The sequence below is a fragment of the Papaver somniferum genome, chromosome 4 (assembly GCF_003573695.1).
Source record: "Papaver somniferum cultivar HN1 chromosome 4, ASM357369v1, whole genome shotgun sequence".
Lineage (NCBI taxonomy): Eukaryota > Viridiplantae > Streptophyta > Magnoliopsida > Ranunculales > Papaveraceae > Papaver > Papaver somniferum.
In genome coordinates, this window is record NC_039361.1 from 140,958,775 (window position 1) to 141,030,863 (window position 72,089).

At 36.1% G+C, this 72,089-nt stretch overlaps 2 protein-coding genes and 1 pseudogene across 2 annotated transcripts; 1 reads left to right on the top strand and 2 right to left on the bottom strand.

The window, feature by feature from the left end:
- Positions 1-17,930: 17,930 nt before the first annotated feature.
- LOC113271388 (pentatricopeptide repeat-containing protein At3g62890-like) lies at positions 17,931-20,336 on the top strand. Its single transcript, XM_026521240.1, has one exon. The coding sequence runs from the start codon at positions 17,935-17,937 to the stop codon at positions 20,176-20,178; it is 2,244 nt and encodes a 747-aa protein (XP_026377025.1). The 5' UTR covers positions 17,931-17,934; the 3' UTR covers positions 20,179-20,336.
- Positions 20,337-20,375: 39 nt separating this feature from the next.
- Positions 20,376-22,136, bottom strand: LOC113273216 (annotated as a pseudogene).
- Positions 22,137-51,693: 29,557 nt separating this feature from the next.
- LOC113271389 (4-sulfomuconolactone hydrolase-like) lies at positions 51,694-54,467 on the bottom strand. Its single transcript, XM_026521241.1, has 10 exons — positions 54,190-54,467; positions 54,037-54,108; positions 53,595-53,674; positions 53,388-53,487; positions 53,246-53,299; positions 52,991-53,068; positions 52,621-52,718; positions 52,443-52,500; positions 52,122-52,243; positions 51,694-52,012 (listed from the first exon to the last, which is right to left on the bottom strand). Exons 1-10 carry the CDS (start codon positions 54,385-54,387, stop codon positions 51,856-51,858), a joined length of 1,017 nt encoding a protein of 338 aa, XP_026377026.1. The 5' UTR covers positions 54,388-54,467; the 3' UTR covers positions 51,694-51,855.
- Positions 54,468-72,089: the final 17,622 nt, after the last annotated feature.

Here is a 72,089-nt window from a genome sequence, read left to right on the forward strand (position 1 = left end):
TTGTGATTGTATCACAGACGTAAGTACAATGTAGGTAATACGAGAACAATATGGAATGGGTCAAATTGACTCAATGATTTGCACAAGTTCTTTTAATGGATTGCACGTACAGTATTAAAAAATATGAGATGCCCTTGATTAACATAGTCAGGCACATATCCACCAAAGAACCATTCACAATGGCCTTTTGTTTTTTGAATACGTGTCGAAGGAAAGTTACATTTGGGGGATATAAGAATGTAAGTTAATCTTGTAGGAGGATACGCTTCCAAAGGTGATAGTAACCGACCAAGGAAAATCATTGATGTAGGCTATTAGTAAGGTCTTTCTGGACACCTAAAATTTTCTTTCTATATTTAATATATAGAACAATGTTAAGAAAAACTACCAACCTGAAAATTTAACCGGTTAAGTTGAAAGACCTAGAGAAGAATCTAAACTACCATAGGAATAACAAGAAAAGAAAAGGGAGGAATTCAAGAAAGAATATGAAGAGAATAAAATGTTTCTCACGCGAATGGGATACTTTGACATGGTCAATAACCAAAGACTGTACAAAGAAAATATTGATATGCTTATTGCGCATCGGGGCTGTAGCGTCCCCTAAGCTAGAAGTTGATTAATCCAAGAGATTAACTAGAGAATGAGGCACTAACGATCTAAAACATCTATTTAAAACACTAAGAAAGAAGTTCTAAACAAAGATTAACCCGAATCGAAGCCCTCTCTGAAAGAAATACAAAAACTCCTCTCAAGTGACACGTATTTAATAATGAGTTGGTTTACAAATAGAATATAAACAAAACAAACAAACATACCGGAAGCTAACTAACTAACAAAACCAACTCCTCGAAGCTTTTATCGCCACGTACGCATCTTGATCTAAATTATTACTTTAATCATTAAATATTTACTAATGAGATTTTAATTATGTAAAGTTCATTACAATACTATTTGATAAGTGTTAATATTACTTTTGTTATGATTATTAGTGATCCTATTGTCATTTATTATTATTAACACTAGTGGTTGAACTATTATCTTAATTACTTTTACAATTTAACTTTATTTCTACTTTAATAGGTTAATGGTTCTAATTACGAGAAAATGTATTCAATTAGTTTTCTAAGCAAAGTTTGGGATCTAACAATTCACTAATAGAAGCAAGTCTTCCTAACATGAATGGTAACCCATGCTTGTAGTTGGCCTGTCCAGGTTAGCAAGACCGGACGATGGTTTCCTATAACCAAAGATAGCACAAACACACCAGAATTTCAAACCTCACTATTCTCCAGTGCTAGATTATCTATGTGTTAAATGATTAAGACTAACTAATCCTTATTTCTCTATTGAAATTTCTAAACTATCATGTAACTGGTTTCAACCTACAATTTTTACTTTAAAATTTATATAATAATATACATACACAACACAATAAACAAACAAACCAGCATGTTATACAAAACAATCAAACAATACAATTTATTTTTTAGTTATTGATTGTTTTTAGTGATTTAGGATTTATCTCACAAACCAACCCAGTTCTAAACTAGTCTCATTTACTAACTCGCACTGACTATTCCTATTGTTCCCATGTAAGATCTAATAGTGAGCTCTGATACCAACGTTGTAGCGCCCCCTAAGCTAGCAGGTGACTAATCCAAAGGATTAACTATGAAAAGAGGGATCTAACATCTAATTAAACATTAGGAAAGAAGTTCTAAACAAAGATTAACCCGAATCTAAACCCTCTCTGAAATAAATACAAGAACTCCTCTCAAGTGTTACATATTTAATAGTGAGTTCATTTGCAAACAAAATATAAACACAAAATAAACATAGCGGAAGCTAACCAACTAACGAAACCAACTCCTCGAAGCTTTCATCTCCACGAGCACAACTTGATCTGTTTCTGATACTGAAAGTGGGAATTGAGTGAGCACATCATCCCGAAGGGTGCCCAGTAGAAATAACAACTATCTTTCGAGTATTCACTAGAATGATTTAAAGATAATGCAGGTTTTTGCTAAAAACGATAAAACGCGGAAAAACAGATAAAACATATTAAAATATTAAGTTGTACTGAAATATAAAGTTCTACCAACCAATAAACCGGCGCACATTCACAACATAAATAATAGTTGAGCGACGTCTTCCTTCTGAGTAGCAAGGCTGTTGCGGATTCTTCAATGATCATTAAAGCCCCCCCTGAGGTTTTCGGCCTCAAAGTCTTAAACGATATGTACCTTACCAGTACCTCATTCTACGCACACTTTATATATCAAGTCATTCTCTCTAAACACCAAAACATAATATAATAGCTTTTGAAAGTAATTTAAAAGAACAGTAAACATCCATGTACGAGACATGCGTTGCCCGTACATAAATAGGGAAAATAATATTCAGTGACACGAGTACACACCTATTAGTTTATTAACCTTGCGTTTTTAAGGGCCACTCAAAAGGATTTAGGGGCCAAAAATAAAACAAAAAAGGTCACCCAAAGGGAAAATGTAGCCAGCCCTTATCTCGCATAATTCGTAATGGCAAAATTACCCTTATATATTCGGAGGATATGATAACATTTTTATCCTCCGATTTCAATCAGAAGACAAAAATTTACCCAGACTTCCGATTGTAGTCGGTGCAGTATTAGAATGATTTCTGTTTCATTTTTTCCATTTATTTTTCATTTTTGAGTTGTTAGAGTTATAGAGAAGAAGGTGAAGGAAAAAAGGGAAAACCCATTTTATCACTACAAAAATGGATGGATATGAAGAAGAAGGTGAGAATCATGGCGAAGACGATTTGGGGTGTATGTTGAATGATCCAAACTTTTGTGGAGAGGAAAACCTAGACGACCCTTTCATGGAAGAAAATTGAGAATCGCCTGATATTGAAGCTAACGATGCATGTAAAACACAGGTATTGTGTTAAGAAACTCAAATACTCGATTTGCATGCGTTTGTGTGCTTTTGTAAACAAGAAAAACAGATTATTGCATGCATTGAATGCCATGAACTACCCAGATTCGGTAGATAATTTCTCGAATAAACTTACGAATATAACACACTGAGTACCAAATATGTATATTCGGTAGTTCCAAGATAGTAGTTTACTCCCGAATATGAGAAAAAACCCCAAACTGGTTTTCCAAAAAAATCTACATTCGGTAGTTATGTAGAGTTATTTACCTCTGAATGGCCCCAAAAACGAATTCCTCAAAAAATTTCAAAACTCAGTATTCTTATCCTTTACAATCATTAATAGTTTAACATTATTTGACTGCCGAATATAACAGTGGCCTCAAAATAAAATTTCCGAAAACTTGAAAATCGGATGTTTATCGATTAAAGTTATCTCCCGGTTATTTATATTCGGCTGTTTTACTATATATTTTAGATTCCGATTATATCATTTTTTGCACTCAGTAAACTGTGTACATTCATTTGCATAAATCGGGTGTTTTGGGTAACCGATAGGATTCCGAATATAGTATATTCGGCAGTTTGACTTATTTAATAACCTCCGATTATTGTATAATAATTTGTTGCTTTCATATGCATGCCGTTGAAGAGTTTGTTGATGATTTCTATTTGAGGCCCGACACTTCCCTATACTATGCAAACGATTTGGTATACTCATTACTACTTTTCTTTTTTTTTCAAAATTTATACGTTAAATGGTTATGCTTATTAGATTTGTTTTGTTTTATGCACGTTTAGACATTTGGAAGTAAGAAGGAGGCAAAGGAATGGCTTATGAACAAGGCAAAAGAAAACATGTGCGTGGTAGTTCAAAATAATCATGTTAGTGACACTCGATTTGAAATGATTTGTGAGCGAGGTGGGACGCGAAAGAGTCACGAGGGAAAGAATAGTAAGTACGTACGGAAGACGAATAGGAAATACCGAAGCAATACCAAGAAGATAGGATGCCCATTTAAGATTGTCTTCTATAAGCCCGATGGTATTAAAGGTAAAGAGTATAAAATGTATAAAGTTGATAACGGTTGTCACAACCATGATGATCCGTTGGATTTAATTGGACATGTAATGGTTGCCAAGTTAAAACCACATCAAATGCAGAAGGTGAGGTCTATGCGGATCCAAAAAGCGAGTGCGATCTTAAGTAAAATAAAGGCGGACGACCCCGAAAACTTGTCTTCTTTGTCTACAATTAAGTCGGCCCTAGCTACGATCAAAAGGACTGAATGGGATGGTAGAACGGTCATGCAACAATCAGAGTGGTTAGCGGAGTTACACGTCTACACCTTGAGAAGGGAAGAAAAGGATGGTATAGTGGTTCGTATTTTCTTGGCACATCCCGAAATGATCCAATTGGTTCAATTCTTTCATCAAATTTTGTTGATAGATGCTACTTATAAGACAAACAAGTATAACATGCCGTTGTTGAACATTTCTTGCCATACTTCGGACAAAAAAACGTTTACGATTGCATGGGGTTTAATGGATCATGAGAACAATGTGAGTTTCATTTGGATGTTGGAGACGTTGAGGTCCATTTATAACGGTGATAATTTTCCAAGGGTTATTGTAACAGATAACGATCAAGCCTTAATGCATGCAATAGCGGTAGTGTTTCCGGAAGCCCAAAACTTGCAATGTACGTGGCACATTCAATGCAATCTTAAAACCAATTTCCATCATCATTTCCAAGCTAAAAGACCAAGGAAGGGTACCAAGAGGTCAAAGGAAGAGGATGAGCGCATTAGTAAATTAACCGTGGAAGAACGTAAGGAAGAGGATAGGTTATTTGAAGAAAAGTGGAAGGAGGATGGAATTATTTGGAAAATTTTCATGAAAGCATGGGACAAAATCGTTTGGTCGATGACCGAGGAAATTTACGAATGTAACTTGAAGAAATTTGAGGATGAATACGGCACGGACTACCCAAAACCGGTTGAGTATTGTAAAAAACAATGGTTAACGATTAAGGAGAGGTTTGTGTTTGCATGGACATATGAATATCGTAAATTCAAGAACGAGGCGACAAGCATTGCGGAGGGGTCTCATGGTCGACTAAAGAAAATACTAATTGGTAGTCAAAATGGAGTTGTGTCGATCCAAGAAGCAATCCATAAATTCACCAATCGTGATCTCGTAAAGATTAGGAAATGTATACAATTTAGTGTACACCAATTCCCGATGGAACATATTAAGGAAAATTGCTTCTAAGGGGAGTTGTTCATAAAGTTTCAAGATGGGAAATAAATCGCATGATGAAACAATTGAAGTTATATAAAACTTATGATGACGAGAATACAGTTTGTGTTTGCAAGGATATGATAGGTATTGGACTCCCGTGTCGTCATAAGTTGGGTAGGTATGTTGAAGTGATTGACATCAATGATATTCATCCATTTTGGAAGAAATTAAATTTCACTCCGAACACCCCGGTAGTTGATGGTCCGTCTTTCTTTGAGTCGGAATTGTGTGCACGAATAGCCGAGCGTTACGCTACATCAAACGGCACCAAAAAGCAAATATTGATGCATAATTTGAAGATGAGTCGGAACCTAAGAAAAGAGGTCGTCCAAGAAATTATCAAAGTGTACCAACCACCCGACAAGTAAGGCCAAAGATCTTTACAGAGCCTTCTCAAGTAAGTCAACCCAATGTTGTCGAAGAAGTTGTTGAGCAAATGAACGCCTCGCAACAAACCCAACCAATGGAAATTCTTACTATAAAAGAGGACAAAGGGTACTCTTCGTTGCCCTAGAGATCTTAATGGAAGACCAAATCGATCCACATATACAATATACAAAGAGTATTTGGAACAACTTCCTCCACTTATCATTCCATTTGTTTTGTCGACTGACGAGGTTGATGGGGATGGAAATTGTGGGTTTCACGTTGCTACGGAACAAATGGGTTACATTAGAGAGGCGGATATAGAAGATGTCACCCAATGCCAATATTTAAGAAATAAGATGGCGGTACAACTAGTGAAGGACAAGGGTTTTTATATGGAGATGATGAGGAGAGGAGATAGATACGACAAAGAACAAGAGTTCAAAGACTTAGTTGCGCGTGTGAAGTGCCGAAAGGGATTGAAGACAATCGGATCCAAGTATTGGATGACAATGCCTAAATTTGGATATCTCCTAGCGGACGTTTTGAATTGCGTGGTACTTTTCTTTGTTCCTCCTATGTATGGACTTAGCATGACGTTTGCACCCACAAGAACGGCTTGCGACGAGTCGGTTAAAGATAGAAGAATCGTAATGGCATTTGTGAATGAAATGCATTTTATCGGTTTAAGAGTAAAGAAAGATTGTCCGTTACCTCCGTTGAGTAAGTGGCACGATTACTTCCCGATGAACCATTGCAAGGATTGGGTGAAACAATATGAGTCCAACATAGTTGATTGGGATCGTGTTATGGAAAAAAACTTTCCCGCTGAGTTACTCGAATTGATCCCCTCGGATGATGACGATGTTTGATCGTTTTTTTTCGAACATGTAATTTGTACAAGTTTTTTGGAATTTTTTTTGTGAAGGTATATGATTTAATCGGTCGCAATATTATAATCGGTTGGTAATGATACACGTTTTGATTCCGAATGTAGGAATCGGGCTCTTTGATACACGTTTTGATTCCGAATATTATAATCGGTCGGTAATGATACACGTTTTGATTCTGAATATTATAATCGGTAGAACTCTTAAATATCTATCTACCGATTTGGTGGGTATTTCGAGGCACGACTATAATTTTTTTTGAAACTATGTAATCGGAACAACAATGTTATAACACTTCAATCTGATTAATCATATTCGGGAATTCCATATTTTATGAAACCGCCGATTAATATTAAAAATTTGAATTTACAGCACTCAAACATCACATGTTATTCTTTTTTCCCAGTCCGAGATGCAACAATCAACGCGGCTTCGAAATGTAGAAACGACTCTCCTCTCCACTTGGAATAAGCATCTTGTGCCGCAAACCTGTCGTCTCTGTGCCTAGCAAGAATACGGTTGTACTCGGTGCACAATTTTATAACATGGTGCACCCTTGAAGAAACATGGGATGGTTCATAATTGTGGCGTGACTTCTTGTACTTACCAACAAAAGGACCCAATGAAACGTTAATCCAAAATATACGATCGTCCTGCTGTTCTTTGGGTAGATCTTTCACAATGTAATAATTTTTTATCCATTCGGTCTCTTCCTCAACTTGTTTTAATCTTTCTCTATGGTGGAATTGTTCTTCACCTCGCTTCTTAGCCTTGATTTCCTCTTCCTCCTCCTTCGTTGCCACTAACGATGGTTTAATTTTTTTGGGTTGTTTGTTCCTTTTTTGTATTTTTTCTTCCATTGCTGCAATTGATGTAGTTGTTCGCTTGCATCTTCGAAGTATGTTATCGATTGATGATGGACTTGCCATTGAAAAGGTTTTTCATTCTGATTTTTTACTCAATAATAACTGAGAGGGGTTACTCTCCTTATATAGATTAGAGTCCCAACGGCTCTAATTTTTGAAAATATGGCCGTTGAGGTTTCTGAAAATATGGCCGTTGAGATTTCGTATCAATGATGCCCCACAATCGGTTGCTAACGATACACGTATTCCCTCCGAACAAGACATTCGGTAGCGAACTTAAATTTTTATCTACCGATTAGGTTGGTATTTCTAAAAACGACTATATTATTCGGAGGATAATTTTTTTGTAAAGTCCCGAATATACGATGGCCCAAAAATCAGAATTTGGGAAAAACTGATACTTTTCAAATTTTGAACTTGAAATAATCGGCAGTTAACTTAGTTACCCAAACTTCCGAATATGGGGTTGTCTAACCTTCTATATTGGCCTTTGGAACCACCTAGAGCCATGGCATGGTTTGTTTTGAACTTGTAATATTCGGAGGATAATGTTTTTTTGTAAAGTCCCGAATGTACGATGGCCCAAAAATTAGAATTTGGGAAAAACTGATACTTTTCAAATTTTGAACTTGAAATAATCGGAAGTTAACTTAGTTACCCAAACTTCCGAATATGGGTTGCCTAACCTTCTATATTGGCCCTTGGAACCACCTAGAGCCATGGCATGGTTTGTTTTGAACTTGTAATATTCAGAGGATAATGTTTTTTTGTAAAGTCCCGAATGTACGATGGCCCAAAAATCAGAATTTGGGAAAAACTGATACTTTTCAAATTTTGAACTTGAAATAATCGGAAGTTAACTTAGTTACCCAAACTTCCGAATATGGGTTGTCTAACCTTCTATATTGGCCCTTGGAACCACCTAGAGCCATGGCATGGTTTGTTTTGAACTTGTAATATTCGGAGGATAATGTTTTTTTGTGAAGTTCCGAATGTACGATGGCCCAAAAATCAGAATTTGGGAAAAACTGATACTTTTCAAATTTCAAAGAAAGGAAGACAAAGTATGGAAATATAACCCGAATGTACACATTCGGACGTAAGAAGACACATACTGTTCCCGAATATAAAACAATTGAAAGCTAACTAAACATATTTACAACCGAATATGCATCAATTGGAGTTCAGAAGCTCTAAATTTTTCATCCTACACAATCGGAAGACAAAGTACACAACTATAACCCGAATGAACAAATTCGGAAGTAAGAAGACACATATTTTTCCCGAATGAAAAACAATCGGAATATAACTAAACATGTTTACAACCGAATATTCATCAACTAGAGTTCAGAAACTCTAAAATTTTATCCTACACAATCGGAGGTATAAAACATTATATTGTCTTCCGAATAAATACTGGCCCCAAAATGGGATTTTTCCTATATCAGAAATTTTGAGATTTTTTCAATATATATATATATATATATTCTGTAGTGAGTGTACTTCCGAATACTGTGTGTCTACTTAAATATATTCGGGAGCCAAAAAATTCATTAAACTACCGATTATTACCAGTTTGTATCCAGGAAGATATGACCAACAATATTCGGCCGATAACCGTCAAATATTTCTCCCGAATACTGTCGATGTTCTTGAGAAATGAAGAACACGACTACATTCGGAAGTAAATAAGCATGAATATCGCCCGAATCTGGATAAATAACCGAAAACCCTTGAATTTTTTTTTCTCGATTCGTCGAATTAAAGCGAAATAAACCCCAAAAATGATAGATTCTTACCTAATTGGGGCCATTTGAAGTTGACGAAGTGTTTGACTATCGGAATCGCCACCACCGACTACATTGACGGGTACTTCTTCTTCGCGTTCTTCGCGTTCTTCTTCATTTGCAGCAAGAATTCTTTATTTCTTGCTAAAATCCCAATCTTTGGATCGATACCCTGAGCAACGTTTTTGGTTATAGGTCTGTAAGTTTCATTTCCCTTATCCGTTGTTTTATAAACGAATCGACGATCTTTTGATTTTACGATTCGCGGCGATGTTTCGGTTGAACACAAGAACGAGGGAAAGTTTTTTTTTCTTCCACAATCGGAAGATAATATGAAACTGGAAGAAGAAGAGTTGAAATGAGTAGAATTTTTTTTGATTTGGTTTTTATACAGTTTTACCAGAAGGGAATTTATGTAACTTCAATATCATATAGGGTACCCCTTAACTAGAGTCTTTGGCTGGGTATAAATTGATGGCCCCTAAATCCTTTCGGGTGGCCCCTAAAAACGCGAGGTTTATTAATGGCATCAATTTTTACTCCTTTAGCCCATAAATATAGATATAACTTTTTGGCACACACATCTCACACCAATCAAAAGGAAACCTTCTCCCTTTCATGCTAACAATAAGTAAAGATTGTAACCACTTTCCAGTCAATGGAAATAATCACTTTTAGACAATAAATAAGTACTCCTAAAACACAGATATTAGTTGTTTCTAAAGATCCAAGCCCATTCCAAAATGTAAAATAAAACTAGTTGGTATTACACACAAATAATACATGAATACACATATCATATAGTAGCAAAGATATGCATGCATTTCATAAAATATAGATTTGTAAAACAATAATGAATACAAAAGAGTTCGTCATCGATTCCCACCTATTTTGATGACAAGCCTCGCCTACCTCGACATGTTCAATCCATTGAATCATCATTTGAGTCGATCCTTGTTAATAACGACTAACTGTTAATCGCATAATCACTCTAAAGAATCAGCAAAAAAGCTCACACAAGGCTCATAACATAAACTCATACAAGTGAACTATCTAATGGTTCTGAATCTATTTATGGTTTTACATATTATTATTCTATACCTTTAGTTCCTTCTAAAAAGTTGTAGATACTCAATAGACATATCTAATGGACTATAGAACCAATCTAATTGGATTAGTAAACTTTTAGATAAACTAAAGGTATATAAGATAAGATTTGTAGACTTGAATCTAATCAGGTTTTCATCTAACAGTGAATATTGAATGTTTTGTTACCAAGGTAGCATTTGTTAGAGCACTGCTCGGTCGAACTCGCATGCGTTGCTATCTGAAGCATGTTTGTCAATGTTAGTTATCAAAACTATAAGTCTTGATTTCTAGTCTATTATAGCCAAGTCTCGTACTAGGATAATAAGTGTAGTTGAGCTCAAGGACTTCATGGCGATTCATCATACAAGTGGAAGAACTACTCAAGGAACCGGTGGAACTTCTCGACAAAAAGGTATGTGAAGACTTGAACTTATCTGTCACTCAAAAGTCTATCTATTCTATCTCCTACTTCTTGAGACAAAAGTCGTACGCTACATATATAGAATTATATTATACACATTTGGTATTTCGAGCCGAGTATACCTCACCTATCGATATCTCGAAATATGTGTTGGTAAGCGTTTCACTTTGACCATGTTTTTCTTTACCTAGTGACGCAAGTCATGATATGTTTCAGTCATCTTGAAAATTGCTTTGAAGAGAAATAGTGTAACAACTATATAACGTTACCTAAAAATGTTTCAATGATTGGAATGAGAGTTAGATTACATAACCAATGATGGACATAAGTATGTTGACGAAACACATATGTGCATAAGTCCTATACTGGAAGAATGGCTAGTATCCAAGTCCGCGAACTCAGTCCGCGAACTTCCGAAGTTCTCAAACCCGGGAATTTCTGCTGAGTTAACAAACTGCTTGCGTGAGCCAAGTCCGCGAACCCAGTCCGCAAACTGGCGAAGTTCTCAAACCCGAGAATTTCTGCTGGAGTTTGTAAACTCTTTCCAGTACCTTAAGTCCGCGAACCTAGTCTGCGAACTTGAGAAAGGTTATATATCTGAAGATTTATGAACTTAAACTTATAAAGACTAAGGAATGATTTTGAAAACCGTGGCTATAAATTTCATGAACCGATTCATGTGAATCAAATCATCTTTGCTTAAATAATGTCTTTTGTAGTACATGCAATTTCCTTGCAATTGAAAAACTCTCTAACTAGTTCATATGAGTCATTTGAACTAGTTATGGTGAAGAAGAAAATGGTTGGTATGAAATGCTCAAATGGCTAACCGCTTGGTTGATTATTGTTGAACCAACAATGCACACGTTTGGGTACGGTTAACAAACCTAGAAGAGTGCACTTCAATTGTGTATAACTAGCTAAGATTTCGATCTAACGGTTGAGATATATTAGCTTGAATCTAAATCAGGTTTTCATCTAACGGTGGATAGTGTTTGCTTTGTGAGCAAGGCGAAACCCTGATTTGAAAGACTATATAAAGGAGACATCTAGCCTTGTGCATAACTAATCCCTACACCTTACGTGTGATATTAGTTTGCATGCTAGAGTCGGTTTTCCTTTAACCTTTGGTTTTCTTCTCCTAAAACCAGGTTAACGACTTAAAGACTTCATTGGGATTGTGAAGCCAGACCGATACTAATTTTATCGTAGTTGTGTGATATGATCTTGCATCTTCTATCGTACGAGTACAATCAGATTGATTGGCTTAAGATTAACCTCTCCGATATGCAAGGTATAAAAAGTGATCACAAACATCTTCGTCTCATTGTTTGTGATTCCGCAACATCTTGTTTCGCTACCATACGATTAAGATTTTTGTGAGGTGATTGATTAATCTAGGCTATTCTTCGGGAATATAAGACCGGATTATCAATTGGTTTCTGTTCACCTTGATTTTCTATCAAAAGACGAAACAAAAACTTTAGGGTTTTTCTGTGGGAGACAGATTGATCCTTTGATAGACTTGTCTGTGTGAGACAGATTTGTTTATTGTCAAAGCCTGCGATTTTGGATCGTAACAACTCTTAGTTGTGGGTGAGATCAACTAAGGGAATCAAGTGCGTAGTATCCTAATGGGGTCAGAGGCGTAGGGGTGCAACTATACCTTGGATCAGTGGGAGACTGATTGGGGTTCAACTACAGTCCAGTCCGAAGTTAGCTTGGAGTAGGCTAGTGTCTGTAGCGGCTTAATACAGTGTATATTCAATCTGGACTATGTCCCGGGGTTTTTATGCATTTGTGGTTTCCTCGTTAGCAAAACTTCTGGTGTCTGTGTTATTTCTTTTCTGCATTATATTTGTTATATAATTGAAATAATACAGGTTGTGCGTTATATCATCAGTTAGAGTAATCCAACCTTTGGTTGTTGATTGTCATTGATTGATCCTTGGATATTGGTCTTTGTTACCATCCAAGTTAGTCCTTGTGTTTTATTAAAGACTCGCTGATTTATATTATCTTGAGTAAATCAAAACAAGAGAGTGATATTAACTCCTTGAGATACTTTTACCTAGATTGAGTCTGACTGTCTAGTTGATTCTCTAGTAAGTGTTTCGAAGTTAGTACATACAGATTGCTAAACGAAATATTGGGTGTGGTTGTTAGACCCCCGCTTTTTCAGCATTGATTGCAAACCCTGATTTGAAGACTATATAAAGGAGAACTCTAGCAACTGGGAAACCTAATCCCCACACCTCCTGTGTGTTAGTAGTTGCATAACTAGAGTCGATTCTCCGTTAACCTTAGGTTTCTATCGAGACACTGTAGGTTAACGACTTAAAAGACTTCATTGGGATTGTGAAGCCAGACCCAACTATTTTCTTTGTAGTTGCGTGTTCTGATATTGCCCGATTCTATCGTATTGAGTAAAATTGAAATAATTGACTCGAGATTAATTTCTCCGATAGGCAAGATAAAAGTAATCACAAACATCTTCATCTCATCGTTTGTGATTCCACAATATCTTGTTCGCTAGTCGATTAAGATTATTATGAGGTGATTGATAATACTAGGCTGTTCTTCGGGAATATAAGTCCAGTTTATCAATTGGTTCCTGTTCACCTTGATTTATCAAAAGACGGAACAAAAACTATTGGGTATTTCTGTGGGAAACAGATTTATTCAATCTATATACTTTTCTGTGTGAGACAGATTTGTTTATCAAGTCTTCGACTTTGGGTCGTAGCAACTCTTGGTTGTGGGTAAGATCAACTAAGGGAATCAAGTGCGTAGTGTCCTGTTGGGATCAGAGACGTAAGGAACGCAAATGTACCTTGAATCAGTGTGAGATTGATCAGGGTTCAACTACAGTCCAGTTCGAAGTTAATTGGTAGTAGGATAGAGTCTGTAGCGGCTTAATATAGCGTGGTGTTCAATCTGGACTAGGTCCCGGGGTTTTTCTGCATTTGCGGTTTCCCCGTTAAAATTCTGGTGTATGTGTTATTTCTTTTCCGTATTATATTTTTTTATATAATTGAAATATCACAGGTTGTGCGTTAATATCAATCAATTAGAATATCCAACCTTTGGTTGTTGATTTGCATTGATTGACACTTGAACATTGGTCTTTGGTACCATTCAAGTAAGTCCTCTTATATTCAATCGGGCTTGCAGATTTCTATTTGCTAATTGCGGATTGAATTAAGAGTTAGAGATATTAAACTCTTTGATATACTTTATTCTAGATTGAGTCTGACTGTCTAGTTGATTCTCTAGAAAGTGTATTGAAGTAAGTCCTCTCAGATTTCCAAACGAATTGTTGGGTGTGGTTGTTAGACCACCGCATTTTCACAATCAAATCAATAATCAAAAACTAAAATACAATGAAAATTCTAGTTTCCCACAAATGGTACTATCTAGTTTGATTCCATAGAAGTCTTTAAACTAGCGGACGTAAGAGACTTCGCCTAATTAGGTTACTCTCCACTCTAATATAATATTCAAAGTAATACCATTAGTCGGTTACAACAGTGACTACAAAATAAAGTGCCTGCCTCAGGATGAGTTTGTAAGAAGAACAAACTTCACTATTTTTTAGACCAAGGTAGTTTGGACACTAAGGAATTTTCATAACCAAAAATATCTAAAGATTTGCAATATATTCCCATTTTTGGTTTTGTCTAATTTCAACCAATATCCAACTGTAATATCGAAGTCCCTCTTGGATGACAACTCAATATTAGCTGGCATACAAATATACTTTACTAATATATCTATGTTGTACTTGCTGGAAAAATAAATATATACATGCGAAAATCTTAATAAAAAAATTCTCAAACATTCCGGTTTGGGATCTCACATTGAGCATCAAGGAATATCTTTGAACAATAAAATATAAGATTTGTAGACATGTTCAAATTGCTCACAATGTCAACATCTTGAACTTTCCTATTTTGCAAACCCAACTTCCATAATCACACAAACCCTAAAGTATACGTGATATCTGACATCGATTTTGCCATAAGGATCGGTCATACTATAGGTCCCCAATAGGTAGGGATCGGTTATGCGTGTTACGTGTTTTTTTTTTTTTTTTACAACTAGATTTAGGAATAAATCCATTTTCCATAAAGAAGAAATACATTGGGATCGGTCCAACTGGAGATCCCCAATAGGGATAGGTGACCACTAATCCAACTGATTTCTTTCAACTACGAAACAAGTTTCGTAAGTCTACTTCCTTACTCATATAATCATAAATAGTTTTCTAAGCATGAATGTAATGACCCGTCCCTCCACCTTATCCCCACTTAGCCACTGCGGTTATCCGGCAGTGTGAGATTTTATACGATCATCGTTGCATCAATCCAGCAACAACTTCCCGGGAGGTCACCCATCTCTGGGTTACTCCCGCCCGAGCACGCTTAGCTGCAGAGTTTTCTGCCAACTCTGGAGCCAGTTGTGATGAAAAGGCCTCGGTGTTAGGAAATGACAAACTATTACTTATATTCCATTCGACCAGCCGCTGCCAAATATCGGGGTATTACAATACCACCACCTTAAATTGGAGCCCTCCTCGACTCCAGAATATATTTTCAAGCCCAGATCTCCGACGATCCCTGCCCTTCATGAGAGAAGCACATGGAACAACCCCGTACAACGTACTTTCCCATCCTCGGCAGGTGACCCGTCGTCGGTTCTGATACCATTTGTAATGACACGTCCCTCCATCGATATTGTTCCTACTTAGACACTGCGGTTATCTGGCGGTGGGGTTTTTCTAAAGGAATCGTTGTGTCAATCCAGCAGCAACTTCCTGGGAGGTCACCCATCTCTGGATTATTCCCGCCCGAATATGCTTAACTGCAGAGTTTTCTGCTAACTCTGGAGCCAATTGGGCTGAAAAGATCTCAGTGTTAGGAAAGGACAAACCATTACTGATATTTCATTCGGCCAACCACTGCCAAATATCGGTATTACAATGAAATCAATCCTAAGCTCATTAAAGAATCTAGTAACAAGTTATAAAGATGGTGTCTATATTGCAATTACGAAGTTCAAAAGATACGCGTTATACTTCGTAATTTGACATACATAAGTTGTAAAAGAACTTGTATATTCTTGCTTGACACTTTGATCATAATAAGACGATCAAGTCTCTAATACTAGAGTTTCATGTATATAACTTCAACTTGAGAGTAATGTAGAAAGAAATAGAAACAAGTCAAATCTTGTATTACTAACCTCGAGAAAAGAATGGTGTTTTCATTGTTGTCGATACGTCTTCACATTTTTCCAGGTCTTCAGAGTAATAATTGTATGTCTCAACATTTCTAGACTTCCTAGTCTAACCTAACAAAGTTGACTCTAGTAATCTAATCTAACGACTTTGAGTTTGAAATAAAATATGACAACCAACGTTGACATATCAACACTTGGAGGGTTCAACCGAGCAATGCTTTAACAGAGTGAAACACACAAATGATTCATGGACATTCTAAACAAGAAAAACATGATTTATATCATAGGCCTTCCCTAGAGTTCAGTTAGGTTACATATCAAATTACCTAGCGAGATTACAAGAAAGAACTAAAATGATGATTTAACGAAAGTCAAATAATAAAAATATCTATAAGGTGGTCAATACCAGCATGATCTTACAGAATCGATAAAATTGTTGACCCTGTTATGTCTTGAGCATATTCCCCTAATCCTACATTAATCATTAGTATGCTTGCACATTACAAGATTTAAAAAGACCCACCCTGATTCCCCTTTTATCTAAAAGGCATATAAATTATGAATGTTAATAAAGTGTAAGATTAAAAATAAAGTGTAAGAGAGTATAACTATTACGTTGCCTCTATGTTGTCAACTAATAAGATGCGATTGAGAAAATGCAAAAACCAATAAGAACTCGTTCGAAGTTCTAAGACTCCAGCCTATGATTAACTTTGACAGGACTATCAAATCATCTAGCGAGGTGGAAGTAAAGAACTAACCGGATAATTTCAGTGCATGCCACATAAAAACATATCAAGTAAATAACGAGTACTAGCAAGATCCTAGGCAATAAGAAACATGGGGATTGTTGATCCTATTATATGCTTAAAATGTATGCTTCTGACAAACAACATTCTACATTTCCACATCATAAGATTACACAAGTTCAACATACTGATATACCCTAGTCTAAAATAAAATAATAACACTCGACTAAGGAACGATTAACTCACATGCTAAAGATTAGACATGTGCGAAAAAACTGCATAAGGAATCCCCAAACTCGATAACACTCCCCTTATAATCCCATAAGGAAAATACATATGCATGCTCGTAGCTTGTTCTGCCTTATTCTCTGTTGTACTCTAGAAGGTATTTGAGATGAAGAATCTGTAACAATTATACCAGTGTACCTGACTGTAGGCAAACATTACATACAACTAGTATGCCCAGACATACAACTCTCTATCATGGGAAAACCAAAAATTATGATTATCTTCTCCTGCAAAACATATCAAACAAAATATGAAACTAATAAAGGATAACGAAACTATTATTAATTGAAGCTTGATAGGCATAAATTAGCTAATCAGTAGCGTAAACATAAACCTATAGAACATGTAATGGTGTAAAGATACATTCTTAAGACTATAATAAGATAAGTGGCGTAACATAAATACAATCACAAACCTAAAGGGATAGAGCTAAGAAAACGAAAGAGAATACCCAAACTATCATGTACCTTGAATTGAGTTCTGGTCATCGAAATCCTGAAATACAACAGACAATTTTTGGCAAAAGCACATGATTCGTAAAATAAGAATACGTCCCATCCCCTCTTTCGTAGTTTAAAATCAATACATTTCTAGGGTTTTAGAAACAAAACTATGAATTCAATAATCGAATCAATTCATTTTATTCTCAGAAACGAAAACAAACGAAATGGAAAAAAGAAAAGAGTAGGAAACGTTTTCGATGGAAGATTTTCAACTTCTTTTGCATCTGAAAATGGAGAGATAAAAAGAGAAAAGATCATTTTCAAAAGAAGAAAATTTGAAATTAAAACACACGTATGAAAAAAAATATAAAAATCTAAAACTGGAAAAAGATGATCGCCGTGTCATCGATAGGATTGATTGGCGGTAGGCTAAACAAAATCATTAATTAAATTTTTTCTGTCAATAAATAAGGACCAAAATAAATTTCCACTAGGGACCACCTAAAATATTCGTTTCTCGAGATCTTTCCCAGGAGTTTAAACTAACTGCCCAATCGCCGCACATCATGAATGCGACCGACAGCCAGCAGGTTAATTCTTGGTTCTATCTCTCCTGGCAGAGCAGCTCCGTTGACCACTTGCCGTTTCAGTCAGGGCCTTTCAAAGCTCATCAATTTCTCATCGACGTAAGTAACACTAGCGTAGCCCACTCCTCTAATCCGACAAAAGAGAGGCTGTTTCCCCTGATGGCTTGCTTATCTCCTCCATCTACTTTCCCTCTCCAAGCTCATAATCTGGACTCAAAACCAACTGAAGAATGGTTACTATCTTCGCTCAAATCTCCAAAAACTCCAATGCAACTCAAAACATTTCATGCCCATATCATCAAAACTAATCTCACGCAAAATGATCTAATTTTTGGACAACTTTTTTTATGTTGTTCTATTTCCAATGCAATGAACTATGCCACTGATATCTTCTCAAATATTCGTAAACCAAAACTCTTCTTCTACAATGCCATGATTAAAGGCTACTCACAAAATGGGCACCATTATAAAGCCTTACAAATGTACTCCCTCATGCGCTCTCGTTCCGTTTCTTGCGATTCTTTTACATTTCCAGTTGTTTTAAGATCAGTTTCAAGTCTTAATGAAATTCAGACTGGGAAAGAGTTGCATGGGGTTGTTATGAAAATGGGTTTGTATTCAAAACTGATACTTCAAACTGCACTTATTGATATGTATTGTTCTTGCGGCTCAGCGGATTCTGCACGTTTCATATTTGATAGAATTCTTGAAAGAGATGTTATTTGCTGGAATACAATGATAGCTGGATATGTTAAATGTGGGGAGTTTAATAAAGCACGAGAGCTCTTCGATCGGAGTCCTTCGAGGAATGTATCGTCTTGGAATACTTTGGTCGATATGTATTGCAAAACAGGGGATATTGAGATTGCAAGGCAGTTTTTCGATGAGATGCCTGAAAAAGATATCATAACTTGGAATGCTATGCTCTCAGGGTATGCTAAGATTGGAGAATGTGAGTCTGCGAGGAAATTGTTTGATCAAATGGTTAAGAGAAATGTTGTTTCTTGGAATGTTTTGATTACTTGTCATGTTCATAATCGACGGTTCTTGGAAGCACTGGATTTGTTTAGAATGATGCAAGTTTCAGATGTTAAGCCGAACGAAGTCACGGTTGTATCCGTGATTCCAGCTTGTGCTCATCTAGGGGCACTTGAGCTAGGGAAGTGGATTCATGGTTATATTAACAGAAATCATATTAAGATGGATGTCTATGTTAACACTTCATTGATAGATATGTATGGTAAATGTGGAAATGTCGAAGAAGCTATAGGAGTTTTTGATAATGCAAAGGTGAAGGATACGTTTTTGTTTAACACGATGATTGAAGTCCTGGCAATGCACGGGAGAGCAGAAGTGGCATTCAGGATCTTCATGTGTATGAGAAGAGAAGGCCTAAAACCGAATGAGGTCACTTTTATTGGTCTCTTGAAAGCTTGTAGTCATGTTGGCATGGTAGATACTGGACTAAAATACTTTGAGATGATGAGAGAGGAGTTTGGTCTAACACCAAAGGTAGAGCATTTTGGGTGCATGGTTGATCTTCTAGGGCGTGCGGGGCATTTGCAGGAGGCCCATGAGCTAATAACGAAGATGCCGATGGAGCCTCATCCAGTGGTATGGGGATCATTACTTGGTGCATGTAAGATTCATGGAAATGTCGAGTTAGCAGAGGAAGTAGCACTTCGTCTTGTAGAATTGGAGCCTCAAAGTTGCGGGAATTATGTACTGTTATCAAATATATACTCCAAGGCCGGTAGGTTTAATGAGGCTGTAGAGTTAAGAAAGATGATGAAAGAAAAGGGTGTGAAAAAGCAACCTGGGTGCAGTTCGATCGAGGTAAATCATGTTGTGAGTGAATTCTTTGCAGGAGATCGAGCTCATCCCAAATGCAAAGAGATTTATGAACAACTGGATAAAATGGTTAAGAGATTGAAAGCCGAAGGATATGAACCTTGCATCTCATCTGCATTGCATGACGTGGATATGAATGAAAAAGAGCAGACACTAGTACACCACAGTGAAAAGTTGGCTGTTGCTTTTGGACTTATAAGTACCGATAATAGAACTCCGATACGGATTGTTAAGAATTTGCGTGTTTGTGACGATTGCCATATTTTTATGAAGATGGTCTCTAAGTATTATGATAGGCAGATGGTTATCAGGGACTGCAGCCGTTTTCACCATTTCAGTAATGGGTCTTGTTCATGTTCTGATTACTGGTAACTGGTATTATATCGTGCTCAACTTCAAACTATCCAGAATGACCATTTGTATATTTATTCTAATGTAATAGTATCTGAACAACGGGTAGCCGGTAGCATATTACAAAATGCGGACCCCGGTTTTTCTATGCGAATTTACCCAGTGTGTTAGGTGATTTATTGTTGGACTTGGAATGATTTTTCATCAGTAATCTTTGCAGGAGGCAGGAGAGATCTCCCTCCTTAAAATGTGAAACCTGTTGCAGTCCCTGAGAATATCTCTGTCATACAATCCCCGCATGCTCTAATATTCTTTGCCACCCTTATTGGGGAATGGAGTCTTAGACTCTTTGGAGTTGTACTGACTTATCACTATGATGACATAAAGCTTGCCTCTTCTCTTCCTCCATGGCATCGAACAAAACCTGACTAGTTTTATGGAACATATCCAAACTCCTTCAGCTTTTCCGCAACATCGTCTAACATTGAATAAATCTCCTCCGATCGCGGGTGCCTGCCATCTCCAACTACAAACTCATGAATCACATTGTTTACCTCAATCCAACTACATCCCGGAGTCTTCAAAATCCCTCTATCTTTCATGAACCTCCTCATCTTGATAACTTCTTCCCATTGACCCTTGGAAGCATAAAGATTTGACATTATAACATAATTCCCATCATTGAACGGTTCCAATTCAATAAGTCGCTCCATGGCTATCTCTGCTAACTCAACATCACCATGAGCACTACAAGCATTAAGTAATGTCCCCCACAAGACACCATTCCGTTTAATTGGCATGTTTTTCATTATCTCATAAGCTTCTTCCAAATAACCCGCCCTTCCTAGAAGATCTACCAAGCATCCGTAATGCTTGATATGAGGTTCAATCTCGAAATCCCTTGTCATTGAATTGAAATGCTCTTGACCCTTCTCTACCATTCCTGAATGTGTACAAGCTGATAATACTCCAATAAATGTTATATGATCTGGTTTTTTTCCGGTCCTGAGCATTTTCTTAAACCTCTCAAGTGCTGATTCTCCATATCCATGCATTGCTAGTCCACCGATAATCGAATTCCAAGTAGAAACGCTCCTCTCTGTTAGCTTATCGAAAACTTGGGAAGCTTTATCGACATACCCACATTTCATATACATGTCTATAAGTGCAGTAGCCAAGGTTGGATTAAGAAAAACACCATTCTTATGGATATACCCATGAACCCATTTCCCCATTTCAAAAGCTCCTAAATGAGCACAAGCAGATAAAACATTAACCAAAGTGAACTCATTTATCTCAACACCTTCAATTTGCATTCGATGAAACAAAGCAAGTCCTTCACTATACTTCTTCTGTTTCACATAACCCATGATCATCGCAGTCCACGAAACGACATTTCTTTGGCACATTCTATCAAATAGTTTTCTTGCATAATCAAGATCACCGTAATTAGAATAGAAACCAATCAAAGAAGTTTGAAAATATATATCATCGGTTTTCAAACTTGGGTTCTTGATAACAAGTGAATGAATCACTTTCCCTTGATTAAGACAAGTACAAGCTTTAATAAGAAATGGGTAGGTGAAATTATCAGGTTTAAGTTCATGACATTGCATCTGAATATACATTTGTAAGCTTTCATTACAAGTACCATTTAAGGTATAACCTCTAACCATGGTGTTGAACAAAAATGTAGTTTTTTCGCAAATTCCATCGAATACTCGATTAGCGTATTCGGTGTGGTTTGAATTTACTAATGCTTCAACAAGTTTAGAGAGTAAAAGTTTGGTTTGATGAGATGGATAGTTTTTGATGATTTGAGTGTGGATTTGTTTGTATTGCTTTACAGTAGTACATTCTTTTAGTAATTTTAGATGTTGAATTTTGGATTGATTAGTAGGGATTTCAGATGATTTGATGGATACTGGGATTTGGGTTTTCAAATTTAAAACTACGTTGGGATTCGTGTAAGAAATCATGATAAGGTAACAAAAAGATTGGAATGAAGTTCAGTTGGGCCTTAAATAATCTTGTGTCTTGGCCACACAGCCTCAGTAAAGCGTCATTGTTCAACACGCAGGCAAGTTCTGGCTTGTTTTGTTCGAATTCATTTACAGTGACGAGACTCTCCAGAGGACTCCTTGATATCCTCTGCAATCTTTCTACAACATGAGAAAACTATTACTCTCCCGTTTCTAAAAAATATGCCCGTTTATGAGTTTACTAAGAGCAGTTACTATGGACTCAACAAATCAAAGATTTGTTCATTTTGATCCCATTATGGACTCAACAAACATGAAAAATGAATGGGCAAACCAGCAAATTTATTGGTTTGTTGTGAGATGGAAGAACATGCACGCGCTTGATGGAACGTTGGGCGGTTGAGACACACTCGCTGGCGTGGGTCTCAAACTCGCCCATTATTCCATCACACGCCAGCGTCTCTGTTGAAATCTCTATGTTTTCCCAAAACCGCCAACGTACTTCATCCGATGGTTGTTACTCCTTTTTGTTTCCCTATAAATTCTCCAAACTTAAAACTCACACCTTCTTCATCTTTACCTCAAAATTTCACTATTTCATACCATCTCAATACTCATTTTTCTTTTATTTCAAACAAAACTATTCATATCAACTCAATCTACCAGAAAAAATCTCATCTCTATAAATTTCGTTCCTAAAAAATATGGCATCCTCGTTGCACCGATCACAACAACGATCAAAACAACAAACACAACAACAAAAACAACAACAAACACAACAAGATACACCACAATCACAACCAAGAAACACAAGAATTCATGGTATCAAGTATACGATGGATGAAGACGAGTTAATTTGTAGAAATTATGTATTATATACATTAGATGAAATCAATGGTATTTATCAAGAAAAAAAATTTATGAAAAGATTTTACAAAAAATTTGTGAAGAAACCGGTAACATCAATAGACGTGATACCGAAGGGTTGTCTCATCGTTTTCACACAATTTCAGCATCTGTTAGTGAATATGTAGCTTTGATCATACAAATTTGGCGCAACAAAAAAAGTGATGAAGGCGAACTGGAAGTGCAACGAAGATGTCGGGAAGAGTGGCAAAGATCCCACAAAACGAGCTTCCAACATGAAACTTATTTCACCATTTTGAGGGTGCTTAACAAGTTTAATCCATACTTACGGGAAGGTAATCAAGTGCTTGCAAAATCACCACATGGTCCAATCTCGCAGTATTTTCATAATAGTGGGCCTGCTTTCTCACCTGAAGGAACTGGATCTCCATATACCGGGTCTCCAAGTAGTCAGGAACAAAACAACTCTATTCTAAACGTTAACACCAATGTCAAGAAAAGAAGAGGAGGAGGTCAGAAAGCTGCAAAAGCAGCGAAAGACGCAACCTAACGAGCATTAGAAGGAGGTTCAAACGAGTTCAACTATGCTAAGCACAAGGCATTCGAGTTGAAGGTAGAAGCAGATAGAGTCAGGGACCGTGGAATTGCTATATAGTAACAACAAAAAAGTCGTCTTTCGTGAGAACAATACTACAGGGATTGTAAGCTAAACAAGCTACTCTCCTTGAATACTTGGTAGGTTGGGAAACCTACAATAAAATACTGCAAGTGCACAGTGTTTAAATAGCAGAACAATGGCAAGTACAGGTCGTTCCCACGAGGAGTGTAACATACTACTACTAATTAATATCGAAACTAACTAATCAACAAGATGATGTTTGAACGATTTTCAGAAATTTTGAACAAAATGAAATAATAATAATTCTAACAGTAAACAAAATGAGAGCGGGTTATTAGGATTTTCGGTTTCCACCAATTAATTATGCAAATTCTACTAGTCATTAAAAATATATTCCATGCATTTTCAAATATTGTTTCTCCGCTGTAATTTTCTTCGCTTCATGGGTAGTGATTCTAAAGCATTACCTATCAATCCTAAAGCATATCACGTCAAAGAACTTAACCAAAGCACGCCATATCAATTGAAAAGCATAAATAATCAAGAAAATCACATGAACAATAAAATACCAATCCATACGAAGAAAAAGTACTAGTCATTCAAATCATTATTGAGCATATAAATGTAGAGTTTACACAATTAAATTGGTTTCTATCTAAACCCTAACATGACTCTAGCTAGACATGGATTTCTCAAAAGCCATAAACATATTAAAATCAAACTCTAGCTAATGAAAATGAAGATTCGAAAACAAAACTTCAAAACCCTTCTCTACTTACGGCCCTGTGGCCGGGCTCTCCTTTCAAATAGTCGACATCCCTTCTTATAACCTTCCCTTTCTTTTATTTCATTAATCAAAGAATCAAAATAAATTATTCTATGAAAATATCTTGCATGCAAGTTGATGTCGTCATCAGTATCTTTCCCCAAATAGTATTTCCACCCCGTTCTTCCAATGAAATAATAATCTCTCCTTATTTCCAAAATCTCCCAAATGAAGAAAGAGTTACTTTATTTTCAAAATAATTTCACGTGTAAATATTCCTCAATTAATTCTTCACATTGGCAAATAAATTATCTTTCCCGGTGGAATATATTTGTAATAAAGTAAGAAAGATAAAATACTCCCATTTTCATTTTGCATGTGCCAACCCCACTTTGATTTCAATTCATTTGTTGCGTTTGTGCCTCGCCTATGAAACAATTTTATGCTGCTGATATATATGGAGATACCAGGCCAGCTACATTTTGTCATTTTTTTCATTGTGGTTGCTGATATATGAAAATACCAGGCCAAACCCATTTCATCATTGTGGTTGCTGATACATGGAAATACCAGGCCAACCCAGCTGCTGATACATGGAAATACCAGGCCAGCATAATAAGGTTGCTGATATATAGAAATTCCAGGCCAGCATAATTGATCATTGTGGTTGCTGATACATGGAAATACCAGGCCAAACAGATTTTATCATTGTGGTTGCTGATATATGGAAGTACCAGGCCAACCACATTTTTCCATTTTCGTCGCAAACACCATTAAGTCTCACATTTTGATGTTTATTCGCTGGATGATCGAATTCACTTGTACTTTCTACTAAAGCACTAAAATAGTATTAGTAACTAAAATATTGTATCATAACTAATATAAATATGGGTATAAAATGTAGCATATACATGCTTATCAATACTTCAACAATGAGTGCAAGACAACTTACTGTATGGACTAAGGAAATGGATAAGGCCGAACAACAACAAGTCCCTCAACAAACTGGCCAGTATGAGAATGTGGAAGACGACGAAGATGATGCCTCGGAAGAAAAAGAAGATGAATACAGTCTTAATAACTGATTTTAATTCTTGTTTAGCAGTTAAGTTTAATTTAATTGTACTCGTTTATTTAAAATTACTTTTAATATAATAGCCTTAATTTTAATTTTAGGTGGAGTCGTCTAAACAAACAACTTTAAATTAAGTAACACATTAATTAAAATAAACAACAATAAATTGAAAATAACATCTATATGCCTCTTCCTCGCCCCCGCGCATCGTCTCTTGCTCCTTTTAAATCCCAAAGGTGCTTAATTAGATCTTGTCTTAGTTGTGCATAGATTCCCCGATTTTGGAGTATGTCAGTGGCAAGTCTATATTCTCTTGACGGATGCCCATGCTCCACCACAAGATTCGGCCTCAAATCTTCATCTGGAAAACTAGTCCAGGTTGGGTCACGTCTGGTTTCTTCAATGACCATGTTATGCAGAATGATATAAATCAACATAATTGTGTTCATTTCTTGAAGATCAAAAAAGCGTGTGGGCCCAGCTATGATGGAAAACTTCCTTTTCAGTATGCCAAAAATGTGTTCAACATCCTTTATGCATTTCATTTGTTGGGTGTTAAAGTACTTCATATCCTTCGAAGTCGTCGGTCCAAAACCTACCTAACTATAAGCTTGAACCATAGTTGACCATTCAGGATAGATTCCATGTGCTAGATAACAACCCCGAGTGTAGTGATGACCGCCGATGGTGAAATTACAGTGCAACACAGTCGCATTCTTAAGATCATCAAACAATGGTGATGTATACAAAATGTTGAGATCGTTATTTGAACCCGGAAGTCCAAAAAAAGTATGCCAAAACCAACAATCATAAGTAGCTGAAACTTCCAAAATTACAGTTGGTTTTAGATGATGACCCTTATATTGGCCTGACCATTCAACCGGACACGCATGCCACGTCCAGTGCATGCAGTCAAGACTACCTTGCATTCTTGGAAAACCCCTCGCGGTGTTTTCTGCAGTTATTCTTTGAACATCTTCCTGAGTAGTCTTTCTTAAAAAGGTTGAACCAAAATGCTCGACTATTGTTTCGCAAAAAAATTTGAGATACCTAAAGGCGGTTGTTTTTCCAATACGTATGTAATCATCCGTGGAATCTGCTGGTACCCGGTAACATAATATACGGAGGGACGCAATGACATTTTGTTCGGGACTAAAGCCTCATACATGTCCTGCATCATACTGATAATTAAATAAAGGTTGTACATGACAAAGCTTGGCAATAATCCTTTGCGCCAAGTTGTGTCCCATGCGGAATCGTCGCTGAAAATCCTCATCGGAATAGACACAATCATGATTAAAATAATCATGCATCACCTTGTCGTGGTGAAAATTTCGATCTCGCCACGTCTATCTTCTAGTCGTGACTTCATATGGCTCTAAAGGCTTTGGTATGATCCTGATTTGTAATTGCAACATAAAATTTTACCTTATTCTATCTTGAATTGCATCTTCATCCATTTGACGCAAAAACTCCATACAAATTTTTCCTCTTCTTCATACAACTTTTCATCCGATATCTTCCTCAGAAGAATCAAAATCAGGATTCTTTGAAAATCGAAAGCAATTGAAATTAAGAAAATATTGATCGGATGAAAGATTGTTGTGAATTTGTGAGATCAAACCCGAGTTGTATTTATGGAGGTATAACTAGCCGTTCCGGTGACCGTTTAAAAGTAGCCGTTGGCGGTCTTGGTTCAAACGCCAACGGTTCTCCTACACACTCCAGCGGTTATTCTACAAACTCCAGCGGATATTCTTCAAACGTCAGCGGCAGCACTTCGTCCTGGCGCTTGACGGTCAACCGCTCACTTCTTTTCCATAGTGCAAAACCACATTTGACCATCCACTTGGCTCAACAAAAGTTTGATTTTGTATATTTCCATAGGAATTGCCCTTATCTATTCATGGAGGGATTAGTTCTTTCTATTTTTTTTCTCTTTTAACACAAAACGGGGACCACTTCTTTTTCACTCTTTATTCTAATATCAAATGAATAGAACCAAGGACAAATTAAGAAAAAATATGAAAAAATGGCTATAATGATTAGCTTTCTTAATCTTTGTGCAAACCAAACAAGCCTATTTTTTTTAGAAATGGAGGGTGTAGAAGCTTGGAATTGATGTGAAAATGTTATTACAGAAAGAATTATAATTCATCTGAAACATACAGACTAAGGAGTATTTATATGACTTGCATGACCTGCACACGTGCATTACGTTGATAATATTCAACAAACTGACTAAATATCCTAATATACCCCCATGAGATACTACTTACACAACACAATAATAGCTTGTAACCAAGCAAAGAAAAAACTAAAAACACTACAACAACCCTCATACTGATAACTAACAATCAGTTTGAAGTGAAACTAAAACAAACACATAGCAACAAAAACTAAACATCATTTAACAACTATTTAAAAGCCTCAACAGGTCGAATTTGTAGACAAAGTGTGAGGATACAAAAGTAATAGTTGATGTAACAGATGATGAAGTAGAAAATAACAACACTAGAAGAACTATCAGCAGTAATAACAATAATTCGCAGCACCAACAAAGAACCAATAACAATGTTAGCAGTAGGGGCTCCCATCAAAATTAAACCAAAGAAGTATCGAAAATATTGAGAAACTATTAACTGCAACATCGACTTCAGTAACAACATCAAAGAAAACAAACTTTGAAAAAGTATCAAGCAACAAAAGAATGAGAAAATTCTAACAAGTAACAATAACATTCTCCAGCAGCAAGATGTCGTAGAAACAAGCTAAACACAGATATTAAATGAACTATTGAGCTGGGAGTTACGACACAATAACCAGTCAACGCAGTAAAGTATAAGCATTATTAGTAGTAGCTCAAATATTTCTCTGGTGTCCTATGTTGGTTAAGAGACTCAACTTGATTCTTGGTGTTATCTGTTGATTAAGAGACTCAACAATTGATATATATTTAGAAACTAGTTTTTAGAACAAGAATCTGTAAAGATAATGATCAACAAGTGACCAAACTAAGTATTGAAAAAGTTTTTAGGACAGTTTATAAGTTGGTGTTGAAAAAGATATTTAGAAGCTATTTTTGAAAAAACTCAGAACCAGTTTTGTAAAGATATTGTTCAATCAATGTTGTAAGGTAATGATAATTTCAAGGTATTAAGGTGTTGTAAGACATTGAAGATTGCTCAAATGCATCAGAAAAGGTTATAGGTCGCTGCGAGAGGACAAAAATATAAATATCATCACCAAGTCCTGATTGAAAAATACTAATTTGATTGGATTCAAGAAAACCAGTCACGATATTCAACAAATTTTCAAGTTCATTAATGTAGCCACGACAAGTAACTGTTTGCACTAGATTTGACAAGTTGTTGAAAGAATCAACATATTTTCGAGAGCTAAAACGAGTCTGTGTAGCATGATAGAATTAATTCCAGATTAATTCTCTTATGGATAAAGTAATCCAACGATACCATATGGATTATCGAGAAGAGAGGAGTCGTGGTGGTCCCCCAGGACCGCCCGGATCCCACGAGTAAATAGAAAGTTGGATCTATATTGGATCTCACCTCAATTGCCTTATTTATCCTCCTTAGGAGAAGTTTGGTTTCAAATCCAGGTTCGAATAGTAGGAGTAGACCATGCTAATGTGCTTTGGGTGATCCACATCTCCGGGTCAGGCGCAGATGATCACATTGAACTATCCATGTGGATGATAGCCCTCACAACCTAGGCACAACAATGCAATTATCAGGGGCATGTTATACTACTGATCTAATAGCCCGTTTTGAGGGGCCCCAGTAGGAGGCCCGCTATGCCAAAAATGAGAGAAACCCATCTCTCTCTTTCCTTTTTGTGCCCTTATGTCGCCGCACGGGACGGACATGGGGACGTAAAAAAGAGGATCATATCAACTTGTTCCGACCTAGGATAACATGCTTATAAGGTAGGTCTTATTTCGCGGTCGAAAAATGGAAGATTAGTTATATCTCCAAGCTTAGCTCAGATGCAGCTCGCTTCTCTTTGGGTGTAAAGAAGTATCAACCCAAAATACCAAACAAGCATTAGCTCTCCCTGAAAAGGAGGTGATCCAGCCACAACTCCCAGTACGGCTACCTAGTTATGACTTCAATCCAGTTGCTAGACTTGCCGTCGGCATCCCCCTCCTTGCGGTTAAGGAAATGACTTCGGGCATGACCTACCCCCATAGTGTGACAAGCGGTGTGTATAAGGTCCGAGAATGAATTCACCCGCCTTATGAGTGACCAGCAATTACTAGTGATTCTGAAATCATGCAGGTGAGTTGCAGCCTGCAATCCCAACTGAGAACTTTAGGGATTACCTCACCCTCGCATGGTCTCAACCCTTTGTCCCGGCCATTATAGCACGTGTGCCGCCCAGGGAATAAGGGGCATGATGACTTGACGCCATACTCACCTTTCTACGGCTTATCACTGTCAGTCTATTCAGGGTTCCAAACTCAATGGTGGAAACTAACGAGGATTGCACTCATTGGGGGGTTTAACCCAACACATTATGGCACGATCTGACGACAGCCATGCACCACCTGTATCCGATTTCCTGAAGGCACCCCTCTCTTTCAAGAGGATTCACGACATGTCAATTTGTCGTTGTCAAGTTGCAATGTAGCTATTGATGTCTTCTTAAATTCTTGCACACCAAATAATAAGAAATATTGTTCTATCGTAAATACAAACCCTTTATGATCAAATCCAGTGAATATATGAAACTTTAAGTTTATTGAGTTTCCTTTAATGAACAGAGCAGGTGTTTCAGATTCAATCATACTGATGTTCGAAGGGTTTCCTCTTCCATATATGAGTAAGTAGTTATTGTAATTCCGTAGTAAGCTCACTGAGTGGTGCTTTTAAGGATTTTACTATTATCTTCTAGGAAGGATTAATAGCAAGGGAATAATAGCTAACAATACAAATAAAGAAGTTAACTGATTGATTGGAGATCAAGCATCTTAAATCCTTTAATTGGGATTACTACCTTGAAGAACTTACATTGAATAAATTGACAGTAACTTATTTATTATTCCCTTTAATACATGTAACGATATGTGTAACTAGTTCTCGCTCGTAAGTCGTTTTTCAGTCTCATTAATAGGATGATTTTGTTTTCTCGTCAAAGGAAGATTCTTTTCTATTTCCTTACATTTTTTTTCTTTCCCGTTGTGTACTTTGTTTTGCAGGTTAATCAAGTCCTTTATTTTTCTTGTTTTTCGCAAATTTTTTGTGTTATCTAGGGTGTTTTGGTTCAAGAAGGCTGGTCTTATTCTTTCGGCATCAATGCCATATTTTTTCGTCGCAGTATTCAAATACAAAGTATGAAGATCTAGCAAATAGAATGGCAATTCTGCTACAAGATGACGAAGAAAATTTGAAGTTCCGGTTGATTTAGTAGAGTTAAGTATATAACAAAATGAAAAGGAGATCGGGTACCAAGTACACCACCAACATTGACAGAAATTAATACAATTTCAAGTAAATTTAAATTAAAGATCCTCGAATAATATGTGTATAGAGTTTTCTCTTATCTCTTTAACAATCAATATGTCTAGACAACAAAGCCCGTGAACCTGATTGTGTAGAAGGGTTCTTGGACGATCTCACAAATCAATATCCAAGATCAATCTAGCCATATCCGAATCAAGAGGATCCGAATTCTTCCAAGTATAAATCTTGTTATCTATCTTTCAAGATACGAATTTTACAAGAATGAGTCTCGTAATTGATCACAATTAATATGGACATACCTACTAAATTTGATTAAGTAGTACTTGTGTTGTTCCTGTTATGAATATAAATAATATAATACGAAAAAGGAAAACACACAAGACACCAGAAGTTTTGCTAACGTGGAAAACGCAACTATAGAAAAACCCTGGGACCTCGTTCAGATTTGAATACCAAACTATATTAAACCTCTACTAACACTAGCACATTATCATACTTCGAACTGGAATGTAGTTGAGGCCAAATTCCCTCCAAGAAATTCAACTGCATTTGTGATCCTTACGTCTCGTGAACCTCGCAAGATTCTACGCAATTGATTCGCTTAGCTGACATCCTTTACAGCTTAAGAGTTCCTTTAACCTAAGTGAAGATTTTTGATACTAATCTATATCTAACAGGTGAGCCTATTTAATTTCCCTTTAGATCGTTTAAATCAAGGCTTAGAAATATGTTTGCAACAGACAAAGTTAGCTACCTCAGGAATCCGAATCACTTACACTCAGTTAACTGAGAAGCCTGGATTACTAATCACCTCTCAAGAGAAATCTAAACCGACCGATAGATAAGAATTTTAGGTATATATCTTGAGGAATCACAAAGTCTGAGACGAAGAGAACTTTGCGATTTCTATCTTATTCCTGATTGGAGAAAGACGAACAATAATCAATAATAACAGGATCAGGATACACTGACTATCAAGGTAAAGATAGTCGGTCCTGGCTTCACGAATCCCTAAGTGAAGTCTTTAAGTCATAAACGTAATTATGTTTCTCAGAGGAAACCTAGGTTAATAACGGACGACTCTAGCAAGCAACTAGGATATAAAAGTGTCAAGGATTGGAATTCCCAGTTGTTTGAGTCTTTTTATATATAAACTTTCACGAATTCAATCTAAGATTACTTGAGATTCAAGCAAACACTTTCTCATTTTAGATGAAATTTGTGTTAGGAATTCATGTAAGCATTGAGAAATTTGTCCTGATATACTCAAGATACAGAAATTTTAGTAATGAATTGAGGTTCATCAATCAACCATTCTCCCATCACTCTATTGTGTATATAATGATTAGCTGCTTTAACAACCATTGAATTAAAGTTTCTGTGGATATTCAGAAATTCAACAGACTGAAACGATCCTAACAATAAAGTACATTCATCTAATTAAAATTGATCTTGTATACCAACTAGGAGATGACGTTCTTTGCATCACTAAGAATGCAGATTCATCTACCCTTCTTTTCTTGGCCTAGTTGATCTCCTCCCATACTACTAGACTCTATGCTTCCTCTGCATCCTTTATTATGGTTGGAGGGATTCTGCATCCCCTCTAATGGCCTGCCAAATTAGTTGTCACAATGCCAATACCTGCATCGTTAGTGTTTATATAATAAGAGGCATCACAGAAAAATAACATGCAGTTAGAAAGCAAAGATTCAGTTATAGGTTTCCTATGATTATTTGATATTTCACCACTATTTTGGATACTAGTGGGTGCATCAGTGTGTTGCTGCATCTCATTAACTAATTTCACGGTATGCCTGGCATTTGAATCTTTGTTCAGACTCATATTTTGCAAAATATTCACACACTTATCCCTCCAGATACATCAATTAATATACTAATGTAACATTTTTTGATCAGTAGAGAGAAAGTGCTAGCTAGAAGATCCTTACCCATTCCTTGATAGTAATTGCAGAGTTTTGATACTACAGAATACGACTCCCTATGGAACAGAATTCCACACTGAGACAACAAATCACAATGTAAAATGATATGCTCAACAGTTTACATCTCATTGATATTACACATGCTACAAGTGAAAATATGAGATGAGCTATATGTATCTACTCTAAGTTTAAACGGTAGAATGTGTTCATAACATTTCCACATAAACAACATGTATCTTAGGGATGACCGGAAAACTCCATATGGATTTATAAGTAATATCATCTAGAATACAAAACAAAACTTGCCTAATTTTTCCTAGAAAAAGAGTGGTCCAAATTTTTCTGGGGAAAAGATAAATCTACGGTCGTGGTTTGTTCAACTTAAATGTTATTATTGGTGTTTTATTAATTGGAATGTCATTAATTGCTTATGATGAATGATTTATTAATATTTCATTTCCCTTCATTAATCTAATAAATACATAATTTCATTAATAAATAATTTTACCAAAAACTATATTAAGAGAAACTATTAATGGTATCTCGTAAGTGATGGTTGTGATTGGGAATAGAAATGCATCTGACGGTCAAAATTTACTTACCATATCGCTAATGTCTCAATAACTTTGTACAATAAATATTTTATTATGTCATAATAAATATCATATTAAAAATGATTATTTGTAATTATATAAATATTCTAGATATCTGGATTGACATGGGCCTAGCATTAGTATGATCTTGACTGATTTTGCCTCCACACATTAATCCACGGGAAAATGGTTGTCTCTCCATTCTTAATTATTCTTTGTTGGATTTTGCATCCACCTTCTTAGAATCTGCAATTTGTGATATAATACCAATTAACATGCAAATACGGATGAAAGGAAACAGTAGAGGAGCTGTAAATTTTAGTTATGGCAACCCAAGTAAGAGCAGGTAAATGTAAATTCATCAATTTAAGTAACTTCAAACCAAAATTAGAGCCTTAGATCATCTGAACTTTCGCCACATATGTAATAAAGTATCTAGACCTGCATAATTTGAGCTACCGACTTAAAAGGATATGATGCCATCAAAGAATACTCATTCCCAAAGTCAAGCATAATCTTTGTACCTCTTTTAGATTCCTCTTGCTCCACCTTTCTCTTCTTATCTGCAAGGAGTCCTACGGAGGTCCTAAAAGCACCATATGATGCCATCAAAGAATACTTATTTGATGAGCATCACAGATCAAATAAGTATTCTTTGATATTTTTGATCTCAGAGTCAAACACCCATACTTTTTATAATATTGATATTTTTAGCTAATACTTAAATTTGATAACGATTATATAAGTAGACATAGTAGTGGTTGTGATGGAGTTGGGTGAGCAGGGAAGATGGCAAAAACGTTATGGTGTTATGGACAACGGTGGCGGAAAAATAAAATGCACTCATGTCCTTCAACCATAATATAGATCTTTTTTTGTTTTACCAAATCAAGTAAGTTGCATAGTCTAAAATCACTGTCATTTTTTTTCCTCATTTCAGGTAATGTTTTATTTACTTTTCTTATTTTTATATGACTTTGAATCTCAATAAAAACAAATGACTGAAGAGAAAAAATTATGGTTATTTCATTGATCATTGTATGATTTTATTTTGGATGTTCCACCGGCATTTCGATAAGCACAACTGGTAGGCGATGATATTTTTCACAATTCTTCAATGGATTATTTTATTTTCATGAAGTTCACTTCTCCGAACATGTATTTTTCATGGTTATATATAATATTATTTTTACTTTTTTTTTCTTTATGTGGTGTTAAACTTTGAAAATTGGAACCCATTTTTTTTTTTAGTCTGATCGCTTTTCTTATTCTTTTTTACTCGTACCCTCTTACATTTGTGATCTTTATTGTTTTTCCATCTTCATTTTCGGATTATTCCAAACAAAGTTCCTTAATGCTGGTGGAAATGGATATTGAGAATCATAAATCATATATCCCATACCAAATGAGAAACTCATTTTACGGTTGACTATATTTTGTTCTTTATATGAATTATAATGTGTTGTATGTTTTGCAAATCATCCATTTCATTCGTGCTCTGTCAATGTTCTCACGTTCCTAAAAGCATTCAACGTAAGGAAAACAGAAGCGAGCACAATATCACTTTCAAATGCTTTATTCTTTTGTACTACCAATCAAATAGGGGACTCGTCATCTTCGGATAACTAATTTGTTAGTGGTAATCTGCATTTCCTACTCGGTATCAAACGTATGATGCTAATTTAAGTCGTTGCATCCAAAACGTAGATACTACAAGAATAAAATAAAAAATAATAATAATAATTTCATCTGACTCCGTATAATTTAGATGCCTAAAAAGTTTAGTTTTATAATGGTCAAACAGCCACCCTGATATAATCTATGGTTCATAATTTTTCTTTCTATTTAATTTCATTTCACCACACAAATCACAAGCTAACCTATTCATTCTCAGTTTCTATCCTATTACCAATTGTTATCCTTGAATGAGTTACATAAAAATATTTCTTACTAGATGTTTAACGTCATTTTCATTAATGATGGATAACAAAGTCTACTATTATTAGGTTAAGTGGTTAACCATTTGACTGACTAACTAACCCTGGTTTCATCATTTTTATTCATTGAATAACCTCACATTTGGAAGATCAAGATTGTAGAATGTAAGAGTTTTGAGGTACTAGAAATCCCATTGTGTTATTGAATTCGTAAGAACATAGAATGTGATATTTATTGTTGAGTCTATACTGGGTTTTAAACTTTTTGGACTATTCATAAATGGAAAAAAGTCAACAAGGATCTGGATTTTTTAAGGCCTGCCCAACTATCCAAGACGAATAAACTCAGACGACGTAATTTTTAATAACTAACATACTTCAATGTTTTGGTTTTTCACGGTCACTAAAATAAGGGAAATGCAATATTATTTCAGATGACCCATAAGATACCTTTGTAAACTATAAAACACTTTATTTTATTTTTTCTGGAAAGAGAGTGAAAATTGATTTTGATAAATTCATGGCTTGAAGATACAACTCCAACATATTTGGAAAGATGCGAAAGTGTCAAATATACTAAAAATAAATCATATATGGGCACATGAGAAAGGATTCATAGACTGGAGAGCGGAAATATCAACCGATTTTTTCTTCACTTTTGATAAGGAAGGTAACACGAAAAATAATAAGTATTAATTTTAATATCGAAACGCCGTAAAATGCATATCAAATAATAACGGCACGGGTCAAGCCCTAGTTACCTAAAATATTATTATTGGAATCTACCATTCTGTAGATAACTTTGAGCATGACTTAACCGAGAAAATTCCAGCTTTTGTATAAGGCCAAATAAACCTATCTGTGCATGAAATTCGGATTCTAGTATTCAGAATCTTAGTAAAATCCTCTGGAGTAAAAAAATAAGCAACCAAATCACGATTCCAGTCACTAGTGTCAGTGCCGATGAAGTCACTAACCATATAGTCAAGATTAAGTTAATTAGTGTATAACGGTTCAGACATTTGATAGATCCAATTATATCTAAAAGCATGAATATTGTGACCATTTCTAACTTCCCATATAGAATATTTTTTGACTATTTCAAGACCGACACATATACTGGTCCAAACCCAACAATTTTTGGATTTAATATACCGCAAGGGATGGCAGTTCTTGAAATGTTTACATTTCAAGATGCGAACCCACAAGGCATCAGGAGAATGAATCAATCTCCCACCATTTTTGGACAGTAACACATCATTGAAATGCTTAAGGTTTTTAAAACCTAAACCTCCACGAGATTTAAACATTGTTCAAATTTTTAAGATAAATACCACCAGAACTACTTTTCCCCAACCAGAAATCTCGTTGTTTTGCCTTTATATTTTGAATGAGATTATCTTGTAAAAGAAAAGTGTTCATGTGATATATGTGAGAGGTTTTTAAAACATTTTGGACTAAAAGAGATCTCCCAGTCTGGGATAAAAAAAATTCCTTCCAATTAGGAACCTTCCTATCAAAATTATCAACAAAATGGGCAGAGGCTTGATTTTTAGATCTCCAAATAAATACAGGTATACCTAGATATTTTTCGTCTATGACAACTTTCTTAACATTAAGAGTTCTAAACAAAGAGACACAAATATCAGGGTTAGTATTTTTACTAAAAAAGAAACCTAATTTTTGAAAATTAGTAGCTTGTCCAGAGATGTTACCAAAATCTCTAATAAGGGATATAAGATTAGTTGCTTCTTGATGACTTTCCCTAATGAAAATAAGGCAATCATCATCAAACAAAAGATGTGATACTGATGGAACATCTTTCGTTACCTTGAAGCCATAAATTAGATAATTCTTTTCTAGCGTGAATGAGGTATCTAGAAAAGGCCCCCATCGAAATGATAAAGAGATATGGAAATGGAAGATCTCCTTGTCTCAAGCCCCTAGAGGTTTTAATTTTTTTACATGGATAGACATTCAACAATACAGAAATAGAAGTGGTACTAATGCATTGAAATATTAGATCAAACCAATATTTTGAGAAACCAAAATTTTTCAACACATTAATAAGAAAAGGCAATTTTATTCTATTGAAGGCCTTAGACATATCAAGTTTAAGACCCATGATACCACATGTATCTTTCTTAGACTTTTTCTTCATGGACTAAACCAGCTCATGGGTGATAATTACATTATCATGGATGTTCCTACCAGGTACATAAACATCATGGAAAGGGGATATCAGTTCTCCTAGCAATGGTTTCATCGTGTTAACTATAATTGTTGAAATAATTTTGTAACTAATGTTACAAAGGCTGATAGGCTTAGAGTCAACTAGTGAAGAAGGATTATTAACCTTAGGAATAAGAGCAAGAAAGGTGTAATTCATTTCTTTGAGTAGATACCACGGATCAAAGAAAGCTCTAATCATGTTCCAAACATCCACCTCAAGCATATACGTATTTTTCTTATAGAACCCCGGGGTAAAACCATCAGGTCCCGAGGCAGTCCATGGTTTCATCTGCTTGATAGTGTCTCTAACTTTTTGAAGGGTCGCAGAACTCAACAATTTTTCGTTTTCCTAACCAGTGATACAAGAGTCAATACAATTAAGGAAATTACTTTCTTGGAATGGGTTGGACGTGGAACTGATAGGGATAAAGTGATAGACTAGTAAGTATTTAATTTAACCCTATCATCTGTCCAGTGACTATTGTTAAGTTTGAGGGCAAAAATATAGTTGTAGTGTTTCCTTCTATTGACAGAAGTATGATAAAAACTAGTGTTTTTTTTTCAAAACACTTGATATACTCTTCCCTACTTTTTGAGCATAGAATTCTTCTTGAAACTTTTGCCAATGTCCGAGATCTTTTTCAACATGTCTAGCAGACTCAATGTTTTGAGTAGTATGAGATTGACTACTCAAAAATTATAGTTGATTGCTCAAATCCTTAACCTTCTGATATATATTATCAAACCGATTAAAATTAAATTCTTTGAGGGAAATTTAACATTCCTGAATATATTAGTGAATAAATACGCATGGGAACCTATGAATTTAGTTTGGTAGGATTGTTTTATGACCTCGTGGGAGTTCGGATCCTTGAACCAGCACTTGAAATATTTGTAGGGACTTTTACCTTAATGACTATTAGATTCAGTACACAAGATAATAGGTGAATTTTCTGAGTCAATGGTATTTATATGAATGAGCTTGGAATTATCATAGTTCTGTAACCACAAGACAGTTACCAATGTTCTATCAAGTCTATACAAGATCATAAGATTATAAAAATCAATAATTTGTTGTATCTTTGGGAAATCAGTGTTAGTAGGATTGGTAAATATAAACCTTTCATGTTTATGCATTGTGATATTAAGATCACCAATGAGTATCAATGGAGTATGGAATCTTTGTCCAATATCTTTAATGTGGTACCGTTGAGTTAACCTTTCATCATTGTATGTGGAACCATAAGGAAGGTTACAAGGAACTTAGGCTGCTCAGGTCAGCAGACACCGTAACATTGACCATTTTATCCTTATTTTTTCAAAATTTCAATGTTAAAAATGGATTCCACAAAAGTGCAACCCCACCTGAGAGACCCACTGAAGGACATACCCATTTGTTAGGATATCTGAATCGTCTCATGCATTAGTTCATTTTTTGAAGATTGTTTTTCGTTTCACAAAGGAATGCACTAGAGGAATGCCGAAACCCTGAAAGTTCCACGACAAATTCCTCATGGTATGAGGGTGATTAACCACTAGAGGAATGCACCTCTGAGACTCTATACAAGCGCAAACAAACAAAACAAGTTGATTAAAAACCAAAGGAGAACAAATTGGAAGTCTATTGACACCAAAATTGTAATTGCAGGCAAACAAACTAAGCAAACTACAATAAGTAAGCTACATAGCAGAAATCTATTATTTTCACACACACTGACAAATTGCAGGCACTTCAAAGATACATGATAGTTCAGATGTATTGAGTGTGGGTTTGATGGAACCCTAGCTTGGAAGCTAATATTATATAAGAGGTAATCACCAAGATGCCAATAAAAAGATGGTTCCACAAATAACATGCTCAAAATACACATATAATCATGCCAGTAAAAACTTCTAGTGAACTTAATTAGGTCAAAATTAAGACAATTTTTAAAAACTAGAAAATTAAAATTGGGGTTTAGAGTTGCAGTATTAAGAAAAACCTGGAATTGGATCGCAGATCCTCCAACCCACCAGATGTGTTTCCTTGGCTATCAGATGCTTTTATAAGTTGCTCCCCTTCACGATTAGTTTGGTAAATAATTATTCTCTCTTCCAAAATACTACAATCCCCAATTAAATTAGTGTGATCCATCATGCTAGCGTCCATTTAAAACACCGAGTTGTTGTGGGTATTGATGGGTTAATAGAGTTGTTTGATGATAAAAATGGATTCTCATTTTTTGCTCTATTCATCTTACTAGTATCCCCTTCTTTAGTTTCAGAATGATCTAAACTCACTCCCCTTTCGACTATCATTAGGCACTATTACTATCAACACCTAGATTTGGGTTTGCAACACCTCTATCTCTTATATCTGCATCCTCCTCTCATATATAGGCAACCATAAATTTTTTTACCTTCCTCAGTTTGGCTGTACTCATAATACTCTTGCCCATTCATAGCTTCTACTTTTAATTCTTGTGTCATTCTTCGACAGTTAGCATCTACATGATCCACCATCCATCAATGTTTTCATATTTTATAGGGTTACAATTCAAAATGCTAGATGAACCAAATTCTATTCCCAGCAGAAGTGTCAATGCACTCCCCCTCTCCTCAATGGCTCTGTAAGGTTAATTTCAACATATACTCTATTAGAAACATGTTCTCTCGGTAATCTTCTTCTCCCATATGGAAAGGTTCTCTTTCTAATATGTTTGCATATATCATTCAACGGATGATCATTCAACAAAATCTGTTAAAAATTCGTTAGTTTAAGACATCGATTTTTTTTGGTAAAAGGATGGTCTATGATTGATATATCTGAGTTATACCTTTATAGAGCAAACAAATATCCCAACATCATTGTTGATGGTAAATTTTCAGCAAAGGCTAAAATCGTAAAATCATGATCTTGCATGTTTCTGAACGGCTTCAGGAATATATGTGAAACTCATATTTTAAGATTCATAATCTCTGACTGAGGTACACCCTCTCAGAGCTCCGCATGAATATGTTATTCGTAAAGCCTCCCCGGCTGAGCTTTTCGACACTTCACATATTTCATCAACACCTCTATATAGAATCGAAATGATTGGACGACTCCTAGACATAATGCATGCTAGTATAGAGAGTTAACGTCTTCGGGATGCCACACTATTCCCTGACTATGTAGAGAGAATATGTATAGAATCTCTTAACGATTGGACGACTCCTAGACATATTGCATGCTAGTATAGAGCGCTAACGTCTTCGGGATGCCACACTGTTCCCCGACTATGCACAATCAATATTCAGAATGAGTATGATGCCAGTATAGAGCAATTCATGGATTAAATTCTAGCGCAACATTCATCAATCGAATTCCTAGAAAAATAATCTATTTTATCTCATTACTCTGTTTCATGGCTTATTCCCAACTGAATTCTATGAATTAGTAATAGATAATCAATCTATCTCATTAATCTGTTCATGGATTATTCCCGGACGAATTCCATGAATTAATAATAGATAATCAATCAATTTTATTACTCTGTTTCGTGGCTTATTCTCAGCTGAATTCCACGAATTAGTAATAAATATTCATTGTTCGGGTATCTGGGCCACCACCAAGTAAGCCCCGAGAAAATGGTGTGAGTGTACTTAACAATAATGCACGAACGAGCACCCAAATGCATAAACGAGCATTCAAAAATATGGACGAACGAGGAAACCTATGCAAAACCAGAGAAGGAAAATAATTAAAAAATAATAAAGAGGCGCCACGAGGCTGGACCCACTGACCGACCGACCATGCCGTGGCCGGTCCCATGCCTCATCCTTTTATTTTAACTTATTTTATTATTTTTCCTTGTCTCTTGAAAATTCCTTGTTTGAGCAAACTTTCTCGTTCGAGCAAAACTCCTAGTTTCTCCATATTTCCTCAAGTGATGAAAAATAATAATATAAAATAGGGAAGAGCACGGGACCGAGCACGCGGGCGGAACGTCCATGCCTTAACCGTCTCCGGTCCCATATCTCCCAATTCCTTATTTTATTTTTATTATTTCTTTCTTCATCTCATGAAACTCCTTCGTTTGAACAAAAACCCGGGTTTTTTCATATTTTCTCAAATATTGCTCAAACTATCAAAAACCAAAAATCCAAATGGTCACACGACCATCCAGGCTTTCCACGACAAATATTAGAATATCATTTATTTTAATATTCTTAAAATATTTGTCGCACGAGCAAAATTGTACTTGCTCACTCAAGCAAAATCAAGAGTTTCAGTTAAGATCAAACTCTTCCGAATATCCAATATATTGCTCAAACGCGTACCAGAAAATATCCAAATTCTCAGAATTGAGTCACGGATAATATGGTGACACAGACATGCCACCTTGACCGACCAAGGTCGGCCCTTAGGCTTACAGGAGCCGGTCCCACATTATATTAATGATTTTGACCTAATTAATCTTTTACAGTTCATATTGGGTTCAAATTCTTTCCAACCAACTTGGAACTTATCGATCGACCACTAGCCGGTCCCACGACCACCAACGGCTAGTATCATATCCCTTGGCCGGTCCTCCTCTCTCCATAATTGGGTTTTATCACCTAACGCTCAGACGAGCACTATTTTAATAATGATTAGACGAGCATTTAATCATCCTTTCACCAACAGGCCTACAAAGGACTTTGGTGCATGCTCATTCAAGCACTTGGGCGCTACATGGTCGGCCATCATCCCATGTAGCCGGTCCCTCTATCACTCATTGATTTATTTTCAGTAAATCATCAATTGATCAACAATCGACCAAAATTAGGGTTTCAAATCATATGCTTTGCAAAGCATAATTCTGAACACGTTCAAACCATAATAATTTTATGTTGATCTAACAATCAACATCCTAATTAATAATATTTGGTCCAGCTGCCAGTATTTTAATTATATTATTTGGTCCAGCTACCAATAATTCATTAACCGAGCAACATTGCTCAAACGAGCAATAATTACTTAAACTCGCAATATTTATTTTTCTCATTCAACTGGGTCCATAACTCATTGAAACAACTATCAATTACTTGACCGAGAAACAGTCCTCATGTTGATTCAACTATCAACATTCGGAAATTCTATTAATCCATCATCCAATATTCTAAATTAATATTTGGTCCTGATACCAATATTTTGCTCGACTGAGCAACGTGGTTCAAATGGACGACCATCCAATACTTATGATTCCTATTGAACGTATCAGAATAAGTCTTTGATTGAGAAACCTCATCGGACGATCATCCAAATCCCAAAAATATCATTATTACCTCGACTGGTAAAATGATACATCATAATTCATCAATACTCAGCGTCTGAGCGTGTACCAGTAAACATCTCATGTTTAGCCCATGAGTCCCAGAGCATACCACATTCGTTCATTATGCTTGAATCATCAAGGCTAAGACTCATTGTCTAGTCAAGTCAACAACTGACTAATTAAATACACGTCTGCCTTAAAGACTCCACATTCATGAGACATCAATCACGTCACATGGGGGGATAATCACTAGGGTTTTGGACTGGCGGCCTACATCACGTGTGTTCACACACTATGAGAAATGTGAGTAAGTCGTGCAAGAGGTTGAGGAAGTTAGCAAAATAGTGGATGGAAAATCAACCAAGTCTCTGCACGACATGGAACTGGTTTGACCAAGATTTCCCACTTTCTCCCACTCTTTCACTCGAGCAACCGTCACACTTACTGGCATCAATGTGTCTACTATTCTTGCAATATAAATAAGTCTCTGAATCCATGATTGAAAAATAGGAGAATTCTTATCCGAGCAATCACTCTCAAGAATTCAATCAATCAAGCAGAACTTATTCGAACCCAACAGTTCACAGAACACTTATAGAAATCATCACACATCCACAATCCTTGATCATAATTGATCTCATACACTTCTAAGCTTCCCTCCTATGGATCGAACCACTTCTATCTTTATGACTGAATTGACCCTGGAACGGCCATTGTCTTAGCTTAGGCCGAAGTCCTACAGATTGATTTTTAGAACTCAAAGCACTCCTGTGCAGTGCATCAGTTAGAAGCAGGTTTAAGCAGTTTGATCGGTCGAAGGGTCTCCGTCCGCACGGGCGTCTCTTCACTTCCCTAAAAAATCAGCAAATCGTTTTCACCACATTTGTTAGAAGCGGGTTTAGAAAGCGCCCCATTGCAATTTTCTTCAGATTAGAACCTGATGACAATTAGGTTCATTCCTTTGGAGATGATTTCAGACCTCATGTAGCATTTGCAGCGGCTATCGATCTCTTTATTTACATCTTCATGATTTAGTGCAAAACACTTCCGGACCATTCTTCAGCAACATCGTTAACTGCTTGAGCAGTGGATATAGTTATCTTGATTGATCGTCTTTGTTTGACTTATACTAGCTGATTGCATCCTTGAAGACAGGTTATCAACAATTGGTAGTTGGTCCTACTATTTTCCACTGATCTTCTGGAGATGAAACAATGTTTTTGCAGTCTAAATCCAACTTGTTAGGGTTGAATTTGTTTGGGGGCATATATAATATGATTATAAATCCAAAGATATACTCAGAATCTGGAGGTTTCCAAATATACCGGTACCTAAAATTGGTAAATTGGTTAATTGGCTAACCAGATTGATTGAGCTGTCTGATTTTTAAAATTCAAAAGGTGAAAAACTTTTCTAATTTTACTGCTACAATTATGATCACTGAAAGAGACAGAAGTTAATCGGTGGATGAACTGATTTAGTTTGATGAGGTTGAACCTAAACATGGAACTATTTAAGAGAATAATGATGATCATGATACGATTAAAGGGATCCTAGGATGTTTGAATATATTGCTAAAACGACCTTTGAGAACCAACCTAAATCCGAAAAAGGCAAAGTAAAGAATGACTTTTTAATAGGGAGAACTGCTGCTGCAATCTTAGTTGAAGAAATACAGGGAATCAACCACTATCGGTGACAACACATGATGTACGAAATGGATCTCTTCAAAAAAATATTCTATCAATTTATGTTAAACAACTTTTTGAATTTTAAAAACCAGAAAAAAGTTTAAAATGTAAAGGAAAAGATTACTTCTACAAGAGATCTAGAGATATTTAACATTCACAACAATTGATAGCATTAATAGATGTAAAACAATATCAAACAAAATTGATTAGATAATAAAAACGCAAGGAATTAACACATATATTCGCTTTTGAAAACCGAGTTTTGAAGATTATTTGACTTAAAATTTCGCCCGATTTGCAGAGCCCTCCATAAGAGGATATCATTCTCGTCTTAGAAGTATTTATGAGATTTGTATCGATGCCAAACGTATTTGTGAAAATAGTTTATGAGCACCTGCTTAGTTCATGCTGGGTAGGTATATGTAGGGGGTACACATACCTATGAACCAGTTTGTGAACTCAGGATGCTAGATTATGCGTACTGGTTATGCATACCCTTAGACATTCACGAACTCAATCCCTTGGGGTACGAGTACCTCCCCTTTCACGAACTCAGAACCTTAGGGTACATGTACCTCCCCTGTTCCGGAATTCGGATGTCTAGAGTACGTGTATTAGGTATCCGTATCTACCTTGTCCAAAATCTCAGAAGTTTTGAAAACTCTCTTTAAACAATTTGGAATATTACCAATTGTCGTAGATGTGAAATATCATTGCTTGGGAAATTTGCAAATGATCAACTTGAAACAAAAGTAGCTCTTGAACAATAATTGTTCCTTACTAAAACTGTTAAGGATATATTATGAACATCCATTGCTTGAATCATCTTTAAAGAAATTTATAAAGACAACCTTGACTCAAAATTTCCTCTCTGCAATATGAAATCTACTAAAGTCATACGACGTAGTCTCATATAGATAACATGGTAAATGTCGTGAGTAATTAGGATAGTTCATTCTTCACATACCTCTTTGTCGATGAAGTACTCCAAATGTCTTCATTTGATCTTTAGTCTTCAATCTTCGAAGGTTATTCAGTGATATCTGATACTTAACTACCATACTCTAATACTAGTCTGAGACTTGTCTTTATATTAGAATCAAGATATTGTTTTGTGCATCTAACATTGACAACAAGCTTGTGATAATAAAACTTTCAAGTTCGGCCGAGCAGTGCTTTAACACACAAAATATTCTGTAGTCTTACCATTATTACAAGAAGAGAGTAGGGAATCAATATTCTTTATAATAGGCTCCAGAGATCACGAAGACCGTCAAGAAAATAGAAATTTCAAGTTTCGGAAAGACTATATATCTACCTAGTTCACTTTGAGCTAGGATGTGATTATAACACCATGGGTTGTCAATAAATATCCCCTACTAACGGAAATATGTGATCCTAACAAGTATGAATTCAAATAGGCATATTTCACTGTTCAGATACATGTACTATCTATGAGAAAATAAAAATGGTGGAGTTCATAGCTTCTAAGCTAAGAGATCCCTATCCCTACCCTATAAACTTATGAGAACAAGCCAAAAGGGGGAGCTTTTCTAGGTGTTGATGGGGGAAAATGGTACGCTGTTTTTTAGGGAATGAAGAGACGATCAAGCGATCGAAGACTCCTCAACCGAGAAAACTGCCTAACCTCAAAAAGATGCACCGCACGGGAGTGATTTTAAGTTCGAGAGATCAATCTGTAGGTCTCCGGCCTAAACCAAGTCAATGGCCGTTCCAAAGTCAATTCGGTCACAAAGAGGGAAGAGTGTTGATATGTAGGAGGGAAGCTGAGAAGTGTGTGGGATCAATGGTAATCTGTGAATGTGTTGTGGGTTTATGCAAGTGATGAATAAGTTTGAGTGATTAAAATAGTGTTGATCACACGATTCTTGGTTAGACGATGGATTGTCTGTTCAATACTTTGTGGATTTTCTGTGTTTTTTTCGTACTTTTTCAATCATGGACTCCGAGACTTATTTATATTTCCGAGAAGTGTAAACACATTGATATCCAGTAAGTATGATGGTTGCTCGAGTGAAAGAGTGAGAAAGTGGGAAATCGTGGTTTCACCAGTTCCTCGTACGTGAGAGGGTTGGTTGATTGTCCACCCAATACTTTGCTAACTCCCTAAACTTCTTGCACGACTTACTCACATTTCTCATCGTGGATGAACACACGTGTTGTAGGCTGCCAGACCAAAACCCTAATTGATATCCCCCATGTGACGTGATTGATGTCTCACGAACGTGGATTTGACTAGTCAGTCGTTTGATTTGATTAGACAATTGGTCTAAATTTGTTCAGTAGAGCATTCATGGATCGAGGGTCTGCTAGGACACAGTTCTCGAATGAATGATGATAGTCTGAGTAAATATTACTCCAACAATTGGTCGATAAATTACTGAATATCAGTATATGAATCGATCGTTTGAGAAAGTATTGCTCACTCGCTGAATTACTGAATATTGATAGCTAGATCAATATTTGAATAATTGAGCGAGTATTGCTCGTTCAGTGAATTACTGAATATTGATAGTTGGATCAATATTTGAGCAGATGAGCAAGTATTGGTCATTCGATGGATTCTTGGTAGTGTGACCAAATAATAATTAATTAAAATATTGGCAGGGCCGAATATTATATAATTAATTTAGATGTTGATTTCCGGATCAATCATAAAATTATTAGTGTTTGAACTGCTCAAGATTGTGATTCAGCGAGCGTTTGTTCGAAACCCTAATTTTCGATCAATAGTTCGTCAATTGATGAATTAATGAGAATAGGCTATTAAGAAAAAGGCACCGACCACATGGGATGATGGACGACCATGTAGTGTCCAAGTGCTCGAGTGAGCGTGCTCCAGAGTCCTTTGCTGAACGGCTGGTGAAAGAATGATCAAATGCTAGTGTTGATCATTTATTAGAATAGTGCTCGAGCGAGCGTTAGGTAATAAAACCTAATTGTGGAGAGGTGAGGGACCGACCAAGAGGGCATGGGACCGGCCCTTGGTGGTCATGGACCAATCGTTTGGGTGAGTCCCAAGTCGGTTGGAGAGAGTTTGGACCCAATACGAGCGATTGCTAGAAAATTAGGTCAAAATTGTGAATATGTGTGGGACCGACTCCTTGCAAGCCTTAAGGCCGGCCTTGGTAGACCAAGGCGGCATGCCCGTGTCACAAGGGTGTCCGTGTCTCAGTCCTGAGAGTTTTGGTATTTTCTGACGATCGTTCGAGCAATATTTTGGATTTTCAGAAGAGTTTGATCTTGACTGAAACTCTTGATTTTGCTCGAATGAGCAAGAAGAACTTTGCTCATGCGACATGTAATTTGAAAATATTTAAATAATAATATTTTAATTTTGACGTGAGAAGCCTGTGGTCGGTCGTGTGACCGTTTGACTTTTTGGGTTTTCCATGGTTTGAATAATATTTGAGAAAATACTGAAAAACTAGGGTTTTCTGTCAAACGATGGAGTTCCATGAGATAATGGAAATAATAATATGTGAAAATAAGGAGTTGTGAGGTGTGGGACCGGCCAAGGCTAGCGCATGGCCGGCCGGCTAGGTGGCCGGGGCCCGTGACACCTTTTCCCTATTTTTATTCGATGAAAGTATGGAAACCCAAGAGTTTCTCACAAACTAGGGAGTTTTCTCAAGTGAGGGAAACCCTGTGAGATGAGGGAAAAAAGAAAATAAAATAAAAAAGGGGGACTGGCCGTGGCATGACCGTCCGGTGGGCCCGGTCCCACGCCTTAGCTTATTTTATTAATTATTTTATTATTCCATGGATCGCTCGTCGTCCATACTTCGATCGTTCGTTCGTGTGTTTGGGCGCTCGTTTGTGAATTATTTGTCAAGTACACACGCATCATTTTTCCAGGAGTTACTCGATGATGGTCAGACGCCCGATTGTGGAGTATTTATTACTAATTCAAGAAATTCTGCTGGGAATGATTCATGAAACAGAGTAATAAAATGAGTTGACCATCTATTACTAATCCGTGAAACCCAGTCGGGGAATTCAGGGAACGGAGTAATGAGATAAAGTGATTATCTATTACTAATCCATGAGATCAGTCGGGGATCAACCTTGGAACGGAGTAATAAGATAAAATAGATTATCTTCTATGAATTCAGTCGGTGAATGTCACGGTAGAATTAATCTATTATAGAATCGAGATATGAGATAGTTGAAGCATCATACTCATTCTGAAAGGTGCATGGTCAAGGAACAACGTGCAGCGTTGTTAACCTGAAGGCTTTTTGCCCTCTCAACAAACAATTATATATGAAGAGCCGCCTGAATCTATACACGGTCTCTCTACATAGTCAGGGAATAGAAAATGAGTGTCGTCGACGTCCTGAAGGCGTGTTTCCCTATCAAAAAACAATTATTTATGGAGGACCGCCCAACCGTTCTTCTATGTAGAGGCAGGTCTCTCTATGTAGTCAGGGAACAGCGAGTGTTGCCGACGTCCTGAAGGCGTTTTTCCCTCTCAACAAACAATTATATATGGAGGACCGCCCAATCATTCTTTTATGTAGAGGTAGGTCTCTCTATGTAGTCAGTGAACATCGAGTGTCGCCGACGTCCTGAAGGCGTTTTGCCCTCTCAACAAACAATTATGTATGGAGGACCGCCCAATCTTTCTTCTACATAGAGAGGCACGATGAAATGCGTAGCATCGAACGCTCAGCAAGTGGGAGGCCTTTCGAGAAACATATTCATCGTGGCTCTGAAAGGTAATCGATCAGAGATCTTGAAAACGGTTCACGGATCGTAAAAACACAAATCGTCACATGCATTCCTGAAGTCGGGTCAGAAACATGCAATATCATGATTTTACGATTTTAGCATTTGCTGAAAATCCATCATCAACACTAGGGTAAGAGTTAGAATCATAAAAGACCCTCTCAAAGAAGAACTCAACTTTAAGAAGAAATGTAAGGTCATGTTAAGATATGAAAGGTTACCCGGAGTATGCTTCTTCTGCGGGATATTTGGTCATATTATGAAATGATGTGTGGATCCTTTCAGGGAGTGTGAGAAAATGAGATTCTTCTCCCCGAATACTTTCCCGAAGAAGATGCAAGACATGAAGATAGCTCGTCTCACTGAAGATATTAATGCCAATTTCAAGCAAAAAATAACCAGAATAAACATCAAGAAGACAACAAGAAACACCAGCTACTAGACATGGAAATGATTAAACCAAAAGGGTAAATCCTAACTCCCAGCATGGTAAAACTCTTACCAATATTATCTCCTATAATCACTCCTCAGAAATTACCATCAACAAAAGAATTTCCAGACCAGTTTCAAATCCTCATGTAAATTAGGAAAATACCCAAAATTCTCTCAACTCCCATTCAAAGAGAATTATCCTCCGAATCTATGCCAATTAACAATTCAAAATTCAAGTCAGGAAAAAAAAAGAACGTTTTTCGGGCACCACCCTATTTTGGTGGGGACCATGATTTCATTTTTGGGTGGACATTAGTAGTAATCCTAAGTCACCCCTTATCTAAGCCTTTTTGTTAATACCAAACTTACCCTTCTTAGTTAAATTAGCTAGTGTAATGGTCACTTCAATAATTAAATTAAATTAATTAGTGATGTTAAATTAATTATTTGGGTGTTTTAGAAGAAGAAGTCTTTTTTTTTAAAGATGGATGCTTTCGAAATGAGGGTTTTGGGTACATAAGTATACTTCAAATTTAGTTAATGTTGTTGAATTGGCCAAAACCTTTGAAAAATGAAATTTTTATAAACTGATTTCGGCCGTAGCAATAAATTTCGGCTATGACATCTGAAGAACGAGTAGCCAAACTCATCTGCAAGTGTAGTTCGGCTAATGTTTCTGAAAACACAGGTAGCCGAACTCGGCTTTAATGGAGTTTTTTCTTACAAAGAAAAGTTCGGTGAGGAGAAAAAAATTGCAACATAACCGAACTAAAAGTTCGGTTAGGAAAAAAATTGCGACGTAACCGAACTCAATATATAGGTTTTCAGAGAAAAGTTCGGTTAGGAGAAAAATATTGCGACGTAACCGAACTAAAAGATCGGATAGGAAAAAAATTGCGACGTAACCAGACTTTTCTCTGAAAGAAAAAACTCCACTAAAGCTGAGTTCGACTAGTTGGACAAAGTTTTTCACATAATTCCTAACCGAACTTCTATCTGCAACCTCCATTTTCAACTCATTTTGATGATCACTACTCATTTTTCCAACCTAAAATGAATCACAAGTAATGTGTTTGTGGAAATTTCTTTGAGTCAACATGACAACGAATCACAAGTAATGGGTTTGTGAAAAAATAAATTTAATGAGTTTGTTATAGTTTTGAATTTGTTTTGTTAATGATTTTGTTATATATATGTATATATATTTGTGTGTGTGATTATTAGGTTATTAGTTATAAATTAAATTAGGTTAAAGGATAGGTTAGTCATTCCTATTTTTTAGGACACTCCTCATAACTATAGGGTAGATATTTTTATCACATAATGGTCCCCCACCAAAAAAGGGTGGTGCCCAAAACACGGTTCAAAAAAAGGGCGGATTATTTCAAAAGTCTCTGAACCCATCCATCACCCAAAGCCCATTACCCATCCACCAAAAGCACTCCACACCCAACATAAACCCACCAAACAAACACTCCCCTCTGCTACCACTAAATCCACACCTTCTCACCAGAGTAATCCCACGCCCACCGGAACCATAACATTATCCAACCATCATCACCAACTCATCAGAACCCCAACCACAAACAACCAACTCCACCTCATCCCTTCCTGAAACAGCTCAATATCTCTAAAGAAGGTGAGACAATGGAAACGATATGCTAGAAACACACAAGATGCAGAACTTAGTTCTACAAAAGAACTTAGCTAGTCTTTTTTTTTTTTTCTGAATACCAAAAAGAACAAAAAACAAAAAGACAATAACTTAGTTCTACAGCAGAACCTTTTTTCTTTTTTTTTTTGCTCTGTGGACTGTATTCTACAACAGAACTTACATAGCTTAAAAGTTTCAGTATACCCCAGTTATAAAAGCAAATAGAAGTTAAAAAGGAAACAAGAAATAAGACAGCAGAATAGAAGTTCTAAGGTTTAGATGGACAATAAGTTAGGCAGTAGAGTTGGTGTCGCAACAAAATAGTATTACTGCCTTGCAGTATCGCAAATTTTAAAACTGATTTAATTTACAGTAACTTGAAAAATGTTCTTAAGAAGCAATCCATGAACCTTGAAAGAGTTGCATCACAGTTTTCCCCATTATCCATTCTAAATCAGAAGACGATAAGTTTATCTGATTTGCATTAAGAGATACTGCTTCTTTTGCTCCAATATATCCACATTCAGGAACCACAAATGGAAAGTCACTGCAATACATGGACATAAACGAGAAACAATGAAAGTGTTCAGATTAGTAAACAAACCCTAACACATATCATAAACAAAAGGAAGCTTATGATGTATACTATAACCAACCTGCCCCACATTACGCGGTTAGCACCATAGGTAGAGACAACTTGGGAAAGAATTTGGGATGTGTCATCATACGGGAACGACTTCCTTGATATACGGAACAAGGCACTGAACTTCACATACACCTAGCAGTGTTCCAAATTTAAAGATCCCTCAATTAGTAGATACAACTGGCTCTACTTGATCTAAAGAAGAAAAGATAAAAATGGAAATGCCTCTATGTTTTGTTCAGGCAGGAAGCACAGCTGAACGTCGAATGCCACAAGTACAACCTCTACAACTAATTGTGTAAATAATCAATAAATCTCCATCTAGCATTTTTACCTGGGGAAACTTTGACAACTTAAGAAGTGCAAAAAAAACCTCCTTCTCCTCCCCATTTCTGATACAGAAAAGAAAATGCCATCACCCCAAACTGGATCAATATATTCTAGTACAATATAAGCATTTTGACATATCATTGGCTCAGTGGTACAAAACAGAATATATTAAACAGGCTCACATGGGTGGCTTGCAGAAAGCGAAATGATCAAGTATAACGGTGGTAGAAGGAAAATCAGTACACAGCTCCTTGATCTCTGCAATATGTAAATTGAGACCCTGCAAAGAAAAATCCACTATAAATAGCCACTAGCGCTTACAATGCCTATGGCTACATGATCAAGGCATATGTATGCATCGGCAGAATTATCTCTAGCGATCTTTTATAGGTGTAAACCGAAGACAATTCTAAGTTGAGTTGAAGAGATTATAAGGCGGAACTCTGGAAAACAACTTACTACTGGGCAAGATGCAAGTAGCATAACTATTGACGCAGCAAATTAAAAAGAAATAGAATGCCCAATATACGGAGAAAGGTTCGCAGATATTACCTTCATACACATGAATCCCACAGGTACTCCAAGTTCTCCTGCTTTAGAGAACAATGCCCTACCAACTTCGCTCGTCATCTACGTGTATACAAATAATTCAGATCATTCCCATAATTATGTTACTTGGGGTGCTTCAACCCAGTTTCTACAAACTTCTCAAGTTAATATTTTGCTTTGTCAATGAGCTGAAGCACACACAGCAAGCAAGCTTCACGGTAAGAAATTATGGCTATCCAGCTGAAATTAAAAAACTACCAGCTGATCAGAAGGCCACAAATAGGGATTAAAGCGAACTGCACGATATCCATCCTATCATGCAAGAGAATTTTGTTAGTATCAAACAAGATTTTTAGAGACAAACTACTAATGATCTAATGTCATCGAGGCGTTAAATGACCTTCAAAACGAGATCTTCAAGTTGTTTAATCCCACTTCCATCTTCTGCAGGATTCGCTAGACAACACCCAACAAATTTTGACGGGTACTTTTTCAAGACACTATTTTTAACACCAGAATGAATTTAGGCAAGAAAATTACCATTTAGGTTTCATGGAATAAACATCATTGAAGACATAAACTGAAAAATAAGTTCGATTCAATACACCTTGTAACTAAAGAATGGTCAAACTTATGATTAATGGGCTGCACTATCAGCGCACCATCTACTCCTGCCTCCCCCATATTCTGCAAAGGGAATAAAAGAATCACATTGTGCAAACAAATTGTTACTTCAAAGTGCAACCATTCAAAAGAATATCATTAGTTCACAGAACCATGCTTTATAGAGAACGCTGGACCCCAATATCATCCAAGGACTGAGAGACCTAACACGCAAGTTGTGAATCGTGTGAGGACGGCGACCCCTACTCCTAAATGATCTAAGGCATCCAAAAAACAGTGCTCATACTTCATTTTCTAGCAGTTCAATTCCTATATACTGTATTTTACTATTTCCTTCTGCTTAATTTAACAACACAGGTAAGAACCAGATTAAAACCATAAGAAAAATTGAGCTCAAAAGAAAGAAATTCCGATAACATAATTACCTTAAGCAAGAAATCAACATTACCAGGTAAAGTAGGTTCTTGACCAGGATAGTATGGGTATTTCTCTGCTGCCTATTAAATCAATAAAAAACCAATTTGGAATCAAAAATTAACTATCAAATTAGGCTTTCTGGGTTGGAAATGCTCAGTTACCTCTTCTGGAGATGCCCAGACATGCAAATGAGAATCAATGACCTTAGGTTTCAACTTGAAGTTATAAGTCTCATAACTAGTTGCCATTGCGGTAACAGAGCTCTGAAATTTGAAGTTCGGAAACGAAATTGGAATATTTTTTGAAGAGAAAAATGAAAAATTTGAAACTGAAATCAGAGGTTTGAGTTTCACTGCCATAGCTAAGAATATTTGTTATTTTGTTAAAGAAGAGAAGAACTATTGTTTACTGCCGTGGGTATTTTGGTCCTTGCATCGTGTAAATCCCCACAAAACTTGAACCTTTGATTTCAAATTATTGTTGTTGCGTCTGTTCCTCGAGGGAGGTACGTCTGCCGTACGAATAGATTTTTTTTTCCTCAAAGAGTAGTTCTTATTATTAAAAACTGTGAACGTCTCTAGGATAAGAAAGCCCCATCGAATCATTCTCTACAATTATATTTAAAAATTTCGCATAAAAGTTGTCACATATGCATGTTTGAATAATGTTTCTTATTTGTGTTTGTTGTTGAGTTGTCAGGCATCTGTCGCCTGGTTCGCCTCTCTATATGTGTGTAAGATTGCGAATTGTTCAATTTGTTGTAGTTGGTCTTGTATTTCCTTTATCATGTTCTGAATGATCCATGACGCATGTGTATTATCTTGCATCAGTAGAGTCAACAGTGATGTTGAGTCTGTTTCAAAATATATTTGCTTCCGTCCTTGTGAGATCGCCATTCTGGTAGCTAGAAGGAAAGCCCAAGTTTATGCTACTAATGTCGTGGTTATTCCAATTGGTGCTGTCATAGCCATTATCACCAAACCATGTGAACTTCTGCATATCCAACCTAATCCTGTCATCTCCGATGGACCTCCTGGATTGCCTTTGCTTGCTCCATCTGTGTTTATTTTCAGCCATTCATGTGGTGGTGGATTCCGTCTTACCCAAACAAAGTTTGAGTTCATACCTGATGGGTTTGTTGTTTGTTGTTGTCGAATCTTCCCTTGTTCGGTTATGTTGTGTCCAATGGACCATTTGTATTCTTGGCTGAGTAGGAGAGCTATATGGAAAGTTTGTTGTGGAGTCTGTATGATGTTGTTGTGTACTTATGCATTTCGTGTCAACCATATGTTCCATAGCATGAAGTAATATGTTGTAAAATGTTCTCTTTTATTGTATATTTCCATGAATTCCACGAAGCTCTTTGGTGGCGCAAATGTTGACGCGTGCCTCATTCTTCTCTGATGTTGTTGGTGGCTATGTGGCACATGCATGTTCTGTGTCCCTTGTTGATAAAAAGCAGCTGGTAATGGATGTGGAGGTATGCTGAGTCTGTTATATAGGTTGGTTATGCCATCATTGTTGTTGATATGCCTGCATAGTATTTCCCATGTTTATCTTGCTTTATAACATTCAAAGAGACAATGTTGCAATGACTCCAGGTGTTGGTTGCAGATTGGGCATGTGGGTACTGTGATGATGCTTCTGGTATGTAATGTTTCGAAGGTTGGTATACCTCCATGGATGACTTTCCAAAAGAAAAGTCTATTTTTTGGGGGACAGTTTGTTATTGCTTGTGGATGATGTAGTTGGGTGGTTATTGGTGGTATGTGGTGTTAATGGTTTTGTTAACACCTCGTATCAACTTTTAACCGTGTATTGTCCACTTTTGGAATGTGGCCATATTGGTTTGTCTGGGGTTGAAGGGTTTGGGAAGTGCATGCATCTGACTGAGTTGGCTACCTTTGGTGCAAAACATTGGTTTAGGAGTGTTAGAGCATTGTTCGGTCAAACTCGCAAGCGTTGCTATCTCAAGCTTGTTTGTCAAGTTTAGTTGATCAAAACTATAAGTCTTGATTTCTAGTCTACTTATAGCTATGTCTCGCATTAAGATAGAATGTGTAGTTGAGCTTTAGACTTCACGGCGTTCATCGATTGAAGACGAAGATCTACTAAGGAGAGCTTGGAGGAATCTCATTAAAAAAAGGTATGTGAAGACTAAAACTTATCTATCACTTAGAAGTTTATTCTATCTCCTAACGAGACTAAGTCGTATAACTATATAGACTTTATATTATACACATTTGATATTTCGAGTGAGTTTAACTCGGTTATCTGTTTTTCGAAATATGTGTTGGAAGCTTTTTGCCTTAGCTACGTTCATCATATTCTTGATGAGTTTAGTTGAAAATACTTTATTTGTTGGATACTAAATAATAGGTCAAAAGATGATCATGTGAAAATTGCCTTACAACATCTTACATGATTTGTATGAGACAATCATTTGATATCGACTCGGAAAGTTTCGTATTGATCATTTGATCACTTAAAAATTACTTATAAGCTAATAGTTTGTGTGAGACAGCTATTGTCGTCTTCTATGGATGTTTGAATGATTGAAATGGGATTTTAGAACAAAAACCTTTGTCTGGATACATCACAGTATGCGTACCTAGTATGCTAACTGTTTTGGTATGATTCAGGTCCGGGAACCTTGTTTGCATACCTAGTATGTGAACGGTTTTAATTGTTAAAGTCCGGGAACCAAGTTTGCATACCAGTATGTAAACGGTTCTACCAGAGTTAAGGTCCGGGAAAGCAGTATGCATACCTGTTTGCAAACTGCTGGACAAGACCAAAGTCCGGAAGCTATAGTTTGCGTACCTGTTAAGTATGTTTTTCATACTCATGAACAAATACATTTATGAATTAAGTAATGCAATATTTGTAAACCGTGGCTTAATGTTCATGAATTGATTCTTATGAATCGATCCGAGTTTGATTCAATTGATTCATATATATTTCTGTGAAATAGTGAACAATTGAACAACTCTATTTGAAACACATTTAAACTCATTTGATTATCTTTCATGATTGATTGATCATCATATTTGATATAAAAGGTGTTATATGAACGTGGTTAAGACAAAAGTATTCATATGGATAACTTCGGTTAACTATTATTTAACTCAATATACACGTTTAAGTATGGTTACCCATATCTAAATGAAGGGATATTTCATTTGTGTGTAACAAGCTAAGACCATATAACAGTAGAAAGATATTGCTTTGGTTTTAAGCAGACTTAGCTTGAATCTTAAATCAGTTTTTCATCTAACGGTGAATATTGAATGCTTTTCTACTAAGCTATCTTAGCTTTGATGGAAAGCAAACCCTGATTTGAAAGAATATATGAGGGAGAACTCTAGCAGCTGGAAAACCTAATCCCGACACTTTCCCGTGTCCTAGTTGCGACTAGAGTCGATTCTCCTTTAACCTAGGTTTTTTCCTAAACCATTATAGGTTAACGACTTGAAGACTTCATTTGGGATCCGTGAAGCCAGACCCAACTATTTTATCTGTAGTTGTGTGTTCTGATCTTACTTGTCTTATCATATTGAGTTTTATCTTCTCTAAGATTTTCTCGAGATTTATCTCCGATAGGTAAGATATAAAAAGTAATCACAAAGCTCTTCGTGTCATTCATTGTGATTCCACAATAACTTCTTCTACTACCATATAGTCAAGTTATTGTGAGGTGATTGATATTTCTAGGCTGCTATTCGGGAGTATAATACCGGATTATCAATTGGTTTTTGTTCACCTTGAATTATCAAAAGACGGAACAAAACTTCATAGGTACTTCTGTGGTAGACAGATTTATCTATTAGAATAGACTTATCTGTGGGAGACAGATTTGTTTATAAGTCTTCGACTTTGGGTCGTAGCAACTCTAAGTTGTGGATGAGATCATCTAAGGGAATCAAGTGCGCAGAATCCGACATGGTTCAAGAGGCGTAAGGAACGCGATTGTACCATAATCTGTGTGAGACTTGGTTAAGGCTCAACTACATTTCAGTCTGAAGTTAACTTGTCGTAGGCTAGTGTCTGTAGCAGCTTAATACAGTATGGTGTTCAAATCTGGACTAGGTTCCGGGGTTTTTCTGCATTTTCGGTTTCCTCGTTAACAAAACTTCTGGTGTTTGTGTTATTTCTTTTCCACATTATATTTTCCTATATAATTGAAATGTCACAGGTTGTGCGTAGTTCAATCAATTGGTAAATACGACCTTGATTGTTGGATTGTAATTGATTGGCACTTGGGCATTGGTCTTTGGTACTGTCCAAGTTATTTCTCATATCAATCGGTCTTACATATTTCTATCTGTTCGATTACATATTGTATTGAAAAATTGAGATATAAATCTTTGGTATAAATCTTGATTGATCTTGATTAATAAGTTGGTGCTCTCGTAATTATATTGGAGTTAGTCCATACAGATTTACGAATGAATTATTGGGTGTGGTTGTTATACCCCCGCTTTTTTCAATTGGTATCAGAGCAGGAAAACACGCTAAGACCTCATAAGTCTGTGTTTGTAGCAATCTGATTTTTGTAGATAGAAGTTTATCTCGATTTTATGCACATGGAGATGTCTTCCAAAGTTTCTTATTATGCCAAATGTCTTGGGCTTACCTCGAAGGATAACTCCTTAGTTGATTCTTCCGAATCCCGAGGTAGAAAACTTTTGCTATCAGATTCTGATAACATTTCCCCTAAACTGACAGTTGACACTATGTCAGAATCTGAAATGGAGCTCACCAGAACTTTAAAAAAATCCGCTGAGATTATTGACATTCAAGTTTTTAAAATTAGATCGCTTGAGGAAAAATATTCTCAGCTCACTAATGAACTTGATAAGTCTCTTGATAGAGAACGGGAACTCTATAGTATTGTTGAGTCTTTTTCTAACAATATCAAAAATCTTGTTCAAGAAACTACTCTGTAGCGTGAAAAGATTAGTATGCTTGAAGATACTGTTAAAGAATACTCAATTAGAGAAGAACGTTTAATCAAGACTCATTCATCAAAATTGAACAACCTTCGTGTTGAAAGAGAAACTTGTTGCATCTCTTTCACTATCCCAGAAACAGTGCGAATCCTTAAAAATGGAAAACTCTGTTTTAGTGAGTATGCCTTCTTCAGTGCCTATCTCTAATACTCATGTGGTATTACCTATTATGGAGAAAGTTACTCCTAAGTTATTGTCTACTAAGAGACGTTTTCATTACTTGCAGATTTCCGAAAGGGATATGAGAATAAAACAGGATTCTTCCAATAGTTCTTTTCCACGAACCTGTTCATTCCGCAGGAAAAGAAATCATGATGCTCTATATTGTTTTGCTAGAAAGAAACAAATTTCAGATCTTCAAAATCCACTTCTTTTTATAGTCGACAGAGTAAATTGTCTGACGACATCTACAATGGATTTCATTCCTGCAGAAAACCAGAACTCTCATAAAAGAGGTTTCTAAGGTCTACATGAATATCTATGAGAACAAGTCCGGCATATCTGAGTCTAGGAGATGGAATTCTCATAATTCTTATCCTCTGAACGGATCTCAAGAGGTCCTAGACTTAATCCTCAGAAAAATCCTTTTGTTGGATATTTTAAAAGGTTTATGTTTAATTCTTATGGAATAAGATATAACCGAAGGAAGGTAAGGGATACAAGGCACAAACACTCAGATGGTATTTACAATGCATCTCTCAATATTCATAGTGGGATGACATCTCACTCGGCTACCTAGTTCTAGGTAATTTCATTCTTGTATCTAACTTGAGAGATGCAAGGATGATAGTTGTGGGATGCTCAAGTTGGTTGTATGTTATCATCTAATCTTGTGTTTGAATTAAAGTTGTTTTCTTTATTTGTGAATGTTGAATCATATCTTGACTCTTAGTAACTAATGCATCTTGTTGATTTTCATGTGCTCTAATTTGAAGCGAATCCTCTAAATTATTGAGATATGAAAAATGAAAAAGTGGGGGTCTAAAAACACCACCCAATATTTCGCTTAGCAATCTGTATGGACTAACTCCGAAATACTTTCTAGAGAATCAACTAGATAGTCAGACTCAATCTAGGTAAAAGTATCTCAAGAAGTTAATATCTCTCTATTGTTTTGATTTACTCGAGCTAATAGAAATCAGCGAGTCTTTAATCAAACACAAGGAATAACTTGGATGGTACCAAAGACCAATATCCAAGGATCAATTAATGACAATCAACAACCAAAGTTTGGATTACTCTAATTGATGATCTAACACACAACTTGTATTATTTCAATTATAAAGATTAAACAATATAATGCGGAAATTGAAATAACACAGACACTAGAAATTTTGTTAACGAGGAAACCGCAAATGCAGAAAACCCCCGGGACCTAGTCCATATTGAGTACACAATGTATTAAGCCGCTACAGACACTAGCCTACTCCAACCTAACTTCGAACTGGACTGTAGTTGAACCCCAATAAGTCTCCCACTGATCCAAGGTACAGTTGTACCCCTACACCTTTGATCCCAGCAGGATACTACGCACTTGATTCCCTTAGCTGATCTCACCCACAACTAAGAGTTGCTACGATCCAAAATCGCAGGCTTTGACAATAAACAAATATGTCTCACACAGACAAGTCTATCAAAGGATCAATTTGTCTCCCACGGAAAAACCCTAAAGTTTTTGTTTCGTCTTTTGATATAAAATCAAGGTGAACAGAAACAATTTGATAATCCGGTCTTATATTCCCTAAGAACAGACTAGATTAATCAATCACCTCACAACAATCTTAATCGTATGGTAGCGAAACAAGATGTTTCGGAATCAAAAACGATGAGACGAAGATGTTTGTGATTACTTTTTATATCTTGCCTATCGGAGAGGTTAATCTCAAGCCAATCAATCTGATTGTACTCGTACGATAGAAGATGCAAGATCAGATCACAAATCTACGATAAAAGTAGTATCGATCTGGCTTCACAATCCTAATGAAGTCTTTAAGTCACTAACCTGGTTTTAGAAGAAGAAAACCAAAGGCTAAAGGAGAACCGACTCTAGCACGCAAACTAGTATCATACGTAAGGTGTGGGGATTAGTTGTGCACAAGGCCAGATGTCTCCTTTATATAGTCTTTCAAATTAGGGTTTTGCCTTCCTCACAAAGCAAACACTATCCACTGTTAGATGAAAACCTGATTTAGAATCAAGCTAATATATCTCAACCGTTAGATCGAAATCTTAGCTTGTTATACACAAATGAAGTGCACGCTTCTAGGTTTGTTAACCGTACCCAAATGTATACATTGTTGGTTCAACAATAGTCAACCAAAAGGTTAGCCATTTGAGCATTTCATACCAACCATTTTCTTCTTCACCATAACTAGTTCAAATGACTCATATGAACTAGTTAGAGAGTTGTTCAATTGCAAGGAAATCTCATGTACTACACAAGACATAATTGAAGCAAAGATGATTTGATTCACATGAATTGGTTCATGAACTTTATAGCCACGGTTTGCAAAAGCATTCCTTAGTCTTTATAAGTTTAAGTTCAGAAATCATCTTCAGATATATAACCTTTCTCAAGTTCGCAGACTAGGTTCGCGGACTTAAGGTACTGGATAGAGTTTACAAACTCCAGCAGAAATTCTCGGGTTTGAGAACTTCGCCGGTTCGCGGACTGGGTTCGCGGACTTGGCTCACGCAAGGAGTTTGTTAAATCCAGCAGAAATTCTCGGGTTTGAGAACTTCAGCAGTTCGCGGACTTGGCTACTAGCCATTCTTCCAGTATAGGACTTATGCACATATGTGTTTCCATAACATACTTATGTCCATCATTGGTTATGTAATCTAAACTCTCATTCCAATCATTGAAACATTCATAGATAACATTATATAGTTGTTACACTATTTCTCGTCAAATCAATTTTCAAGATGGCTGAAACATATCATGACTTGCGTCACTAGGTAAAGAAAAACATGGTCAAAGCGAAATGCTTACCAACACATATTTCGAGATATAGATAGGAGAGGTATACTCGGCTCGAAATACCAAATGTGTATAATCTAAGTCTATATATATAGCATACGACTTTTGTCTCAAGAAGTAGGAGATAGAATAGATAGACTTTTGAGTGACAGATAAGTTCAAGTCTTCACATACCTTTTTGTCGAGAAGTTCCACCGGTTCCTTGAATAGTTCTTACACTTGTATGATGAATCGCCATGAAGTCCTTGAGCTCAACTACACTTACTATCCTAGTCCGAGATTTATCTATAATAGACTAGAAATCAAGACTTATAGTTTTGATCACTAACATTGACAAACATGCTTGATATAGCAACGCATACGAGTTCGACCGAGCAGTGCTCTAACAATCTCCCCCTTTGTCAATTTTAGTGACAAAACTATCAATACATATGAAATACAAAAAAGATAATGAAACTTTAGTAGCTCCTATTCCACGTGTCTAATATTCAACATTCCTTGAAATCTTCGTCCTTCCAAGTACTCCAATGATCCCAAAGGTTGTAAGTTTAGCATCACCGTTATTGAAGATCCATAAATATAACAATGAGAAAGCATTGGTCTTGATCATTGTTACACAATGTCATAGTATTATTACACAGTGTCATAGTATTATTACACAGTGTCAAAGTCCAATTGTATCACAACTTTAACAATAATACTATGGTGATATGTATCACTCCCCCTTAGTCAATACTCCATCTCACATGGAAACCATTCCCCCTTACACAATGGTCCGAAAACCATATGTATGTGTAGTGTGAACTACATATTAATTCTCCTCCTTTTTGTCAATAAAATTGGCAAAGGTACAAGAACAGGATCATAATGAAATTTCCGTAAGAGATATTTCATGACTAAAAGAAAACAATACACATCATCTTATTTAGATGCAATCATATAGCCGAAGCTAATAGCATTCATCAAGGAGTTTAAAGATACAAGATAACCCCTCTAAAATTCCACAGCCGCACACCCCTCAAGATATGACCATTAAGCACAAGTTCAAAAGAACTCTCCCCCATTAGATGTCATTCCCAAGGGAACAACAAGAGCGACCTTAATTTCGAAAGAAAAGAAGGATTTTTACTGGACACCAAAAACCATGATAAATGATTTTCTATATCCAAAAATTCAATCAAACTAATCACAAGTAAACGCATGATTAATTTAATCGGAATACACAATCAAATTAAACACACAAGGTGATCAACTTAATTGATTATGCTCAACATAAGTAAACTTACGGAACATATGACTAACATAACCATTAGAAAATGATTAGGATAACCGTTCATATACTCAACACAAGGAAACTTATGGAATATATGAATACTCAACTAGACTAATTACAAGAGAACCCATAATTAATCTAATTGGAATACACAATTAAACTAATCACAAAAGTAATCGATTTAATTGACATTTGTTTTGCTCGACATAAGAGAACTTACGTAGCAATAACTAAATAACCAAACAAGATGATTAATTTAGTTTACAAATGCTCAACATAAAATACCTTACGGAACAATCAACCAAGATAATCAACTTAGTTGTATCGTGCTCAACATAAGACATATTACGGAGCCTCACTGTAATACATAAAATATGGATCAATGAAGATCAATACTGTGGAATACACAAGGATTCATTCTATCTTCAATCACTATTTGCACAACGATAATAATAGACATAATCCTTGAAAGCAAAAGATTTTAACCTATCTTCCATCAAAGAATTGACAATATAGGCTTAACTTTTGTATATGTCAAAAGTCTATTCATCCTTAAATCAATACATGAATACCGATCATGAACGACTTTACTTTTGACAAAATATGGGACAACATATCCCATAACAAATTGCAATATAAAAAATCCTAAAGATTAAATACTGCAAACCATCATCCTCCAAATATTCTTATAATTTAAAACCAATAAACCTAAAAAATAATACAAGAAGATGAAAATAATAGCTATGTGTAGTCACAATCATTGCTATTCAAAGCACTAGTTTTCCTTCCAACTAAACCAAAAATAAGACATACTAGGCAACAATAAGAACACGAATTACTCATCTTCTTCCTCATCAGAGATACTCCAAGATGCTTGAATTTCGTTCAAATCTTCCTTGAGCTCGGGAAACTTTTTTGCAACCAAGGACAATTGTTCTTGAACACACTTTACTCTTAAATCAACCTTACACACACCTTTATGAATTTTTTGAAGAAGGCTTAAGGTAGTAGGGTCACTAAAATCAAGAGAAGCAATTCTTTGTCGCTTGCAAGCATTTTCCTTTATGCGCCTAAAGGTAAACGGACGAACCAGATTGGGGACCCCAAGAGAGTTGCCAATTAAATCACACCCACGATCACGACAAATTTAACTAATCAAGCAAGGGTAACCCAACATTTTGACGGGTGAAGTCATCGAAATCATTTGAAATATAATGAAACCACAAATATCGAGACTTGAAATACCCGAATCAAGGAAATAGACCAATTCCGTAAACTCGTGACTCCACCAAGAATTTTCATTTGTGGAGGGACAAAGATTGGGGATACCAAGTTTTCCAAACGCCATCAAAGCAATACTAAGATCATTAGTAGGGAACTTTCCTGACTCCAAACGACCTTCTTGCCACAAAGCCCAACCGATCATCACAAGATGGACGTTCATCACATGGTCTAGGGAGTCGTACGTTCCCAAACGGGATTTTGGTAATCCTTGAAATTAATTCTCTATCAACAAGGAACCTTTCTCTACCAATCATGGATTTGAATTCCATCTTGTTGTAATCAACATCATGAATATTGGCATAGAAAATCCTTGTAAGAGAATCAAATCCTTGACCAAGACCATCAAAGATATTTCCAAGCTTGAATTTTGTAAAGCATACTAAATCCTCTTCATGCCCACTAGAGAAATCCAACCTCTTTTCTAGAATGAAACCTTTTGAAGCAATCTTATCAAACATTCTAGCACAAGAATCATCCACAAACCTAATTCTAAGAGAGTTTTGGTCACAAGGAGGATTCAAGCTAGAGGATTTTGAGTTTTTAGAACTCCTTTTTGCGCCCTTAGAATTCATCATAGATCAAAGAAATTGAAAGGAGTAAGAGGATTTTACTTACTTGGAGTGAGATTTGAACACCCTTTCTTTCAATTTCTCCAAGGAGTCTTTAATGGAGGAAATACACAAAACCCTAGGTTCACGTACGCGGTCGGGTAAAGATGAAGACTAGGGTGCACGAAATTCTTCTTTATAAGACCACACATGGGCTTGGACCCATTTATGAACCGCGACCCACGTAAGAAAGATGGGATTTTCTTAGCCATTTGCACATTAAAGGTTATGCATTCCGCGACAACACACATGTGAACGACAACGGATGCAATTAGAAAGCTAAAATTGATATTCAAACAACGAATAACAAAACTGTACACAACTCAAACCATTTCTTTCCCCATTCCAAGATATATACAAATGGGGAAATGCCAGCCTTGTTACCAAGAGGCAGAATGCGCAGAGGAATTCTCATGCGACATTTCTGGTTGATATGTGTGAACAGTCCCTGTAGTATAATCAAAGTAATGATGATAGTCAGTACAGTTAGAGCTTTCTTTCTCTCGTTTGTTCTGGCTAGAAGAAGGATACCTCCGATTTATGGGTTGCACATTATTAACAGATTTAACACATACAGAACCCTTTTCGAAATGATTCTTAGACTTAACAGATTTAAGTTTTTCTAAGAATTTAAAAACGCCTTCGAACGCTTTGGACAGATCTTTATCAATTGATCAATTACGATAGTATTCCTCAAAGAGATCAAGAGTTGATCTAATGAGGTTCCATATCCTTGAGCGTATTGAGCGCTTTCTCAATCTTTCCTTCTTTTTATTTTTTTCTTATGATCGATTCTTAACATCTAAATCTCCCCTTTTAGAGGAAGTAAGATTATCATGAGAAAACCAGAGGTTTTAGCCATAATAATCTTTGAACAAACAATAAGGATTTCTGGCGTGCGTTACAGATGCCAAGAGCAAGTTTTCCAAAGAAATTTCCCATAGGACAATTTATAAGGAACGAACAAACACAAACTTATTAGGTTTACGGTGTTTTCCTTCTCTGATACCGATTGAAAAAGCGGGGGTCTAACAACACCACCCAATATTTCGCTTAGCAATCTGTATGGACTAACTCTGAAATACTTTCTAGAGAATCACCTAGACAGTCAGACTCAATCTAGGTAAAAGTATCTCAAGGAGTTAATATCTCTCTCTTGTTTTGATTTACTCGAGCTAATAGAAATCAGCGAGTCTTTAATCAAACACAAGGAATAACTTGGATGGTACCAAAGACCAATATCCAAGGATCAATCAATGACAATCAACAACCAAAGGTTGGATTACTCTAATTGATGATCTAACGCACAACTTGTATTATTTCAGTAATAAAGATAAAACAATATAATGCGGAAATTGAAATAACACAAACACCAGAAATTTTGTTAACGAGGAAACCGCAAATGCAGAAAAACCCCGGGACCTAATCCATATTGAATACACATTGTATTAAGCCGCTACAGACACTAGCCTACTCCAAGCTAACTTCGGACTGGACTGTAGTTGAACCCCAATCAGTCCTCCACTGATCCAAGGTACAGTTGCACCTCTACGCCTCTGATCCCATCAGGATACTACGCACTTGATTCCCTTAGCTGATCTCACCCACAACTAAGAGTTGTTACGACCCAAAATCGCAGGCTTTGACAATAAACAAATCTGTCTCACACAGACAAGTCTATCAAAGGATCAATCTGTCTCCCACTGAAAAACCGTAAAGTTTTTGTTATGTCTTTTGATATAAAATCAATGTGAACAGAAACGAATTGGTAATCCGGTCTTATATTCCCGAAGAACAGCCTAGATTAATCAATCACCTCACAACAATGTTAATCGTATGGTAGCGAAACAAGATGTTGTGGAATCACAAACGATGAGACGAAGATGTTTGTGATTACTTTTTATATCTTGCCTATCAGAGAGGTTAATCTCAAGCCAATCAGTCTGATTGTACTTGTACGATAGAAGATGCAAGATCAGATCACAGAACTACGATGTAATTAGTATCGGTCTGGCTTCACAATCCCAATGAAGTCTTTAAGTCGTTAATCTGGTTTTAGATAAGAAAACCAAAGGTTAAAGGAGAACCGACTCTAGCACACAAACTAGTATCACACGTAAGGTGTGGGGATTAGTTTTGCACAAGGCAAGATGTCTCCTTTATATAGTCTTTCAAATCAGGGTTTCGCCTTGCTCACAAAGGAAACACTATCCACCGTTAGATGAAAACCTGATTTAGATTCAAGCTAATATATCTCAACTGTTAGATCGAAATCTTAGCTTGTTATACACAAATGAAGTGAATGCTTCTAGGTTTGTCAACTGTATCCAAACGTGTGCATTTTTGGTTCAACAATAGTCAACCAAAAGGTTAGCCGTTTGAGCATTTCATACCAACCATTTTCTTCTTCACCATAACTAGTTCAAATGACTCATATGAACTATTTAGAGAGTTGTTCAATTGCAAGGAAATCTCATGTACTACACAAGACACAATTGAAGCAAAGATGATTTGATTCACATGAATCGGTTCATGAACTTTATAGCCACGGTTTTCAAAAACATTCCTTAGTCTTTATAAGTTTAAGTTCAGAAATCATCTTCAGATATATAACCTTTCTCAAGTTCGCAGACTAGGTTTGCGGACTTAAGGTACTGGATAGAGTTTACAAACTCCAGCAGAAATTCTCGGGTTGAGAACTTCGCCGGTTCGCGGACTTGGCTCACACAAGCAGTTTGTTAACTCCAGGAGAAACTCTCGGGTTTGAGAACTTCGGCAGTTCGCGGACTTGGCTACTAGCCATTCTTCCAGTATATGACTTATGCACATATGTGTTTCCACAACATACTTATGTCCATCATTGGTTATGTAATCTAAACTCTCATTCCAATCATTGAAACATTATTAGATAATGTTATATAGTTGTTACACTATTTCTCGTCAAAGCAATTTTCAAGATGACTGAAACATATCATGACTTGCGTCACTAGGTAAAGAAAAACATGGTCAAAGCGAAACGCTTACCAACACATATTTCGAGATATAGATAGGCGAGGTATACTCGGCTCGAAATACCAAATGTGTATAATCTAAGTCTATATATATAACATATGACTTTTGTCTCAAGAAGTAGGAGATAGAATATATAGACTTTTGAGTGACAGATAAGTTCAAGTCTTCACATACCTTTTTGTCGAGAAGTTCCACCGGTTCCTTGAGTAGTTCTTCCACTTGTATAATGAATCGCCATGAATTCCTTGAGCTCAACTACACTTACTATCCTAGTCCGAGACTTAGCTATAATAGACTAGAAACCAAGACTTATAGTTTTGATCACTAACATTGACAAACATGCTTGATATAGCAACGCACGCGAGTTCGACCGAGCAGTGCTCTAATAGAAAAGATATAATATAACTAAAAACAAAGTATATCTCCTTATTTTGGATCTCTTCTGATCCATTAACTTTCTATAACCGGTCCAGAACACCCGTGTCTTCTTTTTCTCCTTTAAGATTTTTTTGGGTTTCTATAACAAAGGTTTCCTTCTCTTGTTCACAAACTTATATGTATATATATATATATATTGTTTTTCTCCATATCTATTTAAAATAAATAAATATGGAGATCTCTTCAAGATCTCAGGAAATAGTAAATGTTGATATGGAAGAAGACATCTACGGATGCAGTTCGGTTCAAGAACTTGTCTTGAAGAAAATGATTGCAAGGACAGAGTACAACTCGTGGATTGCTGAATCAATCAAGGATTTAATTCATTTTCAGAATGATTCTAAGGTCGAATTTGCAAACCTACAACTGCAAATAAATCATCTCATTGACGGTCAGACCAAAATCCTTGAAAATCAAAAGGTACTGATATAAAACCAGAAGAAGCTCATATCTAATTGTATCAAGGCCAGACAACTTGCTCGCATTGTTGATCGAAAGGTGAATGTTCTAACTCATGAACATGGAGATTCTACGGTCAAAAGGATCAAGGATATCGATAATACATTTTATGATGGTGTCATGGAGAGGTATGAAGTTATCAAAGAAGTATGATTTTTTTTATGTCTAGGAAATTTCTTATGAGAATTTATTCTTGTGTTTAAGAAGGATAACTAGGGTTTGGAATAACAAATATGTGACTACACATAGCTATTGCCAATGTTTGTAATCTTGCAATGTTTTAGGTTTATTTATTTAAATTCTAAGTTATTTTGAAGTATTGATCTTTATTGGTTTTACATATTGCAAAAATATTTTATGGGATATGTGTGTTTATGTCCGTGAAATATGATTATCTCATACATGTCAAAAGTTAAGTTAATTATGTCTTTATGCAAATATTAATAAAAGATAGAATGAACTTTTGAATATTCCGCAGTATTGATCTTTCCTTGATCCACTTTTATGTGAAAGTACTGTATGGCTCTGTAAGTTTTCTTATGTTGAGCATTTCCTACAAAATTAATCTATAAGGTCTTCTTGGGATTAATTTATTCAAGTTTTTTGAATACAAATTCATGTTTCATGTAATTTGTTAATGTCCAAATAAATCCTTCTTTTCTTGTTAAAAGTAAGGTTGCTCTTGTTGTTCTTTCGGGAATGACATTTTATGGGGGAGAGTTCTCAATTGAACTTGTGCTTGATTGCCATATCTTTGTGGGGTAGTGTGTCTATGGAATATTGCAGGAGTTATCTTGTATCTTCATAAACTCCTTGATGAATACATTAAGTTTCGACTTTGTGAAATCATCGAAACAAAGTTGATATGTTCTCTTTAGTCATGAATTATCACTTTGAGAATTTCATTATGATCCCGTAATTTTCGTACCTTTTCCAATTTATATTGACAAAAGGGGGATAATTATTTGGTAGTCACACCACATACATATGGTTTACTGATCATTATGTAAGGGGGAGTGGTTTTCATTGTGAGATGGAAGTATTGATTAAGGGGGAGTAATACATATCACCGTAGTATTATTGTCAATGTTGTGATACAATTGGACTTTGATGTTGTGTAATAATACTATGACACTGTATAACAATGATTGTGAACAAATGGTTTTCATATGTTTTCTTATTGTTATGGCTACGGATCTTCAACAACAATGATGCTGAGTTGAACACGTTCAGAATCACTGGAGTACTTGGAGTTGTGAAGAATTCAAGGAAATCAAGCATGATGGATGAGAAGCTACGAAGTTTATTTATTTTGTAATACATATGTATTGATAGTTTTGTCACTAAAATTGACAAAGGGGGAGATTGTTAGAGAATTGCTCGGTCGAACTCGCAAGCGTTGCTATCTCAAGCTTGTTTGTCAAGTTAAGTTGCTCAAAACTATAAGTCTTGATTTCTAGTCTACTTATAGCTATGTATAGGATTAAGATAGAATGTGTAGTTGAACTTTAAACTTCACGACGTTCATCGATTGAAGATGAAGATCTACTGAGGAGAGCTTGGAGTAACCTCATCAACAAAAGGTATGTGGAGACTAAAACTTATCTATCACTCAGAAGTCTATTCTATTCTATCTCCTAATGAGACTAAGTCTTATAGCTATATAGACTTTTATATTATACACATTTGATATTTCGAGCTGAGTTAACTCAGTTATCTATTTCTCGAAATATGTGTTGGAAGCTTTTTGCTTTAGCTACGTTCATCATATTCTTGACGAGTTAAGTTGGAAACAATTTATTTATTGGAAACTAAATAATAAGTCAAAACATGATCATGTGAAAACTGCCTTGAAACATCTTACATGATTTGTGTGAGACAGTCATTTGATGTCGACTCGGAAAGTTTCGTATTGATCATTCGATCACTTGAAAATTACTTATAAGCTAATAGTTTGTGTGAGACAGCTATTGTCATCTTCTAAGGATGTTTCAATGATTGAAGTGAGAGTTTAGAAAAAAACCTTTGTCTGGATACAACACAGTATGTGTACCTAGTATACAAACTATTTTGGTATGATTCATGTCCGGGAATCTTGTTTGCATACCTAATATGTGAACGGTTTTAACTGTTAAAGTCCTGGAACCAAGTTTTCATACCAGTATGCGAACGTTTTTACCTGAGTTAAGATCCAGGACAGAGTATGCATACCCGTTTACAAACTGATATACAAGACCAAAGTCCGGAAGCTATAGTTTGCGTACCTGTTTGCAAACTTAGTGGTTCAAGTTATAATGAACAAATACATTTATGAATTAAGGAATGTAATCTTTGAAAACCGTGGCTTAATGTTCATGAATTGATTCTTATGAATCAATCCGATTTTGATTCAATTGGTTCATATATATTTCCGTGAAATAGTGAAAAATTTAACAACTCTATTTGAAACACAATTAGATTCATTTGATTATCTTGCATGATTGATTGATCATCATAGTTGATATAGAAGTGTTAGATGAATGTGGTTAAGACAAAAGTGTTCATATGGCTAACTTCGATTAACCATTATTGAGCCAACCCAATATACACGTTTAGGTACGGTTATCCATATCTAAATTAAGATATATTTCATTTGTGTGTAACAAGCTAAGACCATCTGATGGTGGAAAAATATTGCTTTGGCTTTAAGCAGACTTAGCTTGAATCTTAAATCAGATTTTCATCTAACGATGAATATTAAATTCTTTGTTACTAAGCTATCTTAGCTTTGATTAAAAGCAAACCCTGATTTGAAAGAATATATAAGGGAGAACTCTAGCAACTTGAAAAACTAATCCCGGCACTTTCATGTGCCCTAGTTGCGACTAGAATCGATTATCCTTTAACCTAGGTTTTTTCCAAAAACATTATAGGTTAACGACTTGAAAACTTCATTTGGGATTCGTGAAGCCAGACCCAACTATTTTATCTGTAGTTACGTGTTCTGATCGTACTT

What these genes read in the sequence shown, in the direction of transcription:
- LOC113271389 (XM_026521241.1), bottom strand. Translation starts at nt 54,387, where the DNA reads ATGGCAGTGAAACTCAAACCTCTGATTTCAGTTTCAAATTTTTCATTT. An exon ending in TCTGGGCATCTCCAGAAGAG is followed by an intron (nt 54,109 to 54,189) that starts GTAACTGAGCAT and finishes TTGATTTAATAG; the next exon opens with GCAGCAGAGAAATACCCATA. An exon ending in GCTTTCTGCAAGCCACCCAT is followed by an intron (nt 52,501 to 52,620) that starts GTGAGCCTGTTT and finishes TTTCTGTATCAG; the next exon opens with AAATGGGGAGGAGAAGGAGG.
- LOC113271388 (XM_026521240.1), top strand. Translation starts at nt 17,935, where the DNA reads ATGAATGCGACCGACAGCCAGCAGGTTAATTCTTGGTTCTATCTCTCC.